Source organism: Zootoca vivipara, chromosome 2 (genome assembly GCF_963506605.1).
Source record: "Zootoca vivipara chromosome 2, rZooViv1.1, whole genome shotgun sequence".
Classification (NCBI taxonomy): Eukaryota; Metazoa; Chordata; class Lepidosauria; order Squamata; family Lacertidae; genus Zootoca; species Zootoca vivipara.
In genome coordinates this window covers 72,046,345-72,118,433 of record NC_083277.1, presented here as the reverse complement: position 1 = coordinate 72,118,433, position 72,089 = coordinate 72,046,345, and positions in this window count along the sequence as shown.

Below are 72,089 nucleotides of genomic sequence, written 5' to 3'. Positions count from 1 at the left end.
ACCAACTCTGGGCAGCACACGGAAACACCGTTTACCTTCCCGCTGTAGACCTATTTATCTACTTGCACTTTGAGGTGCTTTCGAACTGCTAGATGGGCAGGAGCTGGGCCCAAGCAATGGGAGCTCACCCCATCGCAGGGATTCGAACTGCCAACCTTCTGATCGGCAAGCCCTAGGCTCTGTGGTTTAACCCACAGCACCACCCACGTCCCCCTAAGGAATGTGTACTCCATACCTTTCTTCAGATACACCTTTCATGTTAGTAGGCAATAGTTGTTCAAACACTGCGACCGTAATTCACGAGTGGGGAATGTGTGGCCCTTAGTATGTTGTTGGACTCCAACTCCCAGCAGCCCCAGTCAGTAATCCTCTGGCCAGGGACTATGGGAGCCAGAGTGCAGTAACATCTGAACAGCCATAGGTTCCCCACTCATGCTGTAATCCTCATTCAATGGGGCTTACTTTTAAGAAGACTTGTACAGTATAGGATTGCACTGTAAACCTCCCATGTCCTAAACTCTGCTTCTGACCTGTATTGCTTTTATGCAGACAATATGAAGACATACATCAATTGTAAATAGGAGGTGTGGCCAGTACCCTATTTTGAACAATTACCAGCAGGTCTATTTAACTTGCCTTTTTAAATTTCTTTAGACAACCTTGTTTTTTTAATCCACAGAAAAGGCTATCTGAAAATAGATACACCGAGCCCAGGTAAACTACAAAAGGGGGGGGGGCCTATCTATCTATGGGCTATTGTAAGAGATAAAGATTTGCCTATTGAGTGGTGTGCTGAAATTGCAACCACCATCCAAACCATGGTCATTCCTCCAAAAAACCTCAATTTGCAGGCCTGCATTTGTGGAAACTATGGTTGGAGAGTCCTGTGGAGACCACGGATCCCTGGCAAGTTAAGCATAGTGCAGGAGGGCAAAAAGTGCAGCAATTTATCTAATCTGAAGCCAATTTCTCCATGCAGTTCTGCCCCTAAAGCTAACCATCTGTGGCTTCTTATTATACAGCTGGTTGCCTTAAATAATATTGATTCTTCCCCTGGACCTCTGCTGCTTTGTTTCACTTTCTGACTTGCTTAAACTAATCCTGCTTATTCAGACCTCTCTTGGCGGCAGCTATTAAGCTTTATTTCCCTTCTTCTCTCGAGTTGGATTTCTTCTTGGCCCCTCATTTGAGTTTTTCCCCATGGGAGGTTCAGCCATGTGATCCAACTGCAGTGATAACTTTTAACTGGAAAAGAGGTTGTTCCCCCTACTCCTTTCTCCAAAGGTATTCCCTACTTGATTTTCCGAGACCTTTAATTGCAGACATTGCCTTTGCTCCAATCATCTGCTTTCCTGGAACATGACAATGGTTCTGTGTCCCTACATGCCTTTCATTCTGTAGACTTATCTATGCATCCCCCTTGCCTTATTCTAACAAAGCTCTGAGGTTGTCATGGATATGCCTGCCTGCTCTGCAGGTATCAACGTGTGATGCAAAAGAATAGAATGGATAATATTATTAAATCCAATCAAGTCTCATTATTGGTCCTCTGTGATGAAGACTTTGTTAGAACAAAAAAGGCTGATAAGTTTAAGTGTGCTCCTGATTTCCATTTAAGCAAAATAAACATGGCGGCATCATAAATGCAAAGAATTAGTTAATGCACTTATTTATTTAGGTATAGTAAAATACTAATCATGTCTACTTCTTGCACTTTTGACACTGGCAGCTAGTAATTTTGTCACCCCCTCTTTCTGCCCCACAATATTTCTGCACAAGGCCAGCACTTTAAAATGTGATTCTGGTGCTTAGCAGTTTGATATATTTTTCAAGTCCTGTCTTCTATTATTTCACACGAAATTAGTCCCTCCTGCTCTACTGCTTGGTGTCGTCTGCTCACTCTATCATAACCTAAATTATGAGCTGTATTGCAGTTTGATCTTTCAGCTTGAATTGAGTGTGGTGGATGGCCTAATGGTACGGTAATCAAAATTTGGGGGAGGGGGGGATTGAGTATAAATTTTGAGACGGTTGAAATACCAGAAGGCTACCTGCAGGCAAAGAAGAAATATATGTTATAAAAAAGCAAAACACCAGACTGAGAGTTAATAAACTACTTGAAGAATACTCAAGGATGCTACCGGATCTGCTTGCACAGGAACACTTACTGTACCACATTTTTCCAAAAAAAGACTAGGTTTTTCCCCTTTAAAATAATCTCAAAAATCAGGGGGTGTCTTATATACGGATAGTGCCGAGGGTGGACTGGCGATTTGTTGTTGCCACAAAAATAGGGGGCATCTTATAGACAGAAAAATACGGTAATTTTGGAGAATTAGCAGTGCTACTCTTAGAATCATTGCAAGAGATTACAGTGAACTGCTTGTGTGTGTGTGTGTGTGTGTGTGTGTGTGTACATACATACATAAAATGTTTGCATTAAGTGTGAAAATGCAGGCCTTGCAATAGACCCAATTATCTAGCTTGCTTTGGGGAATTAATAGTGACCCATACATAGCCAATGTAAGTGTGCTTGCTTTCAGGAATTAGCAATAATCAAACTATAATAGTTATTAACAAAATAGTTAATAACTATATAATAACTATATAATAGTTATTGTAACTATAATAGTTATTAACAAAAATGGGTTAAAAAGGAATATCATAATTTGAAGCAGCAATGAAGCATTGTAAAGTAGTAAAATGTATTTTGTGGGTTGTAGTTACACTTCATGCCGGCTACCCAGCCCACATAATCTGGACCATACACTTAAGTACTTTTGCAGAGGCAGTGGACATTGTAGTGCAAAATGGTATATGATTTACCCTAAAAATAAAGATCTGCACCAGATGCTATTCAATGAAAATATTTAAAGAAACGTGTTTTCTATACACACTATTTCCAGCAGTAGGTTGAAGAGTGGGCAGTGCCACTGTACCTCTTTGGAAAGGTTGCAATGTTGGTCCTGAGCTCTGAATACAAACAGATAGCCTTTCTTCCAGCTGACCTAAAAGGCTCCGGGCAGATGGTTGCTGAAGGCGTGCAGATCCATGGGAATGGATCCAGAAGGAGCTCTTGACGTCCACTCCACCCCCAGTAGGCCTCTTTGGTTCTTGCTGGAGCTACCCACCAGCCCTCAATCTATCTCAGAAGAGGACCAGATGCTTTCTTAACAGCTGAATAGGAATTTTTGGCCTGTCCACAAATTGACTTGGTGGGCAGGTTATCCCTTGCACTGAGAAACAGGCCGCAGTCAGTGTGGGTAGGTCACTTAGGTAGCCCAGTTAGTCACATTTAGCAGTGAGGTGTAGGAAAATGGTAGGTGAGGACATCTAGGTGAGGCCCCCCAAAGCACCTTTAAAAGGGATAGATGTATCCAGAGGCCCACTGCTATGGGATAGAGATGAGCTTTGCACCTAGCCTGGCTCACTCACGCAGAGCATGGGGCTTCAATGGGGCTGTGTGACTTGGGAAGACCCTCCTCCTCATCTAAGAAGGTGTGGCCTGAATAAAAAGGGTACAGTAGGTGCATTCATTGCCTTTTCACCAGGGCAGGGGTGGGCTCACCTCCACAGCAAGGAGGCTTAGTTGCTTGAACTCCATTCAGTCAGACTGAGCATAAAATGAGTCACTCGGCATAAGACGTCTCTTCGAGTTCTAACTCTACAGCAATAGAACAGAACAAGAGAAACATAAGATCCTAAAATAGACTTGTGAGGCTTGCTCATGGTAACTGGTACAGTACTAAACAGCAGCTTGAAAGGAAGGCGGCACATCCTCCCAGGTTTGGGTCTTCAGACTGCCCAAGTCACAGCCATTGAGTTCTTTCTTTATGAAAAGACGTGCCGAGAAGTGCCCTGACAGAAACTCTTGGTAGTTCCGATAGAGCTGGGGCGCCTTTCTTCAAAGTGTTACATTGTGGAATACAATGCGCAGTTTCTCATGTTTCTGCCAGCAGCTTATATCCTGGTTTGTAATGTGAGACTCAACCTTCGCATGTATTCTGTATAGATGTTGCTTGAAGGAAACAATCAATTTAAGGAGCAATGATTAACAAATAAGAAGCAAGAAGCCTGGGGAATACTTTCTCTCGATCAGCATTTTTATATATTAACTTGAGGGCAGGATGGAAAGTTTTTGGTTTCTTCATATCAAGAACTTCAGCAGAAACAGAATAGAATAAGTATCTCTTTAGCATCCAATGCTGAAGTAAACTTTAATTACACCGACAATTGTATTCTGTACACAGACAGAAACTCTAGCTTCAGGTAAGCCTTATTTTACAAGCAGAAGCAGATACTTCTGGCCACCAAATGTGGTCACTGGCCTTATTTAGGACAATATGAGCATGTGGCAAAGGGATATAACTCCAGAGCCACACAGTCCACAAAAGCAACTGTTCCATTTGCTTATACTATGCCTTACATGCCAATATTTTAGGAAATGGAACCACATCAAGATGAGAGTGCAAATCTAAACCAATGAACCAACATAATTTTTTTGGCCATAATTTCTAGTGTGTTCTATTACTAACCTTGTATCTGGGGCTATTCTTATAAGGTATACCACTTTAGAATGGTTACTTATAAGGATGGTATTTCAGAAACCATTGCTTATTTTTATTGGCTCTTTCATTTTCTTCACTGATATTCTTTCCTCCTAAGAATATATGCAACTTATTTGAATCTTTAAAGCTCTGGCATCTCTTCTGTGTCTGCACTGTCCCATGCCAGGAGTGGATGTATTGTTATTATTCTAGAAGAGAGCAATACCAAATAAACAATAGTGCCTTCCATTGCAAGAAAACATCTCTCCTTGATTGATACGGTATTTCTCATAGCAATAAAACCCAGACCCTTTTTCCTCTTTCCTTTTGCTGCAGCTGCACTTTGGAGTGAAGGTTTTATGAATTCTTTTACAATAAGTCCCAAATCTCCTTCCTCATAAGGGCACATCTCTGACTGTCAGATTTCCCCTCCTGCATTTCACAACTCTGTTCTGCACGTTGTTTCCTATCATCCAATCTTGCCACCCTCCCTAAATGATGTGATTGTGATACTCTGATATTGATTAGGGTGGAACCCCCTGGATTTGCCACCTTGCTTTTAACACACTCCTTTCCCATTCGTCTGGATCTTAATCTGAATCAAATGCCCACTCATTTTTGATGCAACAGTGGCTTGCAGGGAGAGACTGGGCTTCAGCTTCTGAGATTAATTTATCCTATTAAACCTGCAAAAGATGTCTGTTTTCCTTCTGGAGGGTTGAAAAGCATTCTCCAACTGGATTTCTCATTTTCCTCTCCCCTTTGCTCATATATTTTCTCTGATGTGAGTTGTTTTGTAGCTTCTTTCCACTTTCTTGTGGTGCTAGTTTATTTGCTGCTGCTGGTGGGTTTTGTTTTTTAAAAATAATAATAATCTTGCCCTTCCTCTCAAGCAGCATTATATTACAACTCTACAAGACAGTATTAAAATTACAACTAAAACCACAGACCAGAAATCTGCACCCACACCCCAGAATAATGAAGCAAGATGCTCCTAACTTAAACATAATAGAGATCTGCAACATAACTTCTGACTGAATGGAGCATTGTAATAAGGCGGGTACTGTCCAAGCATGTATGAGTCCAGACCCAAACCTGTCTGAGTCAAGCAAATAGAAAATAATTCTGTCACATATATGTTTTATGTCTATTAAAAAAAACACCCCCCACAACGAATAACAAAAAATCATGGATTTCATTTCAGGATAATAGAGATCCACATGAATACCAAAGTAGAATATAAATAATCAGAGGTCTAAGTGCCCCCTCTGATCTCCCTGGCTTCTATTGCTCTGTCAGGAGACACACATGAGATTTTATTTTCTGAGCACTTATCTATCTCCTGCTGTGTTGTCTCAGTGGGAGACGAATGGAGGTCTATTCTATCACTCTGAGAAATTCTGGTAAGGGATGCCAGAAACTGATCACCCTATGCACCAGGGAGCTCAGAGGACAACCGGAGAGAGAAGAGGCAGCTAGAACGTCCTGTGAAGAAGATGTCTGTAAAATCTGTAAGTGCCAGCATATACAAGCCCAGTTCAAAATATGCTGGAAGGGTCAAGATTTGGGGACTGATGTGAGGTATTACCCTAGGTTCTAGACCAGGCTGCAGCCCTCCAGATGTTTTGGCCTACAACTCCCATGATCCCTAGCTAACAGGACCAGTGGTCGGAGAAGATGGGAATTGTAGTCCAAAACATCTGGAGGGCCGAAGTTTGGGGATGCCTGTTCTAGTATGACTGGTTCTTTTAGCAGCAGTACTTGCACTGTCTGATATGAGCTTGTTGACAGTTTATGTTCACTCCTGAGAGCCGCACAATTTCCCTGTTTTATTCCACCCCCACTGTTTTGCACTACATTATGTTTGACGGGCTCCATAGGAGGATGTCCACTTGCCTGTTTCCTCAAGCTGGGAGTTAGCATCTCTACTACTGGGCTGGCATGTAGTTGTCATCAAAAATCCAATAGGACTCCGACCGTTCACAGTGTAATCCTGTTTGATTGTCATAATGAGTGTTTAATAGGCAGTTTCTTTGTCTGTGAATCTTCCTCACCCCCCACCCCCTTAACAAAAACCAATTTTAAGAGGGGGAAAGCATAATAGTTCCCCCCATTTGTGTTGCATAGAATGGAAAGAAAGAAAGAAAGAAAGAAAGAAAGAAAGAAAGAAAGAAAGAAAGAAGCAACAGCTGCCAGCAGGTTATGATGATGCTGAAGAGGCAGCGGAAGGGAAATGCTGGAGCTAAAGTTCTCATTCATGAAATCAGATTAAGCGGTTAGTTGAATCTCTCTCATCTTTGAAGCTAATGGCAGAGATGCATAATCATCTACCTCCAGTCCAAGTCGACTGGGTATTATTTTCGCCAGCATGAGTTCAGGTCTTTATCTTCCATTGTGTTTTTACAATTTGCTTTTCATAATTGGTTGGCGGGGAGAATCATCAAGTATAAAGCCTGCTTCATTGAGATATGGGTAAGATTTCCACCCTGGTCCTTTCAGTGATGGCCTTCCCACTGAGTGATATAAGTAACAATTAATAGCAGAGATTTGCTTGCTTGCCACAGACAAACAACCCAGGGGCATAATATGTTCCACATGTCTCCCACCAACGTATCCAACCACTTCTCATCTGTGTTCTACCCACTTCCTGTCACACAGCTACATTTCACTCTTTTGTTCTTAGGCGTCATTGCATAGCTGCCAAGTTATCCCTTTTTTACAGGGATTTTCCCTTATGCTGAATAGGCTTCCTCGCGAGAAAAGGGAAAACTTGGCAGCTATGCGTCATTGTGGATTGCAGTTAAATACACCCAGGGAAATATTTAAAGGGCAAATAGTCTCAGCAGATCAAACTTCCAAAAGAGAGACCTTTTCCTCCCGCAAACACGACTCTGCTGAAAGTTGTGTCCCCAATCTTGAATCATCCAAAATAATAATAATGCACTTTTGAGTGGGTAGTACACAACCAGGACAACACTGGCAAGAAAGCTCTCTCCCTTTCTCTCAAGTGATGCACCTCTAATGAAGAAAACACCATCCAGAGTGCCACAGGAAGAGTGAGAGTGCACAGCGGTCAAGAGATAGCTGGTCTGTTGGAAGACTATTGGTGGACTTTTGATTCCTGCAAGAATCTCAGATAGTGGCAGGGTGATGCAATGGCAATGGAAGGCAGAGAGAAAAGAGATCCTACATGCCACAGAAGCCCATGGACTCCATTGCTGGTCCAGGTATCATGTCCAGGTTCTGCTTCCTGCAGAACTGTAGTGGCAGGAATAAGGGCAGGGTGATAGCTTCCGGGAAGGAAAAGAAACAGATTCTTGTACTGAATGAAAAGAGACGTGCAATGGAGACTGTTTTAATGAAACGGAACAGTCCCTTATGTTCAGAACTAAACTGTCACTGCTCACCGTTGCTTAATGTATTCATTTCCAGTTGAACGTTTTGACATGATATACTGCATGTTGAAAGACTGTCTATCTTTGCCCATCTGCATTCTGCTCCCTTTCTGAGATCCATGAAACCTGGGTTTGACCAACATGGTGCTTGTGGGCACAGCAGTGCCCTCAAAAACTTTCCTTGGTGCCAGTCATGAATGGCATGGTGGGGTGCTGCTACTCACCTGACCTCCATCAGGGCCCTTACATGATGCTGAGTTCACTGCCCCTGCCCCTGCCCCCTCCTGGTAAGTAAGCAGCAGTGATGTGACTAACCAGAGGTCAGATTAGCAGCAGTGCCACACCATGCTATCTGCTACTGTTTGGCACCTGCCACACCCACCCTGCCATTTCCAATTTTTATTTTAAATCAGGGTGCAGGATTTCCCCCCCCTCCCCTTATAAGTTTTTTTTGGCCTCTCTTTTTTAAGGGGAAGGCTCCAGTCATCACCAGATTTTCTTTGATGAAATGGATATTTTCATCAAAGTTTCTTAATTTCCAAATGTGCTTCTGAATGTGCAAACCTTGCTCAGAACAGCATTATCACTTTATCCTTGCAAATTCCATGGATTCACTTCCCTTTCCTGCCATGTTGTCTACTGTCTTTTGATTTCCATGTGTTGGATCAGGCATCCCCTCCAGATGTTTTGGACTACAATTCCCATCTTCCCCGACTACTGGTCCTGTTAGCTAGGGATCATGGGAGTTGTAGGCCAAAAACATCTGGGGGGCACAGTTTGGGGATGCCTGTGTTGGATTCTATCCCTCCCAGTGATGTAATCCTACACCAGCAAACAAAACAGAAGAATGATCAGTGAAAACATGTACATCATTTCCTCTTCTAAAGCCTAACTCCATATTAAATATCAACCACACACCAGTGTCAATGCTCTTTTCACCTGTGATTAAATAATTGAACAGAACGGCTGCAAAATAAAGCCATTTTGCTTCTGCTCGCAATTGTTATCCTCTTCTCAATGAGCTACCGTGTGTTGCAGAATACAGCACCATCCTCAGCATATCAAAAGTTACTGAGTGAAAATTCAAACCACACAAAAGACAATATGTACACACGATAAACACAAACATATCGAACCTAGAGATTGCTCCTTCATGGTTCAGGTTCAAATGTGTCTGAATAATGCAGCAAATAACAAATACAAAATGGAGGACAGAGGCTGTTTCTCTGATTTTCTAACCTAGAAGGGGAATAAGGTTGTAATCAGTGTCAATAGTAAATTGTTTAACATTGGGCAATATATTAGCAGGCTGATTATATGTTACAAACAGCCTTCTACAATGTGAATTAAAGAAACCATTGGGACTTTCAAGTCTAGATGTTAGGGTCCTGTAACTTATGCAGAACAATAACACCTGATAAAGTTGGGCTGTCTACCTGATTTCATGCCAGAATCTCATCCTATATCTCAAGTTCATATTTATTTCTCTCTGCTTCTCTTGGGGAAGGTGGCTGGAAGATTCAAGCGTAGAGAAAATCAGAGCAACAGCAGGGGAGATTCAAACTGAGGGAGGGCAGGGCTAGCAGGACAAAACCTTATTCATCCTTACTTTGTCTGTTGAACTGCATCATGACCTTCTTCTTTAAATGGTCAGTTGTTAGAAAGCGGACAATCTGTATTCAGAAATAGAACAACACCAGAAAACCTTGCTCAGTAGGTAAGCTTGCAATTTCTGAACATTAAGGATCTGCACAACGATTAATTCAAGAATTGCATTGTGAAGATGCCAAACAAAATGAAAGGGGTACTTAATATTGATCAGACAATGCTTGAGTATTGACCAAGAACAAGTAGCAGTTTTATTGCTATACAACCACAGGTGACAGGTCGCAACAATTTCCCGAATCCATAACAACTTCTTTAAATCCATAACAATTTTCCTAAATCCATATGCTTTTATGAACATATTTCAACCCAAAAATCAATACAAACATATCCACAGATAAGGAAAGACAATTAAATATCTCCATAATGGACTGCCATTACTACCAATTTCTATCCAGCTGCTATTGCAAATACAGAAGCTTTTTTGAGATGTCTTTGTCACTGTTTGATAGCAATTTCTTGTGTGTGATTGGTCAGTAACAAAACCTGGGAAATAAGGTTATCAATGCAATAAAAATTTTCCTTCTATCATCAGAAAACTGGCAAAATGAAAATGGATCAAATGTTCAGCTACTTCACTTCTTTTTTTCTCTAAACTCTCTGAAAGATTAGCCATCTCTTTGGAGGGAAGCTTATTAATTGCCAGGGTTATGCAGAGGTCACCAAAATGGTGTCTGTGGGCACAATGGCAGCCTTGTGGTCTCCCGTGGCAAAGCTTCTGAGTTCCCCATCTTCCCTCTATCTTGCTCATGATCAGGGGTTTTCCCCCAACTGGAACTCACTGGAACTGAGTTCTGCCACCTCTTTGGTGCATTCTGGCACCTCATTGTAGCAGACCGGCAGCTGTATAGCAGCACGGAGCCCTGAGCTGTGTATCAGAGGCAATGGCGGAGCAAGTCGATTGGGCACCTGTGGCGGCATGCGTGCCCTGTGCCCAGGGATGGGGCCAGCCACCCGCAGGCGTGGGGCCAGCCGCCCACGGGGCGGAGTGAACTGGGGCAGGACACTCTGCGGGGCCTCCAAGGAGTCTGCCTGCCTCCTCCCTCTCAGTCACCCTACAGCTGAGGGGGAGGCGACAGGCAGACCGTTTGGGGCAGCGTGGAGCCTGCGGGCACCCAAGCCACCGTGTCACTCCCAGGAGAGTGTCAGTGGTGACACCCAGGGCGGTCCGCCCCCACTGCACCCTTTCCTCCATCCCTGGTTGGAGGCTTCAGGCTGCATGCCGCTTGTGGCTTTGTGTCAGAGGCTGTGCGGCAGCATGAGGGAGTTCATACGCCTCTTTTTCTAGAAAAAAAAAAAGCACTGGTCAACCTTTTAGTCCCTTGAAAAGTACAGAGAGCTGAACAGGGAAGTTGGAATGATACTCTGTCACACTTTCTCCTTCAGCTCTATGTGCTTTTCAAGGCTCAGATTATTTCTGCTGGAATCCACTTTTACCCAGATCACTCAGGAAAGCAACGTCTCTCTCTATGTGTACCTTCTCTCTTTTTGTGTATGGCTTATTTAGTAGAGTAGGGGAGAGAAGTGGCCAGAAGGCGGGGGGCACACACTAAAAAAATCTAAGTGTGACCACAGGCCAGAAAAGGCTGATGTCTCGTGCTTTAATGTTTCCATCAAGTATATGACCTGTATTTTCCGAAGTGAATGGGAACTTTAGATGCATCAATTTTCATTGCTTGCTCTGTTTGTGCCTGCTAAAGAGTAGCAGGTACTTCTCTAAGAACCCATCCTCACAGCACAAGTGCGTCTTTGAAACAGTCTGCGTCAACTTCCAGCTGTGAATTCTAAATGACGGGGTCATTGTATAAAAGCCACAACTGAACAACAGAGGGATGCTCTTTCTGCAGATTGCTTGCTAGACTAGCCTGCAGCGGCATGCAGAACATCAGATACATCTCATTGTGGCACTGGCAGTCTTCACACAACCATTGCAGTGTGGGGCACCCACAGCTGAAATATAGTAAGATATGTAACAGCCAGTTGCTTTCAAGACAAAAGGAATAAATGCTATTGCTCTTACAGTTGTTCTTTCTTTGACTCCAGATCCCTTCCTCTAGGATTTTTGATTCATCATCATATGCTTTACAGTGGTACCTCGGGTTACGTACCTGATTCGTTCCGGAGTGCGGTACATAACCCGAAAAGTATGTAACCCAAACAACCGTGAAAGTGCGCTTCTGCGCATGCGTGAACTGCGCAGACTGCTTCTGCGCATGCGCACGCGTGGCAAACCCGAAAGTAAACGCTTCCGGGTCCGCCAAGTACGTAACCTGAAAAGTACCCCAAATTCTGGCCAAATTCAGCTGCAAACAATCCTTCAAACTGACCAGGATATTCTTAAGTCACACATCATTCCCAGGTCTGCCCCCAGAGTAAGTCTGCCCACCAGCCCACCTGCCATAGGTCAGTCTGGAAGCTAGGCTCATCCTCAGTCTTTCCAGCTGGAGAGAGAGGTGTGTTATGTCTTTGTCTGGCAGGAAGACCCAGCAGAGGGACTGCTTTGGGGCAGGCCTGTGCCGTTCTGCAACACTGTGTTACTGTGGAGGTACCAATTTGTTTTCATACTTCTTAAACAAACGGAAAAGGTTCTCCTATGGAAAGGTGCTGCTTCTCCATCTCTGCAAAGAGAGAAGGAGGCAGTGTGTAACCCACTGGAGTCAACAGTGAAACTCACATTGATCTTAATGGATAGAGACTGTCGTCAGTTACTGAGCCCTCATTATTTTTGAAAAACATACTGCAGCATTATTTGCTAATATATTAGCAAATGATCATAAATAATTAAATCAAACTGCAGCCGTGAAAGTGAACGAGTATGCAGTAATGTATTTCATTTGCTTTTTAAAAAGCACTCTCTTGCTTGCAATACTTACTAATTCACCATGGATCTATGAGTTGTTAGTGCAATTCAGAGAGATCCAAATCGACTATTTGTCTAGGCTCTGTTTAGTTTTGGAAAGGACAATTTTAATGGAATGTAAAATGTATGGAACGGGAGTCCGCTGAGATAAAGGCCAGAGTATTGGATTGCCAGGCCTGATTGTGTACTTGCTCAACTGATCATTTACAGCAGTGGCTTGCACTCTGTGCATACTTCTTGAAAATGAATGAGCACATTCTGATCTACTGCTCTAGTTATTTTCTAGCTTGTAATCATTTATCACAAACCCACATAAAAATGAAATTCAATTAATCAACCCATACAATGCGCCTGTCTCTTGCTATTTTTCTTTAATATGTTTTCCCACCGTTGAATAAAATTGTAATTGTCATTGCAAAATATCAAATTGGAGCCACATAACAAATAGCTATGGATTTGTAATTAAACCTAATAAAGCCCATGCTGAATTCTTTCTTTTTTTTAAAGCAGGAAGCTAAAATCCAATTAAAACTTACTATGGGAAACACAACACTTGGGTTTCAAGACCAACATATCCTTGGTTTGTAACAAAACACGGTCTTAATGGCTCTGCTACTCCAAGGTGTGACTCAACAAGGCAGGGTAAATAGCTGGTGGCAAAGAGGACAATGCAAAGTGATGAATAGTCAGGAACAGAACACTTATCTCCTATTATCACCATAGCCAGGTTGTAATTATGTCCCAGTGTACACGTGATGCTACTTTCTTGTAAGTCGATATTAATTTTTACCACCTGGGGTGTGTGTGTGTCTTGTATTACATTAGTTCATCTTAGCAATATGAAGGTTGTTCATTAGAAAACAGCTTGACCGGTTAGTAGAGCAGGTAGTACTACTGCCTTACAAAGATGATGCTAAACATGGCCTTGATTATAGGCGGTGGAATGCAGAAGTGTCAGGGAGGGCCTCCTGGTGCCAGCAGATGGGCAGCTGCTAGGCTTGGAACTGGAGCTTCAAGAGACATAAAGTTCCACATCAAGGGCCGACCATTGAATCAAGGTGGTATGTAAAGAGAAGGCAAGGTTGTGCACCTGATGGACACCATGTAGGAACAGATGACAGTGCTCAGATTGTCATCTTATATCATTATTTCATTTATTATTATTTATTGCACCTAAATACCCCACTCTTTCTCTCAAAGCAACCCAGGGCGACAAACACATCCACATTTTTTAAAAAGCCAAAAATTGCGCTTTTTAAAGTGTTACAGTTCAAAACATTACCCAGGGTTGGCGGGAACAGTACTCTTCAGCCACCCAACACCTAGGTGAACAGGAATGTTTTCAAATTCCTCCTGAAAGTCAAGGACGGCTGTGCAATATAAAACCCATCACCTCAATGGAAAAGGAAAAGCTACCCGGAAGACACGGAAGGAAACGGTGAAAGGAACTCTAGAATATATATACCCTCTTTTTTAAAAAATTGCCTGTTTCATTTTTGCTTTTTTATTTCATAAAATTTTTAAATCGCTTGATGGCAGGGCATGGTGGGGTTCTCAAATCGGTTTACAGTGGCTGTGTTGTAGTGGAACTTTCCTGGGAAGTTTTGGTAGCCTAATCAAAACTCTTTCAAATTGCCTTGACAATCCACAGATCTTTTTGCCCAAGCGGGAACTTCTACATTCACCTCAATGTGTATGAGTTCATTTTTGTCCCTCAACAAACAACATTCGGAGACCGTTCGCCCCCTTATCGGGTGGGCGGCTTTGTGGGCAGGCCCAGGGCCTCCCTCGTAAACAAGCCTATCGCAGGCCGGATCACCTTCCTGCCGCCAAATGGGCCAATGGCAACAGGGATTAATGGGCGTTCCCCTAGGCATGGGAACAACCGGCCAATTACAGCCCTTGGCACTGCACCCAGGGGAAGTTTAAATGCCCGGTCTGCGGGGCTTTCTGGCCTCTCTCTAGTTGCACCATTTCTAAGTGAGCATCACTTGCCACAATAGTAAAAGGAGGAACATCTGCCCTGCATGTAACCTCAGAAGGCAGTTTCCTGTTCCCAAAGGGGGTCCTAATCTCTATGTCCCTGGTGCATTCATGTATGCTGAGGCCATCGGCTATGAATTTAGCTTGAGAAAAGGGTGGTTGGTACCTGAACAACATTCCTGTACCAACAGTGTACTTCCTTGGCTTCTATTGTGCTGGCATCCTTTGCATTTACAGGCTGCTGCACTAAGCCTTCGGATCAAGGCTTCAAGTCAGGGATATTTTTTGCATGTTTTGTTTTAATTAGGAATAAAGTCGGAAATGCATGTGATTGTTCAAAATAACCATGCAAAGGTTGTGTGGGGTAAAGAATCTGGGGAGATGGTGTATAACAAACTTAAGAAAATGTTCAAAAAAATGTTTCCCAAGAATCCAGAAGCTTTTCTCCTAGGAGTAATAATGACAGAAATCCCCCCCAAAAAACAAATTCATTTATGGATATATGTGACAATAGCCACTCGAATTTTAATTGCACAAAAATGGAAAATGGATAAGGTCCCATCAAGAGAATAATGACATCTCAAAATATTAGAATATATAGAACAGGCCAAACCCTACGCCAAAGGATAAATGGACATAAATCTGACACCAGGAATCACAAGACAGAGAAACCAGTAGGAGAACACTTCAATCTCCCAGGACATTCTATACAAGATCTCAAAGTAGCTGTCTTATTACAGAAAAAATTCAGAAACAGACTGGAAAGAGAAGTTGCTGAATTGCAACTCATTACCAAGCTTAAAACCATGGAGAGACCTGGTCTGAATAAAGACATTGGATTCTTATCTCATTATACATGATAAAGCTATCTTTAGCCATCTCACCCCTTGTTTTCCTGCAATTCCAATTGCAGTCGTTAACAGTCGTTAACAGGTTTACCACTCCTATCAGCCAATCACCCATTCCCACCACCCTTCTGAGCAATACCCCTCCCCACCCTCTGACTATACATAGGGTCTGGTGACTTCTATTTCAGTGTATCTGAAGAAGTGTGCATGCACATGAAAGCTCATACCTATGACAAACTTAGTTGGTCTCTAAGGTGCTACTGGAAGGAATTTTTTTATTTTTTTGTTAGAACTAGTATGACAAATATAAAAGTTTGAAAGAGGACTGGATACTATATACAGATTATATGGAAAATACTATAACAAGAAAATAATCATAATAGGTTAAAAAGAAACCACTCAGCAGTGTATGTTACAACATGAGATTATGTAAGGCAATGAGAATAATGCAGAAAAGTAAAGAAACACAGTTAAAAGGGCAATAGATAGGAAACCAGGGAAAGAGTGGAAGGGAAGTAAAAGTAAATATATAGAGGATTAAAATAATTTGGAGAAATAAAGACATATTATTATTACTTGTTTATGCTTTATATTTATATTATCGATTTTCTTATCATTTCATGCATGACTAATGTGTGTGTATGTGTGTGTATACACACACACACACACACACACACACCAAAAACAAAATAGACATGCAAAGGTTGAGAAACATGAAGCTTCTGAGCATTAAACAATCTGGGCATCATATTATGCAGCATATTCTATTACCCTTGGGAAGAGGGGTGGGTTGAAAACATTATGAGCCCCCTCTTAGCTATTGGCCTGGCATGACTCATCAGCTTATACATTAAAGTGCTTTAGTTTAGAATGCCTTAGGAAGTGGCGAAGAGTAAAGTAATTTAAATGGATTTAAAATGTTTTTGTTTTTTTAAAGAGTAGCTGTGAATATTTGGTGGTGCTAAAGCACTTTCAGTCTATTAAAGCTCTTTAACCGTCCTAATGTGAATGGAAGGTTCTAATCTTAGTTTTGTTTTTGCTACTCACACCATTATTTTCCTACAGTTATTATTGAAAAGCTTTGTGACACCTACTTCTTACCAGCAAATAGGAAGAATCCCTGGAACGTAGGCCTCTTGCCTTAAAAAGAAAGAAAGAAAAAAGAGGATGTTCCTCTAATGATAAGACTTCAGTGTGGCTTCCATTTTATTTCCTGCAACACCAATGCACATTTGAATAAAATCCATCCGTTTATTTTATTTGCACCTACCAATATGCTCTCTGATAATTCCTGTTCAGTTGAATCTTTACTTGTTCCTCAGTTCTGGCAGTCTTTGCAGCCACTGTCTTGAAAATCCACTAGAAAGTTCTTTCCTCTTGAAGGAAAGATGGTGGAAGTTGGTGTAACTACTTCCATTTCACAGTCAAAGCCAGTGACTTTTTACCAGGTCTGGCAACACTAGAGGTAGACTTCTGCAGGCTTCCCTGCCTGCCTCCCACCTTCTGCCACACCCACTGTCTCTGCTGCTATTGACAATGATTCCTTCTCCCCTACTCTATTGCCTTGTCCACTACTGCTACTGCCTTGGGAGTGGCAACACAAACACCATCCGTCCTCTTCGATGTTGCCAAAGAAGACTCAGCTATACAGCTGCAAACAAAACATTTTAAATGTGTTGTGAACTGCAAGATACAAATGTGACACTAGGTGGCGGGAGTGAGCTATGCCAAATCCAATGTATTTTTCAAAACTTTTAAAAACAAAACAAAACAAAAACAACAACATTTTCACAGCATTTTTTTATATGTACGTAGATTCCACTGGAGAGCACCAGCTGAACCACTGTCCCTTTCCTGCAACAGTGGCAAATACTGTTCAAAATCTATGTTAAATTGAGAATGTTGTACAATAAACAGTGTTTGACACTGTTAGAGCAATACCATAACAATGCAGGCATTCTCTGGTGTCCCTTCCTCAGAGTGAGGTATGAACCCACATTTTGGAGAGCTCTGTAGGAGCACCACTGCTGCTGCTCCTCCAGGCTGTTTTTCTGCAGCAACAAACACTGTTTAAAGTTAAACAGAATTTCCGGCAGTACCAAAACAGCAGCAACACTACAAGCTGGTTGGCTGGAGGGTAGACACAGAATTTGCCAGACCTCTCCCCACAAAAAAACCCCATAGGCAATTCCTAAATCAGGCACGCACACACACACACACACACACACACACACACACACACTTGTAGTATGTGGCACTGCAAAGTAGCTAAGCATAGCCTTAAAGGATTTAAATAAGGCTTAGAGGATTAGTTAGCAAATCCAGTGGTGCAGTAAAATAGAAAAAAACGGTTTATGGAGAGGTTATCAAAATCATAGTGCATTCACACATATAGACAAACAAACAGTTTTGGATGTGGCTCAGAAGCCAGCTTTATTTGTCTCGACATGGTAAAAAAAGGACAAGGTTCATTCTTGCACAATTTCAGGGTTTACCGGCCGTATATTCCATGCTTTAAAAAGAGGCCAACCTCCAGTCTCCATCATGCCTTGGGGACCTGTTGTTAGAGAAAATAAAAGAAGCATGAGCAAGAAAACATGTTCTTATGAAGCAATTCCCAAGGCAACCTGCAAATCTAGCTATCCCAGAAACTAGATCCCATTCTTTAACAGTGAAAGCCTTATCTGCAGTCTAGTAGATTATGATTATTTATTAAATTTATATACTGCACTTCATCTGAAGCTCAGGCAGTATACAACATAAACACAACCTAAAAACACAAAATACATAACATAACACAGAAGATGGAGCTCTTCTTCTTCTTCTTCTTCTTCTTCTTCTTCTTCTTCTTCTTCTTCTTCTTCTTCTTCTTCTTCTTCTTTTGTGATCACTCAAAGCATGCACATTCAAAGCATGCACACGAAAGCTCATACCACAATAAAAACTTAGTTGGTCTTTAAGGTGCTACTGAAGGAATTTTTTTATTTTACGGTTTTAAAAGTGAGTCTGTAAGTGACTGTGGAGGCCAATTCTGGATCCACATATCCGTCCACAGTGGGAACATAGGTTTCTGGGTGGGAGTTGATCACGGTGTGGGTTTGCCAAAGGTGTCTTCCTCTTAGCATGTTTCTTCCTATTGTCCTGCGTTTGAGCGTCTTCAAAGTCCATGACACCTTTGGTAAAGGCTGTTCTCCAATTGGATCGCTCACAGGCCAGTGTTTCCCAGTTGTCAGTGTTTATACTACATTTTTTAAGATTTACCTTGAGAGAGTTTTTAAACCTCTTTTGTTCACCACCAGCATTACACTTTCCATTTTTAAGTTCGGAATAGAGTAGTTGCTTTGGAAGGCGATAATCAGGCATCTGCACAACATGACCAGCCCAACGAAGTTGATATTGAAGAATCATTGCTTCAACACTGGTGGTCTTTGCTTCTTCCAGTACACTGGCATTAGTTTGCCTGTCTTCCCAAGTGATGTGTAAATTTTTTCGGAGACACCGTTGATGGAATCTTTCGAAGAGTTGGAGATGGCGTTTATAAGTTGTCCATGTTTCACAAGCATACAGTAGGGTTGGCAGTACAATAGCTTTGTAAACAAACATTTTGGTTTCCCTGCGAATGTCCCAGTCCTCAAACACTCTGCACTTCAATTGGGAGAAAGCTGAACTCGCAGAGCTCAGGTGATGCTGGATTTCGGCATCAATGTCGGCCCTTGTGGAAAGATAACTGCCCAGGTAGGAGAAATGATCAACATTTCCCAACGTTACACCATTGAGTTGGATTTGTGGCACCACAGAGGGGTTATTTTGTACTTGTTGGTGCAGCACTTTGGTTTTTTGGATGTTGAGCGATAGGCCAAGCTTTTCATAAGCTACGGTGAAGACATTTAGGGTGGTTTGGAACTCATCCTTTGAGTGTGCACACACTATGTTGTCATCAGCATACTGAAGCTCTATGGCGGAAGTTACAGAAACCTTACTCTTTGCTCAACCTGCTCAGATTGAAGAGCTTTCCATCTGTTCGATATATGAATTCTACTCTGGTGGGGAGTTTCCCTTCAACAAAGTGTAGGATCATGGCAATGAAAATAATGAATAGAGTTGAGGCAATAACACAACACTGTTTAACACCTGATCCCACTGTGAATGGTTCACTTTGAGAGCCACTGTTATCTGTGATTGTTACTGTCATATTATCATGGAAGAGCCGAAGGATGTTCACAAATTCATCTGGGCAGCCAATTTTCAGAAGGACAGTCCACAGGGCATTACAATTTACAGTGTCGAAGGCCTTAGTCAGGTCAACAAACACCATATACAGGGGTTGATTTTGCTCCCTGCATTTTTCTTGAAGCTGCCGAGCAGTGAAAATCATGTCCACTGTCCCCCTGGAAGGTCAAAAACCATTTTGGGATTCAGGAAGGGTAGCCTCGGATAGTTAGGAGATGGTTTGCTAGGATCCTTGCAAGAATTTTGCTGGCCACAACTAATAAGGAGATGCCTCAATAGTTTCCGTGATCTGTTTTATCACCTTTTTCCAAGAGATTGATAATTTTGGCATCCCTAAAGTCTGCTGGGATCTCCTGTCTCTCCCATATTTTTCTGATGAGCTTATGAAGTTGTTGTGTAAGTTCTATTTCACCCACTTTGAAGACTTCGGCAGGTATCCCATCAGGTCCGCTGGCTTTGTTGTTCTTCATTTGGTTAATAGCTGTACACACCTCTCCCAGATTTTGAGACAGAAGGTGGTGAACCACCACCCTGATTACACAGACCTACTTACCGGTATATGAAACACCACCTACTTCCCTCTTGGGTGTTTAGATTACACAGACCTATATCCACGGAGAAGCTGTGCTAGGGAGAGTCTCAGCCTGGACTAGAGAAGTGATGAATGATCTCATTCACCTGTGACTGGGAAATCTTTGGCTTAGTAAGAGGATTGACATTTCAAGCAGGGCTATCCAGGAAAGGAAGATGACAAACAGCTTAAAACATTCCCTGAACAAAACAGATCAGAGAAAAAAAGACAGAAGTGTTCCTACCATTTGAAGCAATCAAGAGCACATCAAAATGATCTGCTTTGCTAGCTTTAGCTGGCTCCATCAACATAATTTGGGTCTTAGGGAAACGGAAGCTAGCAATGATATTGGCCAAACTGCAGCAATCAGGCTGGCTAAATTCCTTGTTCATGAAACATCAAATCTATGATTTAAGGTGAGGACTAGCTGCATGGGAAAACAAACAAACAAACAAACAAACAAACAAACAAACACAATATATTAGCTGGCCCTGAGAGATATAGCTATATTATTCTGTTGGCCTTGCTCTAAATTAAAAAAAAAGAAGCAAGCAGCTATCTGTTAAAATTGACAGCATGTCCGCACCACAAAAGCACAGTACCCAGAAATGCATAGTAATCAAATGGTGGTGTATGTTTTTTTCAGCTATAGGCTTTCCAGCTGTCTTGAAGGCTCTCTTCTTAATAAACAGTGATTTTGCAAATTAAACTAGTGCCAGACATCCAATTAAACCCCAGTGACTGACATTTTTCAAAAATAGGCCAACCCTCTGGTGTAATAAAAACATAATGGCAAACTCTTGCTGCACAGTTAAATGGCAGTCCTTGCTAATAAACGAACTTGGTATGACCCTATTGAATTCCCAATACAATACTACAGGCTTACCGAAAAGTAAGTGGGTGGGATTTAAGGATTTAAGGGCTTGCTTTTCAGACCTCGTCATTTTAAATTGTGAACAGTGGGACAAAGGGGTTATTTTTTTACTTCTCTCAGTTCTGCAGTAATAATAATAGCCAAGCTTACTTTCTCCCACCATGGCTATTGCTGTTTGTAAAATGCTGAAGAAGTCAAAAGACCTCAAATGGTCTACAGAGGGCAGATTCCAGGTTGGTATTAAGAAATTATAAACTCTCTCTTCAGTTAGTGATTCTGGTTGGCACCCACCCACTTCCTACATAAATTTGCCACAAATTATCTACTTCTGACAGCACAATGGTAGTTCATTTCAGTGTTTCCCTTAGCCCATTTGGAGGAAGATCCTGAAGTTTTTTATAGTTTTATTTATGCTTCATAGATGCCCAAATTAATATGTGCCAAAGAGGTTTATATTAAGGTAATCACTCATTATAGGTTTAATCATTTCACATTAATGGAGGCTAAGGTCTCCACTATTGCCTGCCTGAGAAAGCTATGAATATAGCTCAAAAAAAATCTTTAGAGATTAATATGGAGCTAAAACAAGTTATTAAACCCTAGCACAACAAAATAAACCTGCAAATCACAAGCCTTCAAAATAAATACTGTGGCAAATTTTGGGAGGGCGTTTTCACCCAAACTTAGTATGTTTCTGTATGTGCTGGAAGTATCCCAAAGTGGCTGGGGAAACAACTTTGGGCAGAGTATAAATAATAAAATTATTATTAATAATAATTATAGTATTCACAGCTGCCATGGGGAGGGAGATTGCATTTGATAATGAAAATGGACCAATCAAAATGACATGTATAGGCCCCCCAGGAAGGAATTCCCACATGCATCCCTGGCTAATGCCATGTACACAAATGAAGGGGTGAAAGGTGGAGTATAAGCATTAAATGAATAAATAAAATGGGTTCTGCACACAGGTTTTGTAGAGAGATAAGTCTGCTTGCACATAGCCACAGTTAGCCAAAAATGCTGGTCATCTCAGGTCAGAGCCTTCTTGGTGGCTGCTCACAGGCTCTGGATATCCCTGCCAAGGGAGGCCCAGCTAGCTCCATTTTTAACTCTTTTTCAGCAGCAAAAGGAACTTTCACTTAGAAAGGCTGTTGGCCTATCAGCTCATTTCAATAAATTGTATTTTTTGGCTTTTACCTGTTGCTTTATTGCTTTATTGATGTTTAAGTGCCTTGTTCTTATGTTTTTATGTAGTATTTTAATGCAATTTGACTGCATTTTGTTATTCCGTACTGTGTTTGCACCAGGGGCGCGGACTTGGGCCTCAGGTTATGAGTGCCCAATGGTTCCTGTGATGCAACATGATGTCATGACATCACAGTGTATCAGCGGGGCGGTGGCTCTTCCAAGGCCTCATGGGGTCTCAGAGATTACATCCGAGACCTCTAACATGACTTCCAGTTTCTACTGGAAGTTGTGTTCGGAGCCCTGGCAGGGCCTCTGAGGTCATCTGGGAGGCCGTGTCAGGGCTGCGACATGACTTCTGGTAATTAGAAGTCGTGATGGACCTCAACGTTGTTTTTATGGGTGCTTAGCACCCAGGGCCCCCTAGACCTGGTGCCTGTGGTTTGCAGTGCTGTTAGCTTCTTTCACCAATTGGGGGAAAGGCAGAAATGACAATTGAGGAATGGCTGATTTGGTGATGTTAGTGAAACTATCTGAAGATGAGGTTCACAGAATCATCAATTTGGGAAGTATAACGTTTTAAACATTTTGAGCACTTCCAAATGACCTGTTTATTGAGCATTTATTCCGATTTGTTGGTGGGGAGGTTAGATGATGTTGTGTCAAAGCCAGTGTTGCCCCTCACTTTCCAGTGTCTTTTCCCATTGCTTTTCCTCATCACAAAAAAATCTGATGCTTTAGGAAAGTGTGTTTGTTGCACAAGATCTTCCAAATCAACTAGAATTGCACAACCTCCATTTGCTGGTATGTGAACCTCAAACAGTGACAGTCTGGAAGCACCCTTCATATCTGAAGACAGACTACATTTGGATTGATTTGAGGAGTAGAGGGCATGTTCTAAGAACATACATTATTACAAACTGCACTTTCAAGACCTAAAGGGCTCTGACTATAAATCATCTCCATTAGTAAATGCAGTGTCAGGTTCTCATGAATTCTGAACTATTCTAAGCTCCTGGCCTATTATACATTCATGTGCCTGGGAATAGTTGGGTAATTTTGATCAGGCAGATGAAGCTAGTCTCTCCTTTTGCCTGCAAGTCTCAAGCGGTGGTCTGGAAGTTAATCTACCATATCAACAGCCTCCTTTCCCTACATGGTTAGTTGACTAAGCAGCTTCACTGAGTGGCCAAGGCTCCAAGAGTTTCATTTGGTGCTTTCAGCTGATAGTAGGCTAAGGCCACATACACAATGTGAAAGTCCATATTGTAAGAAACCTTTAGAGATTTTCACAAGACATGATGGTTGGTGGCCAAAAACCGAAACAAGCAAGCAAACCCAAGGTTATTATTTTTAAAGTGCTAGTCCATTGAACAAGATTTGGGGAGGGGGAGGGGGGGATAAGGAATTAATTTGGCTGCTGGCCAGAGCTGAATGAAATCCGCTTTCTCACCTTCACGAAATTGAATGTGCTCAGATTGGGAACTAGCATGATGCTTATCAGCCTAAGGAGAATTAGAAGTGGTCTGAGAAAGTACTCATGACATTCTGGGGGGAAATAGAAAAATCAATGTACTTACTTTGTTTGAAAATGTTTCATGCTTTTTGAATATCCTTAGCCATACCTATCCACCCCTCTGTTATCTCTCCTGCTATATATAAAATTAAGTTGGTTTATGCTGGCACTGAGGAGAAGTGTTTGTGTGTGCGCATTTCACAAACCCGCTGAGCCAATTGGAATCTCACACACCTACCCTGCTTTTTAGTGATTTTTGTGATCCTATGTCAAAGGGTGCACAGATACTCACAAGGGGGCTGTTGTGGGGTACGGAGGGGAGAGAGAACACATTCCTGTTGCCAAGGCAATGGCAACCATCCTTGTTCAAATCATGGCATTGATAATACAGACACAGTCCATCAACAGTGTGTTACTTTCAGAGCGAGAGCAACATGAGTGTCTGATTTGCTTTCAGCAATGTCATCACATTGATTGTCAGTGTGGAGCCATGATGTTGTGGCAAGGTAGCAACAAAAATAATCAGGACCAATCAGGGGTAGGGCAGGAGGGCCACTTGGCCTGGGGTCTCAAGCTCTAATTTAGATACTTCTTTATTTTTGCCATTTGATAAGTTTAATAATAATTTATTATTTATACCCCGCCCATCATAGTGTCAAGTTTTCCCTTTTCTCATGAGGAAGCCTATTCAGCATAAGGGAATTTCCCTAAAAAAAAGGAAGAACTTGACACTATGATGGGCGGGGTATAAATAATAAATTATTATTAAACTTATTTAATTGGTTTCCCCAGTCACTCTGGGCAGCTCCCAATAGAATATTAAAAACACGATAAAACATCAAACATTAAAAACTTCCTTAAACTTCAGATGGTTTCTAAAAGTCAGGCAGTTGTTTATTTCCTTGACATCTGGTGGTAGGGCATTCCACAGGGTGGGTGCCACTACTGAGAAGGCCCTCTGCCTGGTTCCATGTAACTTTGCTTCTCACAGTGAGGGAACCGCCAGAAGGTCCTCGGCACTGGACCTCAGTGTCTGGGCCGAATGATGGGGGTGGAGACGCTCCTTCAGGTATACTGGACTGAGGCCATTTAGGGCTTTAAAGGTCAGCACCAACACTTTGAATTGTGCTCGGAAACGTACTGGGAGCCAATGCAGGTCTTTCAAGATATTTTTCTAAATGTCAGATAGTTGTTTATTTCCTTGAGATTGGATGGGAGGGCGTTCCACAGGGCAGGCGCCACTACTGAGAAGGCCCTCTGCCTGGTTCCCTGTAACCTCACTTCTTGCAGTGAGGGAACTTCCAGAAGGCCCTTGGAGCTGGACCTCAGTGTTCGGGCTGAACAATGGGTGGAGACGCTCCTTCAGGTATACTGGGCCGAGGCCCTTTAGGGCTTTGAAGGTCAGCACCAACACTTTGACTTGTGCTCAGAAACATGCAGGGAGCCAATGAAGGTATAACTATTTGTTTTTTGTGTGTTTGATCGAAGCATGACACTTTCACCTTAGAGCTGCAAATTTAAGCAGATATGGTATGTAATTTGGTAAAATGCTATAATCCTCTTGTTAAATGATACAAGTTTTGACAAATTAAAGAGTTTAAGTGTTCACAAAGATTAATAAAAAATACACAGGTCTGATGGCACAAGATTACTGTGATGAACCCATCCTCTAGATCACCTGATCATATAAACAAACCACTGCTAGTGGCTGGTGCTGGATCGTGTGTGTGTGTGTGTGTGTGTGTGTGCACACGCGCGTGCATGCTGTCAGTCTTCTCCTTCTTCTTCAAAAATAAAAAGATAAAGATGTGAGAGTTAATAACGGTTGACTTTTACTTTTGTTGAAAAGATAATATATAGATAATACAGCTATAGGTGTTGCACAGGGAGCACTGAGAGTCATTTGCTCACACATAAACCAATGAGACTAGCTGCACTGGGCTGCTGGCATGTCACTGTGTCTGCAATGCCTGATATTACAGTTATCACTCAAGGAGGGAGAAATCAGAGAAAACATGGCAATACAGTTGTACCTTCATTCTCAAACGGAATCCAGTCTGGAAGTCCATTCAACTTCCGAAAATGTTTGAAAACCAAACTTTATGTACTGAATTGGAAGCCGCGGAAGCAGCGTCAGACAATCGGATTCCAAAGAACGTTCGCAAACCGGAACACTCACTTCCAGGTTTGCGGCATTTGGGAGCCAAAACATACGATTACCAAGGTGTTTGACAACCAAGGTATGGTGTTGGTAAAGGGCACACTACTGCAAACACCTGCAAAAAGCCACAAAAGCAGGAAGGAGGGGGTTATGGGGCTGGACTCCTCAGAAAGCACTATTTCCCCCTATGAAAACATTTGCAAGTGAATACTTGGTGCAGCTGTAGATGGGGAAAGTATTTGGTTGCAGAGAAAACTGAATAAATAAGTCCTGAGAATCAAGATTAATTAATTTGAATGATAAACTGATGAAATGTTTATCAGTGTTGCTTTAAGACTAGTGACTGCCGTTCTTAGGTGCACAAAAATCCCATACTTTTCTAAATCATCATTATGCTGTCCATTTTACAGCACACTTTCACGAGGAACCTTATGGCAGTTTTACATCACTGTAACTAACACCATTGGCTTCCACTAATGAATTTGTAAATCACCCAGGGTGTAAAGTAAATTTGATGCCCTGCTGGAAAAGAAAAATTAACCCTCCCTTTCTGCTTACAGAAATGCAGCCAAATTACAAAGCTAATGATTCCTTGTAGCCTTTCTCCCTCCACCTAGTTCCTTAAACTCCATGATATGCTGGGTGAGGGGCTCCTTTCCTCTCTAGTTAATTCACAAGCCTTGGGCCCAATTCAGAAATTTGCTAGTGTTACCTTGTGGAGTGCCTTGAGCATCTCTAAAAATGCAGTCACGGGGAATAAGTCCAGGGCCTTTGATTACATCTGTCATCATGCTACCCCATCATTCAGGCATCCCAAACCAGGGCTGTAATTTGCATGGGAAGCTTACATGAGCAGAAAAGGCTCTTTCTACCAGGACTGGGCCAGAGAATTTGACATTGTCTGTAGGTTGTGAGAAACTACCTAATTTACACATATCCAACCAATATGTGCGGGTGGCGCTGTGGGTTAAACCACAGAGCCTAGGGCTTGCCGATCAGAAGGTCGGTGGTTTGAATCCCCATGACGGAGTGAGCTCCCATTGCTCGGTCCCAGCTCCTGCCAACCTAGCAGTTCGAAAGCACGACAAAAGTGCAAGTAGCTAAATAGGTACCACTATAGCGGGAAGGTAAATGACGTTTCCGTGTGCTGCTCTGGTTCGCCAGAAGCGGCTTTGTCATGCTGGCCACATGACCTGGAAGCTGTATGCCGGCTCCCTCGGCCAATAACGCGAGATGAGCACCGCAACCCCAGAGTCGGTCACAACTGGACCTAATGGTCAGGGGTCCCTTTACCTTTAACCAATATGCAGACTGAAACACAGTTTTCCTTCAAAATTCATATTTCTCCAAATTTTGTGATTCAGTTCTCCAACCAGCATGTATTTAAAAAAGAAGGAAGACAATGTGCAATAAATTAATATATGAGTAAAATGACATACAAAGATGCATTAAAGGTAATGGGACCCCTGACCATTAGGTCCAGTTGTGACCGACTCTGGGGTTGCGGCGCTCATCTCGCATTATTGGCGGTACCTATTTATCTACTTGCACTTTGACGTGCTTTCGAACTGCTAGGTTGGCAGGTTCTGGGACCGAGCAACGGGAGCTCACCCCGTCGCAGGCATTCAAACCGCCGACCTTCTGATCGGCAAGCCCTAAGCTCAGTGGTTTAACCCACAGCGCCACCTGCGTCCCTATAAAGATGCATTACATTAAGGGAAATCCCATGTAAAAATCTGCACATGAGTGAAAAACGCATATGGAAATTTATTTATTGGGAGAAAATTGCACTAAAATACGGATGAATTTTCATGGGGATTAAAAATAAATAAATAAATCACAAATTGCTGCAGAAATGTGAAGAACTTTAATATTCAAATCTTTAATATTTATTTTGAATATTTAATATTCAAAAAATTAAAGGCAAACTGACATTGATAGAGTCATCCATTCCTACCTGCTACAGATGTTATCACTCCAATTCATGGAGGACAGCAGTGGGCGATGAAGCTCATGTGCTTTTCTCCACTCCCCATCTTGTGAGGGATTTAGCATGCAGGAATAGGACCACTCACATGACTCAGTGCTGAAGAGCACCGATTGGATCTTTCCTTCCAGCACATAGGGCTGCTTCTGAGCAGCAAATCCTAACAGGTTACGACATAGTTAAACTCGCTCTCCTTGCCTGCTCTGGTGTGAGCAATGATTAGCCCTCCCCAGCATCTGCTATGCACATTCGAAAAGGAAACAAACCCAAATGTGTGCATTAAATGCCAAGGCACATTTCATGTCACATCTGTGTTGGCCCTAATGAGAAACTGAGCTGGATTTTTCTCACCTCAGGTCACCCTGCACTGAGGGAATGGGGAAGGGTCCAAGGGAGCCCCAAATTACTTTCTAAGCCTCAAAGCACAGCTTGCCCTAGATACTCCATAGGGGTTGCTACAGGTTATCCCCAATCTTACCACCTCTGCTTGGTGCACAGTGATTTTGATTACAGAACATGTCTTTCTTTGTATAAGAGAACATCTTTGGCATATGTTGAAGGTGCTAGCCATCACTAAAATGGGAAGGGGCCACTACTTGATTGCCTTTGGTTATGTCGTAATGTATGTGACCCAATCTGCCATACATTTAAGATCACAAAATATTATCTCAAAACAAATGAATTCCAGTTCATCACCTGCCGGGTTAGTGTCAGGTAGTTAGCAGCACTGTGAGATAATTTTACACTTTTGTGAGGCCATTGTTTGCTATTAAATTCACCCTCACGATCGCTCCGGAGTTTATAGATGTGAGGTCCCTGCCGCTGTTCCCCTAGCATTAGTCTATGAGGAATTTTTGATTTGATTTCCTCAAGCTATTATTCAGAAAGCCTTTTTCTATTATTTTGTTGACACTTTGGATTTTGCAAGGTTGCTTGCTGACAGATTGCTTGGAAGCAGCAACATCTAAATGCTGTGTAAAATGTTGACATTGACAGCGCAAGGAGACATCTCAGCTGATTTCTTGTTAGAGTGTATAACGTACTGAGGTGGGGGGGGAGGAGAAACCACAAGTTGAAATGAGCATATTTCCAGCACAATTGACTCCAGCAAAGAACTATGGCATAGCAACCTTTGTTGCACACTCTCCAACAGTGGGCAGATAGTAATGGGTCCATGGGTCCACATGCAATATTTGAGATAATATATCATCATCATCATCATCATCATCATCATCATCACTAAATTACTTTTAAGAAGTCATTTCCATGGAGATCTGGTGACATTCAACTAATTTGGAATTTTTAATTTAACTAGCACATTTCCCTTCCATTTAACCCCCCCCCCCAATGTGTTTAACATGTTTCAATTCTGACATATATTTTTTCCAAATTAGTTTTTATTGGTTTTCCATAAGAAACAAGAGAACACAACCCTCCCCACCTTCAGTGAACAACTTTCTCTATTCACCCCTCTCCCCCAAACCACAGAATCTAATGGGAAAACATTTTTCCAAAGTTTCAAATGTGAGTCTGTTGGATGCCACTGTAGTTGATGTTCTGTTGAGTATGTGGTGAAAGTAACCATATCTCTATAAAATAGTCTGTCTTCTCAGCCAAAGCTTTAAAATTCTGCCTATACTGTGTTTCATTATGCAGGTGCCATACATGGCAGATTTAGCTCCCAGATATTGGACATTTAAGAATTACAAAATATAGACAGATCCATTGCCAAACAGGTCCCTTTTCCATTTAAAGATGTTTACTGTCAATATGATAGCTTAAGGCTACATACACTCACTTCTGTCCCTTATGGTTTCCAGCTGTTCTTCTGGTCCTTTGATCAGTTATAGAAGTCATAGGTGAATCACAGGAGGGAGTTTATAGGTACAACCTTCTTGACTTTCTAGGTCATAAGACTCCCTTCTTAGCAAAAAGCAAGGAAAGGCAAGGATCAGAAATAATCTCTTGGCAGCCACTTTCCATTTTAGGTTGCTAGGTCAGGCCCACAAATTTCACTTTGATGGCCAAAGGCCAAAGGATTAAGATCAACATTTAGGATCAAAGGAAAGGCTGGAAGTTAAAACTAGGCAAGAAACTTATGCCTAGTTCTCTGAACCAGATACATAACCTGCAGACCCTGTTCAAATCAGAATGGCAATTTGGAAAACAAGGCATGGATTGATATTAGAATGGCAGTAAAAACACAACGTTGGCATCATGTCTTCCCAGATGCCTTGAGTAGATACAGAATGTGTTCTATGCGTAGTAGAGTGTATGTGTGTAGTTCTTGTTTTCTGCCACAAAAAGTCACCCCCAAACTCATGTATGTCATGTCCAGTCCGAGCATTCAGAAAATGTCTACAATGCTGTGAATAAGGTGGGCAGCTTTGCAAATGATTCTGCAAAGTGAATTTCAAGGAGATTCAACTGATTCAACTTTCTCCACCATCCCAAGCCCTCACTATACTAACTGTGTGGAGGCTCCACAGCTTCCACCCCTACTGCCCTAATCCCCTGAACTCATTGACCAGACATTGTTCTTGGGGTCAGAAGAAAATAGTGGTGCTATATGCATCTATATTCCATCTTACAAGTCCTTATTTTCACTAAGTCAAATATTCTTCAGAGCAAAATAAAAAAATTCCTTCAGTAGCACCTTAAAGACCAACTAAGTTTTTATTTTGGTATGAGCTTTCGTGTGCATGCACACTTCTTCAGATACAGATACTTCAGAGCAGGAGTTCTCTTTGCCATAATGAAGAGGCCAGCTGTTTCGATGCAGCTTGATCTCTTTGGGGTGCTGGTGACTGGGGTATTTCCTTTTTCTTCTTCTCGCTTTTGCTTCTGTTATTATAAAGATCATTTTAAACTCATTAGCCTAAACAATGTCAAGAGATTTATTTTTTACTTCAGTAAATGTGCCAACAGTGCTATCATTTCTACGTCTTAAATAATGGCAGTAAAAGTGGTTCCTAATGATACCTCATTTGTATTAAAGATCCTTCAGCAGCAACACAGTTTAAACAATTAGTTTGTCTTAGCTACAGTGCTGGAGTTTGAAATCAAAGTGCATGCATGGAAAATTGCAAGCTATTCTTATTCACTCTTCGGTTGCCCCACAATTCTGGAAGCCTCCGGGCAGCCTGTACTTTTAAAGATCGTTTCAGAAGATTAGCTTACCTATGGTGCAAATTAACAGTATGCATTACATGCAGGACTAAAGTCTCAGCACTCCAACCATAACTGGAGCAATGTCACCAAACCAACTTTTGAACTTCCTGTGGAAATGAGCAGTTGTTATTTTGATCTCTTTAATTGGAGAAAAGGGTCTAGTCGCTAGAATGAAACTTATTATTATGACTAAGAATTCATCTCTGTGTTACACCTACCAGCAGCACACATGTAGGGATTGACACCTTCAAGGCAAATTTACCTCTCCCAGACTATTATGTAGTTCAACCCACTGTGTCAGTTGAGCCACAACCAGGGCTTTTTCAGGGGAACTCACAGGAACTCAGTGCTGTCACCTCTCAAGGGTTCAGGACAACTGGTGTGGATCACAAGTAAGAAAACTCACTCTGAGTGCTGAGTGACAATAAATGATATGACAAGCACCAGGATGTAAAATGTGTTGTGGAGATGCAGGCTGAATACTGCCACTAAATCCCCTCTGTACTGGACAGACTGGTAGAGGAAAATCTATAACTTCAGCCAAGATATAGGGATACAATTTTTGTTTGTTTGTTTCACGTAACGTAGATGCATTTGTGATGGGCGTTTAGTACAGCTGTATATTAACCAGGGCCAGGGTTAGATTAATGGACAGGATGGCCCTTCTCTAGACCCAACATACACGTAACATCAAAATCAGGTAAATAAACATCTGAAGAAGTGCATGCACACGGAAGCTCATACCAATGGCAAACCTTGTTGGTCTCTAAGGTGCTACTGGGAGGAATTTTTTTATTTTGTTTCAGGTAAAACATGAAAGGAGGGCGCACAGCAGAGTTGATGTGGGGGGTGGTCTGGCAGGGGGCATATCTGAAGAAGAGTCATTCCAAGGGCCATTCCTCTTTTCTAAAAGTACATTTCCTCTACATTTCTCCCCCCCCCCCCAATATCTCTTGAGGAATGAAGTTTCCATGGAAATGTGGCATTCATTTCCAAGCTGCTAGGGGAGGGCAGTGTAGTTTCTATATTGCCAAATGTGGCATGTCTTCTCTTCTATGTAATATAAATTTTCAAAACTATATTTAGTTGTGCCTGTGATATGAACTATGAACATACTTGTCTGATGCCTGAACAGATCCATGCAGCCATAGGTATGTAGGCTCCACCACCTGACTAAGAACCCCCAACCACACAAGACAGCTTGTGTGGTTAATAATAATAATAATAATAATTTATTATTTATACCCCGCCCATCTGGCCGGGTTCCCCCAGCCGCTCTGGGCGGCTTCCAACAAAACAGAAATTCTAAAATACAGAAATCCATCAAACATTAAAATACAGAAATCCATTAAACATTAAAAGCTTCCCTAAACAGGGCTGCCTTGAGATGCCTTCTAAAGGTCTGGTAATTGTTGTTCTCTTTGACCTCTAGTGGGAGGGCATTCCACAGGGTGGGTGCCACTACCGAGAAGGCCCTCTGCCTGGTTCCCTGTAACTTGGCTTCTCGTAGTGAGGGAACCACCAGAAGGCCCTCGGAGCTGGACCTCAGTGTCCGGGCAGAACGATGGAGGTGGAGACGCTCCTTCAGGTATACCGGACCGAGGCCGTTTAGGGCTTTAAAGGTCAGTGTTGTATGTGCATAGTCTCCCAGTTCAGACCTTTGCTGAAGATGCTGAGGTAAGGGATACAGATCTGGTGTCAAAGGCTCTTCAGAATAAGGTTCTGAATACTGTACATTTTCTTCCAAGAGGGCATATGAACATCTCCACTGCATGATATAGTTGGTGCAGTGGGATGCAGCATAGATATTAGTAACAGAATTCTACTTTGGTGCATTTAGAATTGCTTTTAATTCATTGGCCCCCCCCTGGGCTTAAACTGCACAGAAGAGCATTACCTCAAGGACTACCTCTCTCCATATGAACCTACCTGGACCCTGAGATCATCGTCTTTGTGTGCCTCCTCCACAAGAGGTCTGGAGAGTGGCAAAATGAGTACGGGCCTTTTCTGCAGTGGTAAAGGGACCCCTGACCATTAGGTCCAGTCATGACGGACTCTGGGGTTGCGGCGCTCATCTCACGTTATTGGCCCAGGGAGCCGGCGTATAGCTTCCAGGTCATGTGTCCAGCATGACAAAGCCACTTCTGGCGAACCAGAGCAGCACACGGAAACACCGTTTACCTTCCTATTTATCTACTTGCACTTTGAAGTGCTTTTGAACTGCTAGGTTGGCAGGAGCTGGGACCGAGCAATGGGAGCTCACCCCACCACAGGGATTCAAACCGCCGACCTTCTGATCAGCAAGCCCTAGGCTCTGTGGTTTAACCCACAGCGCCACCTGGGTCCCTCCAACCCTACTGTGACCTGATTTCATGTAGCCCCTGCTTCTTCCAGCTTTTACCTACCCAACCCAGCATCTTATTAGCATGTTGAATTTGCATTCTGATCCCTGTAAAGAAACCTTCCTTAGGATAGGAGTTCTGGATTCATGTAAGTTTCAAGGTAAAACGCAATGTCTTAAAAAAAATTAAAAACCTCTCGGACAAGGGAACTTTTAGAGGAACTGATCAACACAGTGTCTGCCTGCAGAGAGATGTCTGCAATTCCCGTTGCCAGTCTTATACTGTTTACTACAATGCTTGCTCACAAAACATTTTCATCTAAATGCAAACCACGGAATGGCCTTCCTTACTTTAGAAACCCCTGGAGAATGTGTCAGGCTCACAATATCCCTCTTAGCCCAATTTCAGTGACGGATAAAGTGGTAACGCATTTCCAGTTGTTCAATTTGGCACCTGCCATTCAGCTAAGGTTACATACCTTCCCCAGTGTAATGGTATCAATGAGCAGAAATTGTATACTTAGTGAAAAGAATGACTCTTCTCATAAACTGAGGAGATTCATCCCCCCGAATGGAATTTAACTGGTCTTAAACTTAATATTGAAACACTTCTGGTTTCCTAAGAATCTTCTGGTAATTTGCTTCCCTGCACTACCCCTGTCATCTGATTTGCATGCTTTGAGCACCATTGCTGCAAAATTCCTACCGACAATCATTTGATTGTGCATAGAGGCTCCACACCACACAAGTGAGGAGTTCCTTTGCAAATAAATGCTCTCAACACATGGATGTTGGAGGGTGGAGATAGCACAAGGGCAAGACATTGGAATAGGGCTAAAAGAATGCCACTTCTCATTCAAACTTTGGGAACCATACAGACAAGTAATGTGTGTGCAATATCCTTATGTGAGTCTGTCACACAGTTGCACACCTTCCTGTTAACCATAGCTGACTCCAGGAGAACAGCAAAACTGTTATTTTATTAAACAGATGATAAAGGAATCCTACTGAGGTCTGCTTACATAGAACTGACCTAGTTGAGGGCTGAAAATTCACAGATACAACATAGAGCCCACCCACTGAGTCAGAGAAGGAGCCAAGGTTGCTGTCAACCTCCTTTTAACCCTTCACATACCATATACAATAGTGGGAATAGGGTTTATGTGCCAAATTACTAAGCAATGCAGTACAATGCCTCTTGTCAGTTTCAGGTATCTGTTATTTGTGAAATGAATGGGAGAAGCAAAGCAAGTTATGTCTCCATTTTGTTTCTATATTTTTGCTTATTTATTTACTGATTGTTAACTGAATTTATATAGCCACCCCATGACATCAGTTCTCTGAGCAGTTCACAACACAAATGCCACAATTAAATGCAGTGTCAAACAATAAAAATGAGAAAAAGCGGTTGCAATCAGACTTGTTAAAACAAAGAGAAGCAGACTGTAAGACATGTTATTTTAAAACTTTCACTGCTCATATAGGGTTGCCAGACTCAATAGAGGAGAGGACTTCTGTGCCTTTAATTGCCCTGCTCTCTTTTGAGTCTGGAAACCTTACAGAGAAACCAGCAGACCCTTTGTTTAATTTCCAAGGAAAGGGTCTGCTGGTTTCTCTTTAAGGTTTCCAGACTCAAAAGAGAGCAGGGCAATTAAAGGCACAGAAGTCCTCTCCTCTATTGAGTCTGGCAACCCTATGCTCATAGCAATGGGTTAGGCTTTTTGTTTTAGAACTGCATGTTCACACTCCTGCTGAGAAGGACTGGAAGCCAAATTCTCCCAACCAAGTCCAACACTGTATCTACCCACCACACTGCACTGCCTTTCCATCCTTGCTAACTGGGACAAGGGAATGCTGAAATATCACCTGGCCATTACAGAGTTAGGTAGACACATCCCCATCCATGTCAGAACTACTTACCAAATAAGTCCTTTCTATATGACATTCATATACTAGCATTTTCTAAGGTCTTTCTAGGCTGCTAGTCTGCAACAACTAAAAATAGGTCATGGTCTGATTTGCATTGTTTTTAAATTCTTCCCTTTCCTGCATGGATAATTGCAGACCCAACATAATCCCTCTGGTTAAATGCACCTGCAGAAATGAAGGTAGGTTTTTTAAATGGGCCAGGAGGAGTGGAGGGAGAGTTGATCGACAGTCTATAAAACTCAGTTTGGGCATTTCTCAGGGAGGGAAAAGTGTTAATGCATGGTATTATTACTTTAATAAGCCTTTAATGCCAGTTCTTCCATTTATTGAGTTTGCTTTTAGCCGTTATAATATATTTATGAGAAAATGTGGGAAAACATGGTTCCCTTGGTTTTTGTTTATATTAATGGCTGGGAAGTCTTGTGTCAATTAATCTTCTGCAAATGGCTTTATTTCTCCTTGAGAGTGGATGGATACTTCAGGTTCACTTGCCCAGGTGTTCTTAGTGATTGCCTGCCATTTATGTCTGACACCAAACTATTCAGTTGAAGCCAGCTCAAGAAAAGCAAAACAAGAAAAGTAGTCTGGACTTTGCCCGTGCTATGATAATAAGTGCTTTTAAAGGAGGAATGAGTTACTCTTGCTTGTATTGTTCTTCATTTGAGAGAAATAGGGTGTGCTCTACAGAGTTGTATTCTGAACTAGGTAATTACAAAATTTGGTGTTATCAAACATAATTGGAGATGGGTTTAGGAACACCATAAGCTATGCACCTTCTCCTTCAGAGGGAGTGCAGCCTTGTATGGAACCAAGAAATCTTGATCTGCTTTCTGCTCACTCCAAGTGTACAGGATAGGAAAAGGCACAAATGAGCATCATAGATCTTTCTCACCATTGGCTAGTCCACAGCACGAAGGCTATGTACAGCCCCAGTGATCTGCCCCATAGCTCAGATCCAGCGGCCCCTAATCAGGCCAACTTTGCCTGATCCAACCCAGGAACCGCTTTCCTCACTTTGGATCCAGTCTTGAATTTATGGGGAGGGGCACAGCTATTGTTTAATTAGGGTAACAAATATGTCTCATTCCCCTCTTCCCAACACCTGTTGAGTGGAGGTATTGATGCTGTGGGACTTCAGGCAGGAAGGAGAATCAGACCTTGTCTTGTTCCTACCTTCTCCTGGGAAGATGCAGCCTCTTCATGAGTTTTCTTGTCTAATGTGTACCACCAGCCTGACTCGTAAGGGTCTGTAGCTTTCACAGCCTGAGTCATCCAATGCCCTGCCCCTCTGAGCCACATCTGAATCTGATGCAGAACCCTACCTAATCATGAAACAAAATATATGCACACTACTGCCAAAATTAAGTTTTTAGGATAGTCTTTCTTGAAGGCACAGATATAATTGTTGACAGAGCCATAGCCACACTGTTGCTTTAAAAAGAGGGTGGGGAGACATCAGAGGCTTATCTGGCAGAATGCTAGAGAGAGGCTGTCTTATCTGATGGGAAAGTTGATTGGATTTTTGTACCTGCTGACATTTGGCAGAAACCTTGTCTCCCCTGCATTTCATCTATAGCAATCCCACCATACATTATGTGAAAATGTTTATACCAGTTAGGTAAACAATGCTGGCTATCTTTATTTGCTAGCTTTGCTCATTGCCTCTTACTTCAGCTGATACTTTGAAGTAGTCCTTTGCAAACAGACCAAGGAGAAAAGAAGGTGTCATTTTACATAGGCAGCTCATTATGCCTATTTTAAAATTGGGAAGAACAAAATTGATTTTGGGATCCCTCTTTTGGTTTGGTTTCCATTGACTTCGCCCTCCTAAGCTTCAAGCTGTGTTTGATTTGGAATCAATTTGTCAGGGATGGGAAAACTCAGGCTCCATGCAGCCCCCATGCCTCTCTGACTAGCTTTCATGACTCTCCTGAGGCCCCACTCCTTGACGTTCCTGCTTTACACCTTCCATGAATGTTTTTGCCTGGCTGGAATGTGTCCTTCAACTGTGACAATGGAGAGGGATGTGTGAGTGAGTTCACAGAAAAAAGCTTACTGTACAAAGGTAAAAATAACATTCTTGCTCTGCCTGCTTTTGTTTTCGCCCTGCCCAGCACTGGAATGTGAGACCACCCCCCAGGCTGGGATGCCTGGAAGGTAGTATGGCAGACTGCTCTTGTTAGTTATTACAGCCCTCACATAAGTAAAATCTCATGGGGAGAACAGGGGAGACTGTTGTTATGTTGCCAACACCCAGCCCTGCATAAAGATCTGGACTGGGGAGCTTGCTCTAGATACAGAGGCTAAATCTTCCTTCCTTTGCAACTGCAGCAATGACTGACCCCTTGCTGCTATTATGCTGTTTCCTAAGTTTAACAGGTTGCCCCCCTCCTTGACCAAGTGATATTTCATGTCAGTGAGGAAGAAGGTGCCATGGGAATGCCACTGATGTCAGCCCTATGTCATCCATAATGTATTTCAGTTCATTTGCATAATTTTACTCACTATTTAAAATTCAACTAATTTTGTTGCTTTAATTTCTATAAACCTAAACATGTACTGGCTACAGCCTTGCTTAGAGGCTTATTTCCTATGCAGATTCACGTGGTAATGAATTTTATTGAACTACCGTATTGGCCCAAATATAAGCCGCACCTGCAAATAAGCCACACCTTTAAGATTCAAAGGGGGGGGGAGAGAGGAAAAAAAAGACAATACCCGAATATAAGCCGCTTGCCATGTGTGTCTCTCTGAGGCGCTTTCTTGCACACAGTCTTGACGCCCCTTCCAGGCCGGTTTCTCCTCGTGAGCAGCACAGCTTCTGTGGTTTGACCGCAGCAATTTTTGTAAGGTTGCAAATTTAAGCCACACTTTAACTTTTCGTGGTCGGAATTTGGAAAAACAAAGTGTGGCTTATATTCGGGCCAATACGGTATATGGGACCTACTTCTAAGTAGACATGCATAGGAATGCACTGTTAGTAAATCAAACATGTATCAGTTATCTAAAGAGCAGAAACATTTCTAACACTATTAAACAATCAGACGTGACAATAAGCAGCATAACACTGACTAAAGTGCTGCAATATTTCATTTTGATCGCGATGTTTTCATTCTCATCATCTTGCAGCACCTCAGCTTGTGATGTTTTGCTTTGCAACATCTCGGTTCACTGTAATTAGCATAAATTAAATTGCCAAGTGAATCTTGAATTTTTACCTTCTGAATTTGATGAGAGCTACAAGCTCAAATTCACAACCTTCCTCAGATTCACAACATTCAAGTCCATTTCCCCCACCCCTCATCAAACATTTACTTAATTGAATTTGATGGGAGATGACGTGTCAGCAGTACTGGTTTTGTTGAGCCTATAAGAAAGGGGAAAAAAACCTCTTGCTCTCAGGACTTCTAACCTTCAATTATAAGTGAATGTTATAATGAAATACCTCTTATATAATTTGCTACATAATGTAGAACAGTGGTAAATGAACATCTGTAGTAGAGACCACTGGTTTTGTTTGTGTGTGATGTGATCTATGTGGCCATGTCATTGCATATTTCATGTTCACAATGACTCATTATTGCAACAGTCTTTCTAGCCACTAGCTATTGCTGTCACATGGATAACTTTGGGGTCTGGGCTATGGATGCTTGAGGAATTCTGTATATCTTTGTAGATTCCTACATGAAATGACTTCATCCACACCTCTCAGACAAATGTGCAATTTTGTAGCTAGCCACCAGACTTCACAGTCTGTGCTGTGTTGCAGCACAGTTCTCAGCAGTTGAAACGTATCAAAATAATGTATTTAAATGTATATTTCAAAAGTTTTTTCCATGCAAATTAATGGGAAGATAAAGCAGAAAGATTTATAAACAGAGCGAGTCCAAGTATTTTTGTTTTGTTTATTTGAGTCAAAGGGTAAGATGGCATCTACCTATTCCCTCTCCAAGTACAAAAGTTGACCAGGTAAAATCTTTCTTCAACAGGAAAGTGTCCACTGTACCTGAAGACAGCAGGATAGCTTAGAGGGCACAGGGTAGGCCCTCTTGAGCACACAGCTCTGCCTACTCCCTGCCCCATAGCAATTGCTACAGGAGGTGGCTGCCTCATTCTGTCTCATGGGAGGGCCAGTCTTAGTAAAAACATCCAGAAATGTCAAGTTCACCCTTCTCTGGTGGTGCCACCCCTGAATCCCACCAGGAATGGTCATTTCTGCTTATCCCATTGCCTATGCTTTATGACCAGTCCCATTGTTTGGGTGCACAAAACCAGAGGGAATTGAAAGTCTGTACTTGATCATTTATGTGTGCTTCCTCTCCCTTATCTGTCTCTTATCTGTCTGGAAGCTCCTTGGTCTTATTCCGAATCAGAAATCAGCTTCTAAAGCCAGAGCACTGTATCTTAACAATAGCAATGGACTTGTGCAATGAACTTCATCCTCCTCTCTGCTTCTCTGCAGGACCCCTGCAACCTCAAAATATGCTCCAGGGAGTTGGGGGAGCAGATTTTGTGGGTGCTTGGGGAGAAGAGGGGACGGGGAAGTCCTGTTGTCTGAGCTTTACTCTGCTCATGCAGCCTTGGGTATAACCCATGGGCTCTGCTCTAAAACTGTTAGTGTCAGAATGTACTCCTAGCGCATGTGAAGTTAATACCTAAGGGTGATGCTTTTAAGCAGATATTGCTGTCTTATCATCTTCATTACCATCAAGTAACCAAAGCCTTCTCCTACCCATCAGTGAGCAGGTGGCAGCACTTCCTGGTGAGAGTATGTGGCTTTCACAAAGCCTTCAGCTCTAGGACGGAAAGGACTTTAACATTCGTACAGGAAGGCAAAAGTTATTTCACTTTCACCTTGGCTGAAGCCTTAGTCCATTTTGAGAAGGCTTGTTCCAGTCTCTTTGAGCTTATCAGCAGATCAGGAAAAATTCAGTGCACTCCTACACCATTAATTTTCAAAGTCGTGTCTGCCAGGCTGGGATAAGAAGGGAATATTTGGTTCTCCTTGGACTTTGTTCTCGGGGCAGGCAAGCACTAATTGACTTCTTAACAGTTTGTCTAAGAAATCTGATGAATCAAGGACCTCAGAATGCAGCCTCAAACCCCTGGCTGGATTCTGCAAGCAGAAGTGTGTGAATTTTTAGGAGCACATTTTGGATGAACATCTCCATACTTTAGGGGCTGTATATAACCTTTGGATATTTGCCCAACCTTAATTACAGCTTAATTTACCCATCAATCACTAGGACTGTCAAGTAGACAGGTGTTTTAAGCAGCTGGATTGGCAACCTTTCCCAACATGTAAAACATCCAATTGCCTAGAAATTCAGCTGGTTTTTTAAAATAATAATAAAAATAGCTCTTGTTGATGTCACCTACATAAGTAATGTGAGTGATGGGCTATTTCCATAATTTTGATGTTATTAGTATGTCCCGATTACAGTTCTAGGGCTTTGTGAACATACCCCTGAAAAACCTGTTTGGAATTTGTTCTGCTGCATTTGACAAGTCCTGAATACACAGAAGCTAATAACTCGCCAGGATTAGACATCTACCTTATTTGTAAATAAATATGCTCCCTTTCACCCCTTCCTCCATGCACTGGGAAATGCTGAAGTGTCTCTAGCCACTAAGGGAACAATAATGTTTTGCTTTCATTTAGCAAGATCCATTAGGTAGGAGATGAAGTGCTGGGTGGCAATGACAAGACAGCAGCCAGACAACTGTCAAACTGCTCCCGCTTTCTTCAATTATTTTGAGATTTTCCCCATTCTAAGCACATTTAACAAATCACAGAGGTGATCATGCAGTCAAAATGGGGACATTTTGTGTGGTCTGATGATACATGGCTTGGTATTATTAATGCCATGTGTTAAGATATTTTAGCAGACAAGAAATTACAAGGTCAGCTATCTGGAAGGAGGTGCTACAGTGAAGTTTTTTTTTCTTTTTTACAAAAAGAAAGAAAACAAACCGCAAAGAATTAAAAACAATAACACTTGATGATGACCTATCTGTAACATTTAATCAAATCCCACAAGTAAAAAAAAGGACAAGAGGGAGCAATACAGTTTATAATACTGCAGCTACTTAATGTGAGATTGGACAGCCTGTGTGAAAAGAAACAAGCAAGAAAAAATAAAGTATTCATCTCCACACCTCACACAACACACTTACAATACATATTATTTCTAACAAACACTGAGGATGGAAAGTTTGAGACCACAGGTTTGGAATTAAGGGGAGGGCTTGAGTAGAGTGGCGCTGTGGGTTAAACCACAGAGCCTAGGGCTTGCCAATCAGAAGGTCGGTGGTTTGAATCCCCACAACAGGGTGAGCTCCCATTGCTCAGTCCCAGCTCCTGCCAACCTAGCAGTTCGAAAGCACGACAAAAGTGCAAGTAGATAAATAGGTACCGCTACAGCGGGAAGGTAAATGCCATTTCCGTGCGCTGCTCTGGTTCGCCATAAGTGGCTTTGTCATGCTGGCCACATGACCTGGAAGCTGTACACCGGCTCCCTTGGCCAATAATGCGAGATGAGTGCGCAACCCCAGAGTCGGTCACGACTGGGCCTAATGGTCCAGGGGTCCCTTTACCTTTACCTTGAGTAGAGTTGAGGATGGTTTTTTAAAGAAATTTAGTTCATCTGCTTAGGAAGGATCACAATGAGCACTCCTGTTGGAAGCCACCCAGAGTGGCTGGGGGAGGCTCGGTCTGATGAGCGGAGTATAAGTAATAAATTATTATTATTGCATCTTTGGACTCAGGGAAGTGGACTCAGGAAGAAGCTGTCCAATCTGTTAATTGTTCTGCATTGTGCAGATGCTGTACCTTACCAATTCTTCACCACACCATAATGAATATTATTATTTTTTATTCATCTTAATAAAGCATGGGCCATGTTTATCTGGCATCCGTTGTCAGCATTCAGACAATTCTTTAAATTAAAAAGGAATACAAGTAGTGATTAATTTTTTTATAATGAAAATGGCTTCTAGGTTGTACAGCGCAATTACACTGTGGTGCCTATAATGATATCACAGATAATTATCAAAGTATTGCAAAAAATAACAAGCACTTCCAACAGTTTCAACTCTTCAGCTATCAAATAAATTGGGGCCTTTTGAGGAAAATCTTTTTATTCACTTCTATTTCAGCAGCACATAAACACATTGAAGTTCAAAGGTAGGAATTAAAATATCTGTAATCTCAAATATAGTTCTAGCAAATTTTGTTATAAACTACACATTTAAAAGTATAATAAATTAGCCATTCACAACTTGGCAAGACTCGACAAGCGGTGAAAATTTATCAGCTGAAATATAGAAAAAGATGACTTAATGTGAACGAAGTAATTAAAAATGTAAAATGGTGCATTTGAATGCCAAAGAAAATGACGATTTGAAAATATAATGAATGTAAAAATAAATGCTTTTCTTTGGCAGGGTTAGAAAAATACATCAGCATAGAAGGTTGGTGGTAGTTCAGCTACAAAAGCTCATGTTTAATTTGAAAGCTGCTTAATATTTGAGATGAATAGCTGAGGTTCAAAATACCCTTATAAAGAATGCTGATTATGAGAGGATGCTGTAAAAATTGGTGGTCTTTAAATAGCTTGTGCATTATATTAAGATTCTTTCCCCTAGCTTGCTTTTGTCTGCCTTTTTAAAAAGAGAGATCTACTAATTAAAAAATTAAGGATATCCAACTCCCACACATTAATTTGTCAAGATTCTACTTAGCCATGGTAAGTTAAATAGAAAATTATCTCAAATTGTGGGTGATTTGCTAACCATTAAGGGGCTTAAATGAGCAAATTTTCCCATAGGCAACTGGTGATATTTTATTGTGCAATAAGTACAGAATAAGGCGGGTGGGAATTCCATTAAAAGAACATGCAGCTTTTTTAAAAAGTGGAATTGTTAATGGGGGGATATAAGGTTGTTGGTGCTTATTAATTTGTACATGCTACAAGGTTATGCCTTTACCCAATACAGATGAGGGTCCAATTCAAGCATCCCTTGTTTATATAGCATAACATCTGATTATTTCCTTGTAGTCCCTGACAAGTTTTGAACGCCAGCCCAATCTAGCACCCTAGCCAACATTATGGAGCTCTGCTGGGGCTACTAAATAAGTATCAGTAGTAGGGAAACTGGTCATGCAAACAGATTTGAGGAGCCGTTTTTCTTAAGCAGAGGGGGCCAACTTGGTAGTTCCACTGTCTTCAGATGTTTGTGGGGTGGCAGCTCAAGAGAGGGCATTTTCTGTGGTAGTCCCTAAATTGTGGAATTTCCACGTCTGGCACCTTCATTATGTAGTTTCCATTGTATGCTGAATTTGCACCTCTTTACCCTGGACTTTGACATCTGAGATAAACACACACACACACACACACACACACACACACACACACACACACTGTTCATGTGACTGACATTTTAAAATATTTTTAATATTGCATTTTTATATTGCTGTAATCTGCCCTGGGACCTGGTGGCAAAGGGTAGGCAAGAAATCAAAATAATGATAATGCTGATAAATGGTCTTTTAGCAAAGCGGGTCCGTTTTTTTAAACCAGCTCAGGCTGTTTTGCTTTTCCATACAGGACACCACTATATAGAAATGATCACTTTCTGTTACTAACATATGTGGTGCAGAGTTATTGACAACTGCAGAAAAAAGAAAGTAACCTTTCTATCCCCCAAAGCAATAAATCATCCCAGATTATGTGCCATGTCTACCCTTAACTGGAGTTATTTAACCATTCAATATTCTTTAGCAAACATGACCATCTTTTGCCTTTCCTGTTTATGTTGCTCCCAGTAGTTCAGAACTGGAGTAAATTCACTGCAGCAGAAATAGCATAAATAAACTGGCTTTGTCTGGTGATGGCGGGAAGGGGGTGACTAAGTAGGGAAGGAAGAAATATGTTCCTTTCCCAGAAATATTGATAGTAAAGCTCCTACGGAATTACACAAGAGCACAGGCCAGTACTTTGAGTGGAATCCACTTTAAAATCTGAAATGTTAGACCTTAGATGCTGAACTTCAAATACTGATTTCAATAAATTCAGACATACTGTGGCAGTGGGAGGCGATGTAGGTATGTGAATTCTTTGTGTTAATTTTCCAATGTATCATTGTTTTTGTTGTTGTAAACTGCTCTGGGTACTTACTGGTAGAATACAACAACAACAACAACAACAACAACAACAACAACAACAACAACAACAACAACAAACAACAATGTTGATGGTGAGTAGCTGGGTACTTCTGGATCCCTTACTATGGCCTGAGATTCAAGTGCCTTCCATCAGCTTTGGCTGGTGGCCCAGCTGCACGTCTGTCTGGACAGAGACAGCCTGACCTATGTTGTCTACACCCTGGTAACCTGTAGGCTAGAGTACTGCACTGTGTTATACATGGGGCTGCCTTTGGAGATGATTCAGAAACTACAGCTGGTGCAGAATTTGACAACCAGGTTGCTAAGTGGTGTAAGACTGAGCATATAAAACCAATTCTGGCACCATCATCTGAGGTCCTTCTCAGTGTACCCCCTTTGAGGAAGGTGTGGAGGGTGTCAACATGAAAATGGGCCTTCTCCATGGGGGCCCACTGCTTATGGAGCACTCTCCCCAGGGAGGAACACCAGGTGCCATTATGACTTATCTTTAGACCAAAAAATTCTTTTCTGCCAGGCCTTTGGCTAATTATCTGTGACATGCTCCTGTTTTAGTCCTGCTTTTAAAATTATGAATGAGGTTTAGATTCTATTCTGTATTAGCTTTTATGCTGGTTTAAATGTACGTGTTACTTTGGGTTTGTAAGTAATAATAATAATAATAATTTATTATTTATACCCCGCCCATCTGGCCGGGTTCCCCCAGCCACTCTGAGTTGCTTCTTGTAAAACAGGTATGCAATTTAATAAATTTATTTGTTAATGATTTACTGGGAGTAATTGTCACGAATAAAACAAATTACTCATGACCAATCCAAGAACAGATTGTTCTATGGCATCTTATGGTTCTGTCAGCCCACTTCTGCCATTTGGGCAGAGGCCCAGTTGGGACAGGGGTATGGAACCTATAGCCCAGGGGTTGCTAACCTTTTAGAACCAGTAGGCACATTTTTGAATTTTAAGAGAGTGCTGGGATGCCAGTCACAAAATGGCTGCCATGAGAAGTGTGTCATAACACAAATATCTACCCCCAATGAGATTATGCTCACCATGGGAAGTCCTAACTGTGCAGATCACACACTAATGATTTTACACACACACTGATGCTGTCTGATAGCAAGAAGGAGCATTCCTCAGTACCTCAGCACCTATCTGTGGAAGCTTCCCATGTGTTGGAACCCTGTTTTAATGCACAGGGAGTGTCTATGTATAGTAAAGTCTCCTTGCTTTATTTGGCTAAACTGGCAATGGTGGTGCTGGGAGGCAGCTAGTCTGCTCTGATAATATAAGTGGATCCACAGTTGAACTCAGATGTTTCCACCAAATATTTTTCAGGGGGAGCTCAAAGATACAAATTCTCTGAAAAGTGAGAAGACAATTATTTTCTGAGAAAGCCCTGTTGTGCCCCACTTACCTTCTGCTCTCTACTCCCCCCCCCCATATGCTCCGTGATGTTGTAAACCCATTGGGAACGGCATGTGGTAGGTTATAGAAAGCTGTGGATTTGGTGGAAATGACCCTTTCCTTAATGTGAACAGTAGAGCAATTAGAGGTTGAAGCTAATGTTTTCCATAGTACTTGTTAGCAAATAACATTAGCTGGTTTGGAGCCAGTGTGTGTGTTCCTGTGCGGTAAAATGTAAGGTGGTAGTTTCCTTCACTTGATGTATAACATATTTTGTTATTTTTAAATAAGGAAAAAAACCCACAACTTTATATTTGCCCTTGAATTTAATCTCAGCTTTCTCTCTCTCTCTCCCTACCTCCTTCTCTTTTTATGGTAGCTAAATGCATCCATTAACTTTTGAAAGAAAGCATTTTCAACAGTTCAGTATCGAGGGATTTTTTTTAAAAAAACAACAACATTCCACTTCTTTAATAAATTATACAATCTATAGAAAGGATGCCATACTACCTGATGTGAATAATCAATGGCAGCACACAACTATGCTTCTTTCACCATTCCCCTAATCAAATTATTTTATGTCTGAGCCCTTTCCATAATTTAGTCATTAATGCCTAAAACCCACCGTGTATAAAATTGCCCTATTAAGAAGGAGTAGTTTAAATTGCCTTTTAAAGTGTATTTCTTCCGTCTTGTTTGCAAAATTAATTCTTAGAAAAATAGGAGTAAGGGATGTGAAATGATTATTTGGGCATATGAGTTGGAATCAATTCATTGCTTCAGTTTTTTTTAATTCCTCTTGTTGTAAAGCTTTCAAACACCAAAAGCTTCTGCAACTGCTCCCCACCCCCCAGTGAAAGTTCTATTTTACCTCAAAAGTGATGATCGTTTGCAGTGATTTCTTCCTATTTAATAGAGCTTAGCATTTTGTACTTCCCTCTCGAACAAAGTGTTAAATCTTCTCCTCTGAGCGTGGCAATCTTTTGTAGGCATGAAGGTCATTAATTTTAATTAAATGGAACTTTTTTCTTACACTTGCTAGAAAATGAGGATTAGTCTCAACAAGTTTCATTAAATAAACAGAGCAAATTAACATTTATAATACATCTCCAAAGCGATCTGAAATGGTCTCATCAAAAGCCTATTAGCTGGATGGTGGAGAGCTGCCTGCATGGGATACCATAATATTTATTCCAGTGAAAAGGACAGAAAGCTCTTGGGTGTGAAATAAATTGTGATAGTCGATCTACAGTTATCCTCCTCTTATCAGCTGAGATTTGGAGTTTAACAGCAAGAACTTTAGAAACAAGGGGTCGGTTCAACAAACTCTTCAACCTGACAGGTCAAATGCCTGCTAAAACAGAAATATCTTTACTAGGCAGTGGGAAATGCCAATATAATGATGTAGGGATTGACAAATCAGTCAGTTTCTCGTAGTTGTTCATTCTTCCAGGCTTACGTCTTCCTGAAAACCCACCAGCATTTTTGTGTAGATTCCCCTTTAATGTATACTTTTCTGTATGCAATTTTGCTAATATACAGATTTTTGAAAAAAGCAATTTCCCCATATAGAATGCATTTTCTGCATGTAGTTTTCATGAATATATTCATTGTCATGCATATTTTACCCCAGTATATGTGTTTTTGTACACACTGTGTGCAAAATTCGGATGAGTGCCAATTCCAAAGGATGGCTCTGTTTTGGTTCACATATTGTTTCAGAAAGTGCAGATTAGATAGATTCACTTTTAAATATGAACTGAATCTAATTCCCCCCACATTTCTAATCCATAGCTGCCAAGTTATCTCTTTTTTTAAGGGAAATTCCCTTATGCTGAATAGGCTTCCTCGTGAGAAAAGGGAAAACTTGGCAGCTATGTTCTAATCAGAAGAAGACACAGGATACTCCCTTGATGTCATGGGATGCATGCAGAATACATTGAATTTCCAATCCTTAAATGTTATCTGTGTGATAAACTAGGCTTGTGTGATATTTATTTTATTTCCATTTATAGACATTATTATCTGAAGATCTCAAAATGGTTTACAATAGATAAAAATACATAAATATCCAATAAGAACGAGAGAGAGAGAGAGAGAGAGAGAGAGAGAGAGAGAGAGAGAGAGAGAGAGATTGTGTCTTCTCCATAATCAGGACTAACAGGATATGGCTGGCTTCTCATGGTAAGCAAAAGTTTGTTCGAGATGGTTGCCTCTCTAAGTCTGTGTTATGCCACACTCCCCATGGCAGCCATTTTGTGACTGACACCTTAGCACTCTCTCAAAATTCAATATGTGCCCACTAGTCCAGAAAAATTGGAGACCACTGCCGTAGACAAACGCCTTATCAGTATAAATAAAGCGAGGGAACATTGCAAGGTATTATAATGTAAAATTTCAATAAACAGAACAGATTCTTCATACAACTACTCACCCAATTTCATTAACCATCCATTCCACACAACCACTATAAAAAACTGGCTACCTCTAACATCTCTACCAACATGTTCAACAAGATTAAAACCCGTAGCATATATGACTAAAATACACTTCCCATTGCTGAAGGACTAATGGGTTCATTCCCCACACTCACTGGGATATCTAATACTCCTCTCCCCTCTTTCACCCGAGAGTGAAGTGTTTGTGTAAATCTGCATCCACCCATCCACTCCCAACTACATAATCGCAACATGCATAATGTGTCAATGTGCCTTTGAATTTTTTTAATTGAATTTCTTTTGTTGCCATAGCTGTCTTTCATCAAGTGCAAATTCATCAGTCTCATTTCATTTAAAATATTATGGCCATTTGTATTCTGCTGCTAAAACTTTTATGAAAGGATAGGTAATGGGGTTCACAAAGGATGGGCAGAAAGGCAGTTGCAACAAATAGTTCCTACTAATTTTATTCTCTCTCTCTCTCTCTCTCTCTCTCTCTCTCTCTCTCTCTCTCTCTCTCTCTCTGCTTTGGTCGATTGCATTTGCATTCTGTAATGCTCTCCCACTCTAAGTGCTTGTCTAATTTGTTTTTGGAGCCTATTCTTTGTTGCAGTTTCTTTTATTGCCTTATTGCCATGCTTAATTACCCTCTGTATAAATGCTGAGAATGCCTAACACCATCTTGGCAATGTCAAGTGAACATCAGCATCTGAAAGGTCACTACGGAGAAGCATATAATATGCAGTATTCGCTAAAGGAGTGCAAATACGCCCTGAAATGAAAACTTTGCACAGGTTGTCCAACCTGGAGTCAAAAAGGCTTAAGATGATCGACTCCATGGAGCTTAAGTATCCTCACAGCTCTCTTGGATCATCACCAATATATTTTGTTTTTAAAAAAACAGCCAATGCACTCACTTTTCATATTGAATGTAGATTCTTGGGATGGGAACAGGAAGCATACCTAAAAGATTTATAGGACAGCCTTTGGAGGATTGTACTTGTGAACAGGAAGCTAGAATTCTCCTGCAACCAATTAGAAGTTGCTTCAAACCATCACTCAGTTATTATTTAAACTTTGCCCAAAATCTCTTACAAGAAATTGTGGGAGGGAAAGTTGTTGTTGTTGTTGTTGTTTTGTGAAATTCTCGCCAATTTTCCATGCAGTGATTTGTTGCTCTTACCTTAGTTTTGAAGTGATCAAAGGGAGTTTGTGAATGTTCTTTCATTCATTCTACAAATAAATTTATTTGTTGGTCTGTCATCTGCAGTCTTCTCAGGTGGCCATGGTTTCTGAAAATGCCATGATGTCATTGGCTGGGCTTTTATGCACTGGCATTTTTTCCCTCAGTGTCCATCCATCCCTGCTTTACTCAAACTTCTGCCATTGTTTGAAGCCACCACTTTATTCCTCTTCACACAGAGAAAGACCTTCCCTCCCCGCAAATCTTCTCTTACCATCACCACCCCAAGTCTTTTACTATAGACATGAGTTCTCTACTTCCTCCCCTTCCTCTGCCCCTGGCTTTAGAACCTTAGGAAAGAGCCAATCAAAGCAGAGTGATGGTGAGCTAGTGCAAGTATAGCAAAGAGCAATCATTTAGAGAAGAGGATGGCTTCCAAAATATAGAGAAACTCAGGCGCTGAAGGTCAGGGTAAAGAAGTGCATTTTCAGCATGTGGCAAAAATTACATAATGAAAGTGCCACTCTGTGTGGAGGAAATTTCACAGGTTGGTATTAATAATAATAATAATTTATTATTTATACCCCGCCCATCTGGCCGGGTTCCCCCAGCCACTCTGGGCGGCTTCCAACAAAACAGAAATTCTAAAATACAGAAATCCATCAAACATTAAAATACAGAAATCCATCAAACATTAAAAGCTTCCCTAAACAGGGCTGCCTTGAGATGCCTTCTAAAGGTCTGGTAATTGTTGTTCTCTTTGACCTCTAGTGGGAGGGCATTCCACAGGGTGGGTGCCACTACCGAGAAGGCCCTCTGCCTGGTTCCCTGTAACTTGGCTTCTCGTAATAATAATATTATTTTCTGAATGTGCATTGTGTTGCACATTCTCAGAACACATGAAATATATGTGTATATTAGCAACTACCAAGACCTCATAATTGCAGACGTTCCACCTCATGTTAAATATATTTCATGACAGGCCCTCTTTCATTGAATGCCCAAAGTGCAAAGTCAGTACTAAGGGCAACCAGGACACCTCGGTTTCCCACTGGACGTAATTCCACACAAGTTAATTGTGATGAAGCCCCATTGAAGGTAATGGAATGGGCCATTAGTCGCAAGTAGCTTAGTTCTCTTGGATTTTCAGTGAGGCAAATTTGCAATTCACTGTGGCTGGATTAGGCCGAGCATCATCATAGGGAAAGCAACAGATTGATCGCATTCCAAACCTGGATTACAGCCTGTAAATTTAAAACCAAAAGCACTTAATGTTCTAAAACTATGCACGTAGATAGGGGATTTCATTCAAGTTTCTCTTCCTAGGGATGAATATATATTAGTTGTCAAACATGCACTTATTTCAATTTTCTAGAGAATAACTTGTTTAAATATTTGTGTTCTCATTGCCTTCTGATTTAACTTTGATTCATTTGATTAGCAGCTAACAGCCCTACTGGTGCATGCATGATAAGGAGGAAGAGGCTATTGTTTTACATGTAAAAAACAAATCAGACACCCTCCTGGTGCTACGAGGATCTTGTTCAGCATATTAATCTCACTGGTCATGTTTAAAGAAGCTGTAGCAGCAATTCTACAAATCCCAAAACTTAAAAGCAGGCATTCAAATGCCAAACATTACTTGTTCTGCTTTGTAGCATTTCTAGTCTGATCAATTATGACACAGTTTAATGTTCTGCATCACAATGCTGTTATTTTTGGTTTGTTGAGAGCAGATTCCTGCAACCTGAGTTTATACAACCCCATTCCTTCTCCCACACTCAGAATTACCCTATAGTTTATTCCTGGAAGGGGTTTGTGTGAGAGAGAGACAAATCTGTCAACAAGTAGAGGGGTACATGTGGAGAGAGAAATAAATCTGTCAGAATCTTAGCCAGAAGGGACATCAGAATAAAGCAAATATCTATGTTATCTGTGTTCTACCTTCTCCTGTGGGATAGTTTCTGAATCATTGAACTGGCTAGCAGAGGAAGACATATGGATGCTGTAGCTTAATATTTCTCTCTTGGCAGGACATTTTCTAACTGGTATCATTTGTCTTGGTGATATCTTGAACGATCTATAGCTTCCCAACCTTATTGCCTCCTCATACTGATGTAATTTGCTCTTGAATTCCTTTTTTATGTCTGTTTTATTTATTTCTGCTAAATAATTTGACCCTGTCCTTCATTTACTCAGGTGCATTGTGCATGCAAAACCCGATGGAGTGTTGGGCAGGGATCCAATGACTCCAAAAACATCAACTGCTCTGCCTTTTCTTGGTTCTTTTCTGGCACAAATATGCTCCGTGCCTCCTAGGACCCACAATACCATAAAGATCAGGATAACTCCATGTTTGTTGAAACTTCATCACTTCCGCTCATATTGCAACAACTGATGCCTCAGTGTGGCTGCCAAAAGAGCAGAAGATCATATTCAGATGAGCTCACAAATATTGTGCAGAGGAGGAAGGACAAGAAGGAAACTGGTGAAATCTGGGTGGGAGGGGGAAATAAAAACAAATCCCACTAACTCTCATCACCTGATACTAGGTGGCAAAGTCCAGCAGGACTACATTTGTACTTGTTTGCTCTCCCTGTTCTATTGCTAGAAAAAACAAAACACAAAAAACCAGCTCGACAAAGTGCAGCAAAAGGCATGAAACCAAAGGACAAACTACTTACCATAATAGTTTCCATATTTTAAACATTTTAAATTCACTCTTTCTCAGAAGAACTGAGCCTCCACATACAGAAGAACAAATAACACATTTAAAAATAATGATGATAGTACCTTTGGGCAAAATTGACTGGGAAAGCAATTTCCCTTCCTTTGCAGTTGCTTGGTAAGGTGAACTAGGCTCCCAAATCACACTGTGTTTTCTCCCACTGCATATTGTACAACAGAGAATCAGTGACAGTTGTAACTCAGGCGTATGGTTTTGTTCTCATTAGTTAGGTAGTGATAGGGTTGTAGAGAATGTTGTTTGATTGTCCTTAACTTCACCTTTCCTTTCAAGTCTGTTTGGAGTGAAGAGTTGTGTTTGAGTGGACACAGATTAATAATAATTTTTAAGAGAGCAATTGTGTTTTTTTAAAGAAGTCCAACAGGAAGCATGCAGGTAAGGAGTACTTTTATCAGTGTTATGGTAGCCATCTTCAAAGATGGGGCAAGCTTATTTTCTGCTGCTCCAGAGGATAGGATCCAAACCAATGGATTCAAATTACAATAAAGATTTTGCCTAAACATTGGGAAGAACTGTCTGACAGGAAAATCAGTTTGATAATGGAATGGACTACCTCGGAAGGTGATTGACTCTCCACCAGAGATTTTTAAATAGAGGTTGAATGGCCTATCTTAGATTACCCTTGAGATCCCGTCCAACCCTACAGTTCTATGTTTCTTTGTGAAAAATGTCTCACACCATAATTTTTAGGTTCCAGTGAGCCTCTTCTTCTCCGAAGAAGAGCAGCTATCATTTCCCCCCTGAATACCAGGATCACTTGATGTGGAAGGGATGGGATGTGGGGTAGAAGGAATAATGCTTCTGAAATACTGGGTTTTGGTGGCAGAAAATGGTAAGCTGGCACACAGCTTCAGCCCCTGTTTTGTCCTCTACCTTCACCAGGTATCATGAGGCTTAGCCTGAACTCAAACCACTGTGTGTTTAAGTGAAGGTGTGATTTCTATTTAGGGATTTGATGAGATGGTGTCAGTGCAATGGCCTGCCACTGATAATCTTGAATTATCAGTGAAGGGAGTTGAGTAAGAAGGTGTATGCCGTTGAATTCTGAACATTTGTCTTAATATGAGTAGTATGCATACAGATATTTAAAGGTGCCACCATTCGTGTGAGCAAAGTAATAGGAAAATCCCGGAACACCGTATGCAGATAGCTTTGTATAAATACCCTTGGTATTGATGCCAAGTGTTTCAGATCTGACAACTAAAATAGGCTGTGGGAGCCATTGTCTAATAAACCTGAGAGGAGGAGCTAGTGGTCACTTTCCAGAGGGTGGGGTACTTCTGGGCCTGGTTGTCTAACCCGTGTAGCCAATCTACCATATTATTTTTCTATTACTACCCCCCTTGCTTCTCTGTGCTTGAAATGAATTAAACACTGAGCTGGTAAGTAGGAGTAAATTCACTCCATGGCTGTCTGCACATACCGTGGGTGTAATTTAACAGTGATGCATCAGGGCCTTTCAAAGTGGCATCTCACTTAGTCAGAAAAAAAATGGAGGAGATAGGAAGGCAGAGGTCTGGCGAAGTGTGTCAAGGTGCTTTATAGAGCCAACAAAATCTATAAAACAAAAGAGCCTGACAGCTAGAAGAAATGGACTGCCTAGAGCAGCACTCTTTCTGCTCATGTGATTCAGTGCACCTCTTCCAAAAATATATTAGGGCTGAAATTTGAAAGATGCACAAAGAAGCAGCTGTTTTTCCGGGAGGCAGCCGGCGTGTTTATTTCACTATTTTTAATAATGGGAGACCAAGTGTTTCTGACATCGATTGCTTGATGAGCCATTAATTCTTCCATCCAACAAACAAACAAACAGAAGCCATACATTCCAAGCTAGGGCAACATCCATGACCTGTCTGTACATTAAAAGCTGCTATGTGGAGGCACAAGACTGAATCACACCATAGTTCTGTCTATCTACTGTTACTCAAGCTAGCATTTTGTTAAGAGGGTAGCAGAGGAATCCAAGTCACCCTTGCGCCACCAGGCTGGTTGCTTTTCTGTTGAACTGGACAGAGGTGTCCCTCTGCCAAGCCCTGCCATCCTCCCATTGGACGCTGCCTGCAGAGTGACGCCAGTGTGCCTTCACTACCACAAAGATCCCATTTCCAGCTGCCAAGTGTGGGGGTGGAAGCATCTCTGGCAGTATCCCCATCAGCACCAGCCAGTGGAAAGCTATGAAATGGACCTTTCCAGGAGCTTTGTTGGCCCAGGATCCATTGGACCTTGAGCCAGTCCTGCTGCTCTCATGTGATGGCACTGGATCCTATCTGAGACCAATTACTGCATGAGGTCCAGGCTAGCATAATAATCTGTTTGTCCCAACCCCCTTTGCCCTGGGTGTGGCAGGGCTGTGGGTGTGGAGGTGCCCCTGCCTTTCTGTTAAGGCTGGCCAGACAACAGAGGCATTTAGGGTTACAGTTCAAGGAACTAATAACCCATGACAAATGGTTTTCACTTTCCAACTTACACCCACAGCAGTAAAAATAAAATAGAATAAGAAACAGAAAGCTGAGTTTGATCTTCCTGCTTTTTAGGTCACTAGAAATGGTTGGAAGGAAGATACTCCACAATCTGGGAGGAAATAAAAACCATGTCTACTTCTCAATCAGTGTGGTTTGTGCCACTTCATGGCATCCATCTCAAAAGATACATTATCTCTGTGTGTCGGGGTGTGTGTGTGTGTGTGTGTGTGTGTGTGTGTGTGGATATCTAGCTGTGAAAAAAATGGTCATGCAAAGCATTCAAAAGAAGACAGTATGTTGGCAACCTAAAATTGTCTCCTTGACAACAACCCACATTAAAAATGAGCAAATAATTATTACTGTAGCTCATCCGTTTCTTTACCACTGTCAAATATTTATGTACAGAGAGGACAGAAAGCTGTATTCTGGGATAACATGTCCTTTGAAGAGGTTCTGTGGGTACCACCAAATTCCTCTTATGCAAAGCCTCCCCCACCAGAAAAACTTTCAAAGTGTTACAAGAATATAAAACAATAAAAAATACAACCACACAATAAAAACAAATATAAAAGCAGCAGATTGTTTTTTAAAAGCAGTATATATAGTATAGCTATCAGCCTGGGTAAATCTTTTATCTTTTATATGTCTTTAGCTTTTTGTATTTTATCTGTGTTGCTTTAATTTGTGCAATTCGCTTTGGTCTGGGAAAAGGAGAGATATAAATATATACTGTGTGTGTGTGTGTGTGTGTGTGTGTGTGTGTGTACACAACTACCAACAACACAGAAAAGAACTGAAAAGAGCTTCACTGGGCTCTGAAATGGCATTAAGGTCGGTTCTAAGGCAATATTCCACAAATAGGACATTACTACCAAGAAGGACCTCTCCCCACTTGCCATCCACCACATCTCCAAGAGCGGTGGACAACTGAAGGAGGGCATTCAAAGTTGGTCTCAGTATTTACTAAGAAGGCTCATTTTGGGAGAAGAGGTTCTATCTAGTCCCAAACCATGAAATGTCTTAAAGCATGCAATGCTATTTTTCTAGGAAAAGAGGTGCTGGAACTCACCACGAACAACTCTCTTATTCTCTTCTAATGGCAATACAGTGGTACCTCGGTTTATGAACACAATTGGTTCCAGAAGTCTGTTCATAAACTGAAGCGTTCATAAACTGAAGCGAACTTTCCCATTGAAAGTAATGGAAAGTGAATTAATCCATTCCAGATGGCTCCGCAGCGTTCGTAAACCGAAAATTTGTAAACTGAGGTGTTCATAAACCCAGGTTCCACTGTAGCGTTCACCTGAGAGGTGCCAGTCCTAGAAAGCTTCTGGCTGAAAACAAAGCCCTGCTTACATGATTGCAGCTTAGGGTGGGTGGCAGAAGATAGATGATGATAGATGATTAGATAGATAGATAGATAGATAGATAGATAGATAGATAGATAGATAAGTGGGGTGTGGGGTGCTGAATAGGAAGGGGTCATCTAAGATCTCACACAACCTTCCTAGAGTAAGTAAGTTGGAGGGCAATACCTGCTCCAAACAATCCATTACAGAGTTCAGGTACTGACTCAGCACTGGGTAAACCAAGGAAACCTTTGCCTTAGTTCGCTGGTTTGCAAATGTTCCTGCCAAGTTTTTGCCCCCTCTGCTACTGGCTGTTGTGCCATGGAGAGCAATATGTGGGGACACACCCAAGCTGTCCTGCTTCTGTGCTATCTCCCAGGCATTTGCTGGAGTATGATGGTTTTTACTGCTTATTGAATATATATTTTTGCTGCTGATTTATTGGTTGGCTTTTGTGGGTTATTGTCTGATTTTATAGTGATTTATTGTTCTTTTTTATTTTATGTCATGCTTTATGCTCTTAAAATTTTCTAAGTCGCTTGGAAACTCTAATAAATTAAATACACATAATACATTGCCATCATCTACCCTCAGCATGTAAGGGCTGCTCTGTGTCCTTTTAGATGTAAGGACGGATTGTGCTATTTAGACATGGTTGGCTTTGTTTCTTCAGTTTCATAAACTTGAAAAAAAACAACACACCATATTTAAATAGAAATGGAAGGGTTCTTGTAATAAATATAGTTCACCCCTTGCCCCAGGCTGAATCACTCAGACAGCAGCTCTCCCCCCAGCCTCATAAGCATTGCTTGCAGCTGTGAAAAAGGCAGATTTCACGCTAGGGACCCTTAGGGAGAGAATTGAAAATAAAACTGCCAATATAATGCCTTTATACAAACCTATGGTGTGACTGCATTTGCAATACTGCATACAGTTCTGGATGCCTCACCTCAAAAAGGATATTGTTTATAAAATTTATAAAATTATGGAGAAAGAGGATAGATAAAAGCTTTTATTTCACTCTCAGAACACTAAAATTCATGGACATCTAATGAAGCTTAATACTTCATGCAGCACATGGTTAAACTATGGAATTTGCTCCTACAGGAGGATGTGATGTACACCAGCTTGGATGGCTTTGGAAGTGGATTAGACAGATTCATGGAGGAGAAGGCCATCAATGGCTATACTCTTTCTTTATTGCTGGAGGTAGTACTACCAGCTGAATACCAGTTGCTGGAAACTACAGATGGGGGAGAGTGCTGTTTTGCTCAGGTCCTGTTTACAGGTTTACAGGGATGCTGGACTAAATGGGCCATTGGTCGGATCCAGCAGACTCTTCTTACATCCTTAATCTGGACCAAAAGTGCACTGTAAGCAAAGAGCAGATTGACTCTAAGCAATGGTTTCTGCAGGGTGCATCGTTCCAGGAGATCTGGACAAGTAGGTCAAGGCACAAGGTAGGCAAAACCAGCCAACTGAAATTCAGTCGCAAATAGTGGAAAATGTTAAACCAGAGTGAAAGTAGAATCCACCCACCAACATTTCCCAAGGAAACAAGTTGAGGGGGTTGAAATGCTACATAATGCAACAATGTCTCTAATTGTGCCAGTCTGTAATTTCATTGGGATATATTTGTGCTTAGAACTGAGATACTAGATTTCTCAGACTAATAATAACAGGGAGAGATTTATTCCACTGAAGCAAAGGACACAACCCACAAATGGCTGCACCGATAATCAATTTAGAGTGGCAAAAGATAAAATAGACCTTGGCAGTCTCCATGCTATGTTCATTTATGAAGCACAGGCAATTGAGGATGAAATTCCCATTCATGTTACAAACTGTTATATAAGTGGAATGAAAACAATCTATGCTTGTTTCTGAGGAGGTAGAACAGGCCATGATAAAGGTTGACACCAACCTTTAGGAATCAGCTCTATCTATGGAGACTTTGGTGGTAGTAATGGCTGGACTATGTCTTCCCAGCATAGGATGGGAAACCAGCTCCAAGCCTATCTAGAGAGATTAGACAAAGTCTTGGCAACTCATACACTGAGGACATCCAGACTATACTATTGCAATGTGATCCCTGCATGGCACCAGATGATCAGTGGGGTCCCTTCCAACCTTTACAATCCAATGATTCTAGTATTCTACATGGGGCTGCCTTTTAAGGTGGTTTAGGAACTTCAACTAATGCAAAATACAGCCGTGTGGATGTTTGTGGGGGCCAATTGAACTCTGGAAAAGAGCTGATCGAACCGATACTGAGGAAATTACCCGGTAGATCAGATGAGGTTTACACCAGACATCTCCTAGCTGACAAAGATCTGGAGATCACCAGGCCCGTTGCAAAGTTTTGTCTCATCGCGACAAGAATAAGACGAGCAGTGGTGTCAGCAACAGAGATCAAATTTTAATCCCTGAAGGAAAGATAATAGATAGCAGAGATCTAGTAAATTAATATTTTAAAATTTAAAAGGCTAAAATTCAATTTTAAATGTAAGCATCAATTCTGTGAATTGGATTGCAATCTTAACTTTTTTTAACATAATTCAATCTTCAGTGCCATACTTGCTACAATCTGTTCTTTGGTCTTTGATCGTAATAAAGATATTTGATTTGGGGCCAATTGAACAGAACATGTCACACTGATATTGTAGTTTCCATGCCCAATTCAAAATGCTGGTGATAACCTTTAAAACTCAAAATAGTGTGGGGTCAGCCTTTACCTATGAAAACCTACCTGTTATTTAAAAATCACCCTGACAGGCTTTGCTCATAAGCCTCTTTTGTTGGTGGCTGCCTTGGATATGGGCCTCCCTTACAGCTAATCTGGCCTCCACAGTACACACCTTCAAACAGAACTTAGAAACTTGACTGCTTTGAGTTGCTTTTTGCTTCTGGTTTTGAAACTATTTTAGGTTGTTTTTTTATGGAATGACACTAGCCTATGCATTGGTTTTCAAGCTGTTTTAAACTTGTTCATTACAATGCATAGTAAAAATTTATGCTTGCTTGTGTCTGCTGGTTTGTGAGAGCTAGGCCCTAAAAGGAGGCCTAAAATACCTATAGAAATAGGTCATCTTCCCGGAGCTGTATGTCCTTGCTAGCTGTCTCCACCTAAGGCCAACCTGGCTGTGGCATCTGTCAGCCCGTGGGTCACTAGGGTCAAGTCAGCTGAATAATCTCTCCCTAAATTGGGTGGCTAAGTGGAAAAGGATGACTATTTAAAAAGGAGTTTGCTGTTCTGTGGTCAAGGGTAAGCCGTAACTGCACTCCCCTCCTAGAACTATCTATAAAAATAAAAATACACTATTAGATGTTATAAATTTGGTGACTGGAGTCTGCATGGTGAGGCAATCCCTGCCAATATAGCTCTACCAAAGCAGCGTCCCACTTTGGGATGGCAATGAAATGTTAGCACTAGAAACCTCACTAGGATGCAACTACCTTTCACTTGCTCAGACATTTTCGCCATTATGGTGCTGTTGGTTTTTTTCCCTAAAGGAAAAAGTGCAGTGCGCCTCATTGACATTACCCACCCCCCTTTTCAGATTTCACATTTGCAGAAGAATTTATTACTTTGATACTGTGTATGAAACCTTGCATTTTTCCATTTGGAAGTTGTGCAAGCAACTTCACTACCATGGTTGGCAAAGTCTATGTCAACTTTGCAAGTGGGGGGGGGAGCAGGGGTGCCTACTTCAATTTTATTCAAAGTTGTCAGGGCAAATCAAGCCAAGGTACAATTGTCAAAGATAATTAAACAGAATTAGAAAAATTCCCTCCAAGGGTGTGGACTCAACATGTGAGCGTTTGTCAAAAGAAATGAATACTTGAACTTGATCTGCAGATTAGATACTGCTACTGTAGAAATCAGCTAATCTACTTTTTCGATAACTGAATTAGCTGAGCAGCCCCATGTTAATTTAAGTCAGCGAAAAACAATACTCTTATTTAGCTGAACTTCTAATTATCCAAAAGCTTTTAATCTTTAATGTCACCTTGTTAACTACTGTAGGTTTTTCTATACACACACACACACCATTTTTTCCTATTTCTTCTCCCCTTTCAGCTAAACTTTGGATATGATCCCAGTATATAAAGTCTACACGTGTAATTCATGAGTGCAGGTAGGACGTTCTTGCTAGTCTACTGCAGCAGACTGGTGGGGGATATTAAGTGCTTTTTTCTGGGGGTACACATACCCCTAAACATTTTGTGAATCTAAGTTTGGCCTCCTTGAGGGGCAGTATTTCAATATGAGTAGGAAAATGAGAATACCCCTAAACATTTTTTTAAAAAAGAAAAAAAAGCACTGTGGATATTACTGAGTATGGTCAGATATGTAAATGAATCTTTCAGGGTGTGAAGAATGCCTCTGTGTTAGTAGTTAATACCGATTGCATATTTGTTTTAATTATACTGTATTGGCTCAAATATAAGCCACATTCCCCCCCCCCTAATTCTGATTGTGAAAAGTTAAAGTGTGGCTTATATTCGTGACCTTACGCCGCTGGCAAAGTGGCACGGCTCACCACCACCCCCAGAAAGCAGCCCGGGAGCGTGGGGCAATGGCGTGCAGCCCACCTGCCCACCGCTCCAAAGCCTCCCTTGAGCCACCAGAGGGAAGGGGGAAGAGGGAGAAGGCCATCGGCAAAGTGGCATGACTCCCGCCCCCAACAGCAGCCCAGGAGCACAGGGCAACGGCGCCTGTCCCATCTGAGGCTCCCCAGCCTCCCCCAAGCTGCCAAATTTTAAAGGTGTGGCTTATTTGCAGGTGCGGCTTATATTTGGGCCAATATGGTACTATGTCATTTCACATTTGCTGTGCTAGTATTAAAAATTTAAGTACAAAATAAATGTGCAAATCCATATGAACACAGAAGAGCCACAACAGAACATACCCCACTACAAATTAACTCTCATTGAAGTAGAACCCAAATTCACACCACAACAACAACAACAACAACAACAACAACAACAACAACAACAACTTTTATTTGTATCCCGCCTTCCCCGACCGAGACTGGGCTCAGGGCAGCCAACATCAAATAATGTATGCATGTTAATGATTGCTCTGGATTTTGAATCAATGGCACAGGGCTAAGGCTTTAGCTCAGGGGTGGGAAACTTCAGGCCTGGGGGCCAAATACAAAGCCTTTCTATCTGGCCCTTGGAACTCCCCCCAGGCCACGCTAGCCCTACTTCACCCACCATGTGCTTTTGCCAGGGTGTGTTGTTGAACTCTGATAAAGCTTCTTGCTTGTCTGGACAAAGGGTATAGAGAGGGGTGTGCTAGTGGGCATAGAACCCAGCCCACTATACAAAGGTAAAATTAACATTCATTGCTCCTCCCATTTTTGCCTCTGGTCCTACCCCCCACTGGCCCTTGGACGTTTTGCAAGAAGGGAATGGTTCTTCACTCTTGGTCTAGAAATGACATTAGTCTACGCTGGATCACTACATTAGGGCAGGCTGACCACTCAAGAATTTTATGTGTTTGACCTGGATTCCTGTTTGTTTGTTTGTTTGTTTGTTTGAGCTGTTTAAGGCCTGACTTTATGTATGCTTACTTTTTTTCCTTTTCATTGTTTATCATTCGCCTCTTGGAAAATGTCTCCTTGTGCCTACAAGCTGCATTGGGGTGTCTTCTTCAATCAATAATGAATTACTGCAGCAATTTTACTCTGCATCGGCTGTTGCATTCACCAGGAACTATAAGGTCATTATAGACTTCCATCAACAAGGACGCTACACCTGTCTTCTAAAAAGCACTTAATAGCCTTTTGCATCCGAGGAGCAAACATTAATACAAAGAACCAATGAAACACTCGTCTGAGTGAATTGCTACTTGAATGGCTTTCCCATTCCCCACACCAGTGCTTTCCTGACTCCTAATGATGCATGTCTCCTCCAAGCAGGACAGATGTGTGCTTGTTGCTGGCTGCGTTCGTTTTCTTCTGGGTGGGGAGTTTGTGCACTGCAGAAACTCGCTGATGTTTCATATGCTGATGCAGTCTAAATCACCCAGAGCCACTGCTTACAGTTTTTTATTTGTGTGTCCCCCCCCCCCAATACTGGTAATTTTTTGAATGGAGGTACAGTGGTACCTCGGTTTATGAACACAATTGGTTCCGGAAGTCTGTTCATAAACTGAAGCGTTCATAAACTGAAGCGAACTTTCCCATTGAAAGTAATGGAAAGTGAATTAATCCGTTCCAGACGGTCCGCGGAGTAAGCGTTCATAAACTGAAGCGAACTTTCCCATTGAAAGTAATGGAAAGTGGATTAATCCGTTCCAGACGGGTCCGCGGAGTACTTAAACTGAAGCGTTCATAAACTGAAGCATGGGTGTAATTGGTTCCGGAAGTCTGTTCATAAACTGAAGCGTTCATAAACTGAAGCAAACTTTCCCATTGAAAGTAATGGGAAATGAATTAATCCGTTCCAGATGGGTCCGCAGCGTTCATAAACCGAAAATTCATAAACCGAGGTGTTCATAAACCGAGGTTCCACTGTATTCAATGGCACAAGGAGCATCTCTTGAGCTTGAATGTTACATGTAAAGTCTGGATACACTCAGGGTGTGTGTTTGTGTGGGGGACTGGCAGGGCTTTGATGAGTGTGTGGCAGAGGCAGGGGGACAGATGCCGACCCGGGAAAGGAGAGGCCACTGGCAAAACCGTGCAGCTCCTCCACTTGCTGGGGTGCCCCTGAGAGGCTGATGCCCTGGCGCACCGTATCACTAAGCCCTATGAGAAAGATGGCTCTGAGTCTGCATGCTCGCATTCCATCAGACGAGGGGACATAAACCTGGGGAGGTGTGATCCTACCGTTGCTTCAAGTGTTCCATCAGGCAATAACCTGGAAAAGTTAAAGCCAGCTATGTAGTTGCTAAAAGCATGTGTGCATCTGTATTCTGTACACCTTAGGAGTTGCTGTAAGTGCGTGCATTTAGTTCCCCACATAAATCAATAAAATTAATCAATTTAGTGCAAATGTCATCTAAGAAACACATTTTTGTAGGCAGCTTTGTGTAATATACACATGCATTTTAAATATTATTTTCACTAATATATGCATTTTTATACACATTGGTTGGCTGGAGAACTGCATTGAACAATTGGGAGGAGTGTTAATTTCAAAGGACAGCTGTGCTTTGCTTGACATATCGAACGGTGAAGTGCAAATTAGGTAGTTTCTCATTAAAATGCAAACCAATTGAGCTTCTTCTCCCACATCTATTTGGGATAGAGTGGAATTTCCACCCCAAGCAAACTAAGGATTGGAAATCCTAGGTCTGGTCTGAGTATAATCTTTTTCAGATAGACATGGCACCCACCACGTTGTAGCGAGTTCCAAGTCAATTCCATAAATGGCTTGTAAGGCAGGGATAGAGACCCTATGGCTAGCCAACATGATGTTACCCAGAGATTGTTGGGTGGCAATCTCATCATCCCTGATCATTGGCTATGCTAACTGATGCTGATAGGAATTGGGAGTCCGATCACATATGACAGGCTGTAAGTCCCCGCCCCCCAATAAGAAGGAAAAACTCCCAAGAAGTAGGTGTGGGATGTGAGGTGTGAATACAAAGACATGAAATTGGCCTCTGGTGACTGTCTTCAAGAAAGTCATAATGAGTTATTTTATTTTTATTTATTTTTGCTTTTGCATAGATGCCATTTAAAAAGGATTAGACAAATACATGGATCATAAGCCTGTCAGATGTAATTGCAAAGAAAAGAAAAAGAATTCTGCACATGTGCATGATATCTCTTCCTGCTCTAACAAACAAGAGGCAGAACAGCCACCATAGTACTCTGCTTGTGAACTTCCCAGGGGCAATTGGATGGCTATTGCTGCCGAGCGAGTGTGTGTGTGTGTGTGTGTGTGTGTGTGTGTGTGCTGGAATCAACAGACATTGGGTTTAACCCAGTCACGCTCACGCTAAATTGTATGTTCTTAGGAGGCCCTGCAATTTGGATATGATGCTCATGCTCCAACAAGTCTGACATTCAGTGCTTTCATGGCAATGATGTCCTACTGCAGCCTTTGCCAGAGCTTTAAATTGGTGCTTCAAATGCTGGTGGAATTAATTGGCATTGTACATGTGCTGTGAATTTTCCAAATCTATCCATGCCATTGTTTGACATGCAAAGTGTGAGCTTGTCTTTCTGTTAGTGTTGCTTCATGTCTGACGTATCTCTCTGCCAGTGCTGTGGACAGACATCTTAAAAAGAAAATTGTAATCGAAATTCCAGGCAGGGTGAGATGAGAATTAGCTGCCTTTCTAGTGCTTTTCTATTTATCTCCAAATGTCAGCACTCTGTGCTGGAAGTTTTGATAGGGAGGCAGCTGCTGTTTCAGGCTAGAGAATTAGCAAGGCAGAAAACTAGGGCTGTTCACAGAGAGGGCTAATTGAATCACACGGCATGACAATAGCTGTGGAATGTGCTTGTCGAAGGTCAAAAGAACTGACAAGTGTGGATGCAGTAAGGATGGAGTCAGGCTCATTTCCAGATAAGGTCTTTTCTATCAAATCTTATAATACCTATCCATACACCACAATGGATTCTGCAGACTTGCTGTGCCAGATATCAGTCAAGTGATGGTTCTGTTGTGCAGGGGAAAAACCCACATGGCCCACAGAGAAGCAGTGTGCTTATGTACAACATTTCTGTACCACTGAATTCCCATTTCCCAAAATATACAGTGTCTCCTCAAGGAGTGCCTTAAAATTACTAGTCATCTATACTCACCCATATATCCTTACCTCTGACATATCTTCATGCTCAAGTCTTGTGGCATTTACTATGCAAATGTAAAAGACATTGTCACAAGAATATGGCAACTGTTTCAGAATTTTAAAATGGCTACAAGGTGGATTTTACAAAAGCCCTATGGTGACTTCCAAGCACTGCAAAGTGGCATTTCTCACTACCACAGGTTGCCAAAATTTCTAATGGTCTAAGGCTGCAGTCCTCAGCACACTTACTTGAAAGAAAGTCCAATGACTTAACTGGAACTGACTTCAGAGTAAACATGCATAGGATTGGGCTGCATGCCTTCCAACACATTATTCTCTGGCTCTCTGATGTTGTCATTGTTGGTTTTAAAATCAATTTACTGTAAAATGGGACATTTTAGCACCATGAATGTTTCATATAATTTCCTCAGTTTGCAAGTAAGTTGCATAACTGAGATTTGCACATGTAGAATTTAGCATTCTCTGGCACAGAAGCTGGAGAACTTTTGCAGAATTTACAGCTACCACATCCTGTTTCATACTGGCAGCATATTGTGGGGGTTTGTTTTTACTAACTACAACTACTACTACTACTACTACTACTACTACTACTACTACTACTACTATTGTGGTGGTGGTTGTTGTTTTATGATCTCTTTAAAAGCTGCCTTGTGCATCATTAATAGGAAAGTGCAACAGAGAAAGATAAATGTTTCCTAACCGGGGGACATATGCCCCCGTCCCCCCCATGATATTCCAAGCCCCCCCCCCAGGTGAAAAATACATAAATGTGGAGCCACAGCATGAGGCTAGGGGGCCACAGAGTGAAGTGAGAAGAAAAGTGGGAGAAAAACATTTTTTTAAAAAAATCCTGATTGGCTGGCTATCTGCTTGGCCAATCACAAGCAGGCAAGAGGGTGACCCACCAGGGGGTGGCCTAGCGCTTCTTTTTGCCATGTGCATTTTCTTGGAGCCCTCATGCTTTGTTTCCAGCAGGAGAGGGAGGAGAAATGTTGGAGGGTATGCTTTTGGACTTTTATCTTTTCTGACTGACGGTCGAATAAAGAATGATGATGATGACTCTTATCTGTAGGTTTCCCCCTCTGTGTCAAAATCTGGGATCAAATAATTGCTGTTTACTTTTTAAAATATAGGGAAGATGGATCCCCTTCAGGAGGTTTATGGCTCGTCTTCCTTGGAGGTTTCTAAGCAGAGGCTTAATGGCCATCTGCCATAGATGCTTTAGCTGAGTTTCCTACATTGCAGGGGGTTGCCCTAGAAAGATGACTCTAGGAGTCCCTTTCAGCTCTATGATTCGATGTTCTTCTGATTCAACAATATTTCATTATTTCCCCATCATTTTATGTAATTGTATTTTGAATAAATTATAAAAATTATAAATAAAACATGTTCTATTTACAAACAAAACATTAAAATAGCTACCTTTCTACCGGTAGGACGGGGTGAGGGTGGGAGCACAGGAAAGAAACAAGGTCAGAAAGGGACCATGGTTGGAAAAGGGTTGGGAAACACTGTGCGAAAAGACAAAAGTGTGTGGCCTTCCAAAGTGACAAATAATATCAGTCACTTGTTAATATTATATGCTTCTCAATTTCTTATCTTAAAATATGACAGGATCTGCAAAATACAAGCACTTTCCCCAATGCATTTTTGTATGTTATTTTCACTAACATATTCATTTTGATGCATATTGTTCCCCTACTATATGCATTTTTTAATATATATAAATATTGGTTAGCTGGTGAACTGCATTGCAAAATTCAAATACCGGTAAGTTTGAATTTCAAAGGAAGCTCTGTTTCAGTTTTCATCTTGTTTTGAAAAGTGCAAATTTGTTGGATTTGCTTTTGAATGCAAACTGAATTGAATCCCTGCCCTGCAATCATCATTGTTTTCAGTACCCTCCCCCTGCAATCACCCACAAATACATAATTGATATTCTTCCCTTGCATTGAAAGGAATGGTGTGGAATAACGTAGTAATGACAGAAAATTCCACTAGAGTAGACATCAAGATGAATAACATAGGGTTGTTGGGTTTGTTTGTTTGTTTGTTTTGTCAAAATCTGAAATGCAGTAGGATGGAAGCAGCGCCCCCTAAAGTGAACCTGGGTCAGAACAGAAATGTATGCCGTCTTACCTTCCTACTTGGGAGTAAGCCCCTTTGAATGGAATAAGGCTTATTTCTGAGCAGACATGCACCTGAAATTAGTATCCCTGCTTCACTCAAGATCTGAAACTGCTATTTATAGGGTGCCAAATGTTGACTTAAGCAGAATCCTACCCCAGTTAACTCTAGCCCAAATTAACATTGGGGCAGGCGTATTGGTTAATCATAGTTGAATGTCACATGGAGAACTCACATTCTGGAAGAGGGTTAGGGAAATAATGTATGATCCTAGGTTGCCACTGATTGCTTAACCATGATTAATCAACTGAGAACATCACACTTAGAGAGAAACCATGTCATATTGCTACTGTCATGATCAATATTTAGTAGCTGCCATGTAATACAATAGACTGGATATTGTTTTTAAGCAACACCTGTGGTTTCCATTCCCTATGCATGAATATAATTTTATACTAACCTGCTTTCAAAAGGGTCATGACTAATAACTTTAGTGAGATGTCTTGGAAATAGGGTACAGTTTAGTGGGAAATGAAATAATCACCGCCAAAGTTTATTGTCATTATAAATGGCTATATAATAGGCTCCATTTTATTGCAGCAACAGTTTATGATAGTTCCATGTTTGTCATCACACTCCATGATGACTGCCGGGTTGTAAATCACTCCTGATCTATGCTCTAGAAAGATGGCAAATAATGATGCATGTTGCCACAAGGTCTTTAGAAGAGTCTTTAGTGTTCTGGTGCTTTATTAATATGGGTCATGTATGTATATTTAGAGATCTTATGTTGACAGTGCTATTGATTTGTGACCATGACAGCTGAGCAGTGTACTCAGGAGATGCCACCTTTGGATGAGAAATTCAGAATTATCTCTCTGTTAGTAATCCTGAAATGCAGCCAAGAAGCTTCACATTAGCAAGGGCAGAACAAGACATTCTTGCTTCAGTCTATACACATCTTGGCTCAGGATCTCTCATCAATTAAATATCAGATGTCACAAAAATATTTGTGCCTTTGCTTCGTAAGAAGCATGTTTTCCAGAGCAATTATTTGGAATGTCTGTAGACTATCTATCTATCTATCTATCTATCTATCATCTATCTATCTATCTATCTATCTATCTATCTATCTATCTATCTACAGTATCTATCTATCTATCTATCTATCATCTATCATCTATCTATCTATCTATCTATCATCTATCTATCTATCATCTATCTATCTATCTATCTATCTACAGTATCTATCTTTCTATCTATCTATCTATCTATCTGTCTATCTATCTATCTATCTATCTATCTATCCATCTATTATCTATCTATCTATCATCTATCTATCTAAAATCAGCTTTAACCTTCCCTCTAAAATCACTGGGGCAGCCAATAAAATGTATATGAGTTCAGAGAGATTGGTGTCCAAATAAATTCACAGAGTATGGCATTCAGTTGTAGGTAAAGTAAGGTCAGTGCTTTTTTTCTGGGGGTACACAGGGGTACGCATACCCCTAAACATTTTGTGAATTTAACAGGAATAGTGTTAGCATAGTCTACCATAGTGAATCGTCAGTTCCGTTGAATAGCATGGTGAATCATCAGTTCCCTTGCTACCCCCGATGGCAGCCTCATTTCCTGTCATGCTGCTTCCTGAGTCTTGAACAGAAATGAGTGTTTAATGTGTGAAGCAGTGTGGAATGTGGATGAAAAGTTTGATGAAAGTTTGGCCTCATTGAGGGGCATTATTTCAATATGAGTAATGTGTGCTCTTTGTACTTTTGTCCATTTACTGTATTTATTTTCTCCGATTTGAACGATAAAATGGTTATTTTCTTGAGTCAAAATGAGAGTACCCCTAAACATTTTTTAAAGAAAAAAAGCACTAAGGTCATATAGTCTAAGTTGGGTTGCAGCAAAATACTGAATGTGTGTTATAAGGTACAATCCCATACATCAACAAGTATTTGTCTTGAGTTCACTTGAGGAATAGCTATGTGGTTCTCCATCTGGTCATAACTCTTTCCACTTTCTTCTTCATTGAAAGAAGAAAGGAGAATAAAGTCACATCCAAATGGCTTCCCCCAAGGAATCCTGGGAACTGTGGCTGGTTAAGGGTACTGGGAACCAGGTCTGTCACCTGTATTGGATTTGAAATGGTTGTAACAGTTTCTGTATGAAATTGTTTTAATTGGGGTTTGTTGTTGCTGCTGTTGCTGCTTTCATTATTCAGTTGTTTCCAGGTATTTTACAGGAAGTGATCCACAAAGGAATTGGAATAAATAAACAAATGCAGCCTCTTTGGTATCTTTCCTAAGGGGTGTATTGCTCATCATCATCAATAATCATCACATCCTGCCATATCATCACGCTAGCCTACAGTCACTCTTTTTTATGTTGCCATGCCATACTTCTCTACCCTGTTTTGCTGGTGACATTGGATATACCATAGATGAACCAACCACTCAGATCACTTCCTGCATCCAGTTGCCCATGTAGGCATGCCTTCATAATAAATAACATCTAGAAAACAACACACTACTCAAAAGATTACAATTAATAAAAGTGTAGTTAAAAAAATAACCAGACATGAAGCACACCATCCTCATATTTCACCAGATTAATAGGAGACTGATCAGTGTTGTTTCAGACTAGGACTGAGGAGATCCTGGTTCAAATCCCTGTTCAGCCATGAAGCTTGTTGTGTGACCTTGACCTTTCTCAATGAAGTCTACATCATAGGGTGGTTATGGAGATAAATTGGAGGTGGGCAGAACATGCTGCCTTCAGCACTTTGGATATGAACGCCCCAAACCTGCTACTACCTGAGATCTGTTTGAGAGGGGATGCTATGGGGGCTGAGCCTGGAACTGCATTTGTGCACAGCATGTGCTGTATTGCTGAGCAATAGATTTAGAATCAGGTTGGGCTTATTGATACATACAAAGAAACTATCAAATCTCACATTCCCCCTGCCGCCCACTGCATCACATCTCCCGAGGCCCTACAGAGAGGCCCTGTGTGTATGGTGCCCTTTCATTGAGATGGCACTGAGGAAGGTCTTCTTTGTTGCAGTGCCCACCCTTTGGAGGGCTCTTGAGGGAATTTGAATATTGGCAACGAGAATCGAACAAACCAAGGCACAAAGCAATTGGGGATAGGAATGAATCATTACTATTAAAAACAAAAACAAATATAAGCATCATAGACACAAAGGGAAACTCTTACTAATTGCCAGAAAGATTGTAAGGCAAAGAGAAGAGAAGTTTATGGCATGATGAGGTCAAGGCATAGGCAAGGTTCACGACTCAACTAGTAGAACAGAATCCTAAGACCAAAACTGGAGCTCAATGGGAGCTCCAGGAAGGAAAATAGAGGGAAATGCACAGGATGTATAATGATGTAAAAGTAAGAAGCACAACTTGTCTTGAAGGCAGGCTGAAATGGGCTGCCCAGTAAAGAAGAAAAATCTGGCCTTAAGAAGAAATGGGTGGGAAATGAGCTGTGCGAGAGAAATTAAAAGTTCGGAATGAGAAATGGGAAGACCAACAGAGAAAAGGATCAGTGTGTTAAAGCCCAAAGCAATGTTTTGCCAGTATCAATGGACAAAACTGAATGAAATATTATAAAGAAGGGGAGAAAGGGTTCAATAGACAATTTGAGTTTTAAAAACTGCAAAGTGGAATCGAAAATGGTTGGCACCTTCCCCATGTACAAGGAGCTTCAGTTGATTTCTCCTTGCTTGCCTAAAGACTAGATTCACTTGCAGGTTTTTATTGGATTTCACTGCAACCTGATGATTTTCTTCTGTTTTAAATGTTCTTTGCTGTTTTAAAAATAGTTTTAAAATTGTTGTTTTTCTGACCCACCCACCCACCTGTGTATGGGGGGGGGGGAGCTTGAAATATTACTTATTCATTTACAAATGTTTGTTTCATTTTACATATTAAAGTGTTTTGAACCTGTGCACTTTGTGGCTTTAATGCTGAACACCCTGTGACAAATGGGGGGGGGCAAGTCAGGAAAGAAATTTCAGACACGATCAAATGAACAAATGCAGTTGAAGGAAAAAAATACATGAATGTGGTGAAGAAATTGCAGGCATCAATAAAGAAACAGATGCAATGTTGTGTGTGAGGGAGGGATCCAGAAATGTAGTTTAAAAATTGCAGGTATAATTAAATGAACAAACGCAAGGTAGGGAAAAATAAGAAGTGTTTAGTGATAATGAAAGAAGAGAATCAAGGTGATTGTGTGGAAAAATATATTGTTCACTGGAGAAGACCAAAGTTTTGACAAACATATTGTTTCCTGCTGCCTAAGCAATGAAGGCAGAAGAAATGTTGGAGGACTTACCAAACAAAGAACAGCTGACAGGCTGCATTAAGGCTCCAAACTGAGTAGTGTAACTTCAGTGAACCTGCAACGGTAGCATTTGATGTAAATAATAGAAACTATAGCTGGGGAAAGGCTGTTAGGACCGTCAGACCACAAGCTCACTGATGCAATAAAGATTCAGAGAGATACAGCAGCACAGTTGGCATGTTAAAATTTTTAGCACTGTGCTGGCGTTCTGGAACATTTGATAAAAATAGCACAGCTGATGTAGTTCATAAAAGCTACCCAGGAAGACTGGGCATTAAAATGAAACAACCCCTTTCTTTTGGTGGCAAGTGGGTTTCTAGAATCAAAAACAGGAGAGAATGGAAGGATGAGACAGAGCACAAAACCTCAAGCATTGTTCTGTACAAAAAAATGGTTTCACCATGCATAGGGGACAGGAATCTGGTGAATCACACCCTGTGAAGGCTGCTATCATGTTAAACCTTCCCCCCACCCGCCGCCCAGAATAGGCATCATTCCCCCAGCTATTACAAAGAACCCAGAAGACATTGCCCCCAGACCACTGTATTCCACTCTTTCATGCGTTCTCATCCTGTTTTCTTTTGCAGTGTGTCCCCCCCCCAAGTTTCAATGCAATAGTAGCTTCAGTCTGTCCAGTGTGTGTATTATTTATACACATAGAAACAGTTGCAGTTTGTGAGCAATGGGTGAAGTGGTTGGTGATGAGGATGTAAGAGGGCAGAGATTTCCATTCTGAACTGTATTCATGAGAACGAGCGCTGTTTCAATTCCACTGCAGTTTGGTTTCATCCA